Raw genomic sequence first — 72,089 nt, forward strand, 5'->3', positions numbered from 1 at the left:
TTTCTTATTTTTCTGAGGGTACATGCTGTAGAATCACATTAGTTATACAGTCATACACATACATAAAGTAATGATGTCTGTTTCCTTCTATTATCCCTCCTATCCTCCCATCTCCTCTCCTCCCCTCCCTTCACTTTCCTCTACCTAATCAAAGGTAACTCTATTCTTCTCTAGTCCCCCGCCCCTTATTGGGAATTAGCATCTGTATATTAGAGAAAACATTCAGTCTTTCCTTTTGGGGGATTGGCTTATTTCACTTAGCACTTTATGTTCTCCAACTCCATTCATTTACTGGCAAAGCCTTTAATTTCATTCTTCTTTAAAGCAGTTAAGATTTTTATTGGTCAGGCATCAGGCTCTGTGGTTCCCTGAGTAACAGCATGTGTCCCTGACAGGTTGCCAACCATGAAGAATATTTACCATGTGATATCATGCCTAGGAAAGCTTACTCTGATCTGGCCTCTATGGAGCTAGTGCTCTATCGTTGTAGGTAAACTAGGGCTTGAAGACAAATGTATTATTTTCATAAGAGACTTTTTACTTGAGCAAAACTGCATTATCGCAGCTCGGTGCAAACAAATCGGTGAGAAGTTCTTTCTCTTTTGCTCCAGAACTTTCAGTATCTAGTACCTTGAGGAAATCTGTGAGCCTTAAGAAGTTACAATGCAAGCCCAACATCATTTTAAAAGTAATCATGGACAGTAAGGTTTATTCAACTGCTAGAAAGAGTAAGCAGAAACAGGAGAGATCATCGTGAATATTGTCTGCGAAAGGGAATGAACTAGATTCAGAAAGTCTGAAACACACATCTTTGTGAATATCCAGTCATATATCTGAAGGAGGAGTGGTTTTTCTGGAAGATCCCCTTTTTAAGGCAGTGAAATTAATGTGAAGTAGAATTCAGGAATTATTGTTAACACAAATACATACAGAAGTAACAGAAGTAGAATTGTTAGATTACACAAGTGTACAAGGAAGACAGTGATAATGCATATGGTAAAAAAAAAGGATATAAATTTTGAATTTACCAGCTGCAATTGGAGAAGCCATCTGGAAGAAGGTAACATTTAATCTGAACTTTCAAGGATATGAAGAATTTACTGAGCAATGTTTGATATGGGCCACATGTAGCAAAGGCCAAAAGCATAAGTTGTTAGTGTTCTGTAATATTGGCATTTACATATTTTCTCTAAAACATATTTATACCTTGATATGATGAAATTTGTCAATATAGCAAATGGTTGTATCCATTATTAATTCATTAATTTATTTTTTCATTTAAACATATTTTTATTATGTATTACTAAGCAGGTATTATAGTAAGTATGAGGAGATATAAAGGTAAACTAAAATACATTTTTGGTAAGAGCTATAAGGAAAAAATAAATTCAAGAATGTAAAGAAAGACCCAAATGAATTGAATTTATTTATCATAACTATAACCTAGAAATTTTAATTTGACAGGAAACAATAGAATATTTATATATAGAAAAATCAATTAGGGTATATTAATTTAGGAAAGTATTTTGACAGCCAATGTGAAAAGAGATTAGAATGAAGCAGCAGCAGCAAAAATGGCAAGTCTTTGGTAGAAGAAATGCTTGGATTGGTGCATTGGAAATAAACTTAGTAAGGTTTAACGTATTAGATGTTCTGAGGGATATAGCACTGATAATTCTAAGGCTTCAGGTGTTAAGGAGTGGTAGCTCAAGGTTATATTAAGCAAACAACGCAGACAGGAGAAAGTATTGCTTTGGATGTGGGAGAAGATAATAAGTTTGAGTTTGGATATGTTGAATTTAAAATCCAGTTTTGATTATAAAAAAGGTTAAATTAGAAACCATCAATATTATAACCAATAATTAACCATTAGTGTTGGAACATGCAATAGGGAACTAAATCATTAAACCATGATATACATAAGTTCCCCAGGGGATGAATTAAATATTTGCCTTAAATCAGAACAAGGAAAAAAACACACTGGACCGAATCTGTTTTGTCTAGTTATTAAGACTAATTAATGCTTAATTATAGACAATGTGGACAAAATAATTATGTTTAGTTTAGACTACAGAAGTTAAATCCTTCCTTATTTTTACCTTTGTTGTGTCAATCAGTGTTTATAAACTTTCTATTCATCTTAATAATATTCTTTGTTTAAAGAAACTATGTTTATATTCATCAGTGATATTGGTTTGTAGTTTTCTATCCTTAATGGTTTCATATCACGGTGATGTGGACGTCATAGAATGAATATGGGGAAGTTTTCTTTCTTTTCTATTTCATGAAATAATTTTAGAAGAATTAACATTACTTCTTCTTTAAAGTCTGGTAGAACTCAGTTGAGAATCCATCTGGTTATATTTGTTGAAAAGCTTTTAATTATTGCTTCAAACCTGTTGCTAGATTTTTTTTTATATAGGTTTTCTGAATCATCCTGGTTCAACTTGGGTAGGTCATGTGTGCCTAGAAATTTGTCAGTATCCTCTGATGTTTCAATTAATTGGAATGTGAGTTTTCAAAATAGTTCCTAATGATCCTCTGGATTTCAGAAATGTCTATGCTGACATCTTTTTTCTCTCAAATTTTTTGACTTGGTCTTTTCTTTCTTTTAGTTAGTTTGGCTAAGGGTTACCAATCTTATTTACCTATTCAAACAACCAGTTATTTGTTGCAGGATCCTTTGTACTTTTTTTAATTTTTAATTTTATTATTTTCAGCTCTGTTTTAATTATTTCCTATCTTCTGTTGGTTCTGAAATTACTTTGTTCTTGCTTTTCTAGTGCCTTGAGATGTAACAGTTGATTATTTACTTAGGATTTGTCTTTCTTTTTTTTCAAGTAGGTACTCTATTCTATAAACTTCCCTCTTAGAACTGTCTCCACACTGTCCGAGAGATTTTGGTATGTTGTATTTCTGTTCTGATTTGTTTCTAAGAATTTTTTGGTTTCTTCCATGATTTCTTCTATTTCCCATTCCTCATACAAAAGCATACTGTTCAATCTCCATGTGTAAAATGGATTATTTTATAATCTTGTTACTTATCTATATTATGATCTGCTAAGATGTAAGAAATTATCTCAATTATTTGTACTATTTAGGACTAGCTTTATGTTCTATCTATGGTCTATCTTAGAGAATTTTACATGTAGAGCTGAGAAGAATATGAATTTGATTGTCAATGGATAAAATGTTCCATATATGTCTGTCAGTTATCGTGTATTTTTACGTCTAAAAATTCTTTACTTTTTTATGTCTGGAAAATCTTTCTATGGATGAAAAAGGTGTATTGAAATTACTAGTATTATTCTACTGGACTGTATGAGTTTTTATATTAAGTAGGTTTTTTTTATTTATATCAATATGTGCATTGACATTCAGGGGCACAAATATTCCTGATTAACACAGAAACAAACAAAAACTTCAAAAAAAATATTAGCAATTCACATTCACAAACACATTAAGATGATGCCATAGAATGACCAAGTTGGCTTCATTCCACAGAGTCAGTGTTGTTTCAGCATGTATAAATTAAGAAATATAATTCACTACATAAGTAGAGTTAAAGAAAATTCCATGGATCATAACATTAGATTTAGAAATATTCTTCAGCAAAATTCAGCAACCAATTCTTTTTAAAACACTGGAGAAATTAGGGATAGAATGAACTTACATCAGCATTGTAAAGGCTATGTCAGGCAAACTGAAGGCAAATATAATGTTAAACACTATGATATACTCACCACTCCTACTCAACACAATCTTTGGAATTCTAGCCAGAGAAAAAAGTTGAGAAGGAAATTAAAGCAATAATAGAAAAATAAGAAGTCAAATTATCTATGTATGCCGATGACAGGATCCTATATTTAGAAAACCCCAAAATCTTTACCAGAATATTTCTAAAGCTGATGAACAAATTTAGCAAAATAACAGGATGCAAGATTTATACATATAAACCAATTGCTTTCCTATTCTCCAATATGAATCTTCTCAGAAAGAAATCAAAACTATTCCATTTATAATAATCTAAAATCTGGGGGAATAAATATAACCAAGAAGGTGAAAGTTCCCTATAATGAAAAGTATAGAACATTAAAGAAAAAAAAATGAAGAAGACCTTAGGATATGGAAAAAACTCCCTGATGCTTGGATAGGTAGAATTAATGTTATCAAAATAGCCATATTACCAAAAGCAATATACAGATTCAATGCAATCTCCAACAAAATACCAATGACATTATCATGGGAAAAGAAAAAAAACAGTTTTTGAATTTATCTGGAAGAATAAGAGACCTAGAATAGTCAAATTAATCATGAGCCAGAGGATCTCTGCTGCAGGCATCAAAATACTGGGCATCAAATAATACTACTAAGATGTAGTGACAAAAATAGAATGACATAGGCACCAAAACAGACATGAAGATCAATGCAATAAAATAGAAGACACAGAGACAAATCCACCTTGATTTAATAATCTGATACTCAACAAAAGTACCAAAATATATTTTGGAGAAAAATATCCTTTCTAACAAATGGTATTGGAAGAATTTTGTATGCATATATAGAAGAAAGAAACTAGATCTTTTTCTCACCTTGCACAAAAATCGACTCAACACGGATGAATGGCCTATGAATTAAACCAGAAACTACACTTCAACATTTGGCACAGGCATTGACTTTCTTAACAAGATTCTTAAGTGCAAGAAATAAAACCAGTAATCAATAAGTGTGACAGCATCAAATTAAAAAAAAAAACAGAAAACAAACAAACAAAGACTAAACTTCTGCACAGAAAAGGAAACAGGAGTGTGAAGAAAGAGCCTACAGAATGGGAGACCTTTTTCACTTACTCCTCAGACAGGTGTTCAACATCCAAAATATGTAAAGAACTCAAAAAACTTTTAACACCAAAAAACAAATAACCCAACTAATAAATGGATCCAAGAACTACTCAGACCCTCCTCAAAAGATGAAATACAAATGGCCAAAATAAATAGGAAAAACTGTTCAATCAGGGAAAAGCAAATCAAAACTACATAGAAATTTCATCTCACTCCAGTCAGAATGACAATTGTCAAGAAAACAAATATTAAATGCTGGCAAGGAAGTGGGGAAAAGACACACTCATCCATTGCTGGTGGAATGGCAAATTAGTACGATCACTCCAGAGAACAGTATGGATATTCCTCAAAAACTAGGAATGGAATTATCATATTATACACTCCTTGGTATTTATTCAAAAGATCTAAAATACATATTATAGTGATACAGGCACATCAATGTTTTTAGTAGCACAATTCACAATAGCCAAGTTATAGAACCGGCTCAGGTGCTCATTAACAAATGAATGGATAAAGAATTTGTAATATACATACATAATGAAGTTTTACTGAGCCATAAAGAAGAAAAAAAATATGGCATATGCTGGTAAATTGATGGAACTAGAAAATATTATGCTTCAGTAAGATAAGCCAGACTCAGAAAATCAAGTGCTGAATACTTTCTCTCACATGCAGAGTAAGACCAAAATAAGTGGGTCAAAGGAGCAATCACATGAAAATAGAAATCAATGGAGGAAAGGAAATGGATTGAGGTGGAGGAAGGAGGGATGGAAGAATGGAGGACACGTGGAATGAAATTGACCAAATTATTATATGAACATATATTCATATATGAATATATGTACATAGAATAATATATAAATATAGAATAACATATATATAGTAATTTCATCTTCATGCATATTTATAAAGCACTAATTTAAAAATATATATAAATAAATAGAAGAAAGACCATTTGAGTAGAGGAAAGGGAAAAGGAGGAAGAAGAAGGTATGAGAAGAGGAAATACTGGGACTGACTTGGAGAAGATTATATTCCTTGGTTGTATATTATACCAAATGGAACCCCAATATTATGCGTAACTAAAATGTACTAATAAAATATTAATAACTGAAATTTTAAATATAAAGTAAATATAAATTTCAGTTCAATAATTCTTAAACAAGTTATAGAAATTTTGAATTAGCATAGAATTATATATGCCAAAAATATTGATCTAATTTGGCTGTCTATGTTCTGTTCTAGAAATCAAGCTAACAGACTGAAATGCAGCATTTCTCTGTGCACTTAACCAAGCCCAATGAGACGAATCACTGGAAAGCACATTAAACTTTAATTTGTGTAAACTTCTTTAAGTTTAAGGGTTATTATTAAATATTATTAAACCATATATAGCCAAAGAATGAGAAAAACCCTAAAAGTTTTCTGAGTAGAATTGAATAAGTCAGAGTTCACAGTTGTATAGCATCATAACAACTAATTTATAACTGTACTTTAGAATATATTTGGAAAAGAGTAATAAATGCTTTCCTTAAAATAAACTGCAACTTTGATTTAAAATATTAGGAGGAAAGTTTTAGCATTTTTGTATATCATTCACTTATCTATTAAAACTTCTAGTTGTAAAATCTTTAATTTCCTTTTTAATTCTAAGAAGACTATGAAACAGAAAAAGGGCAAAAGGTATCAGAAGAGTTTTCTTTATTTAAATATCCATAATGATAAGCAGATTATTAAAGACTTGAAAAGTATAATTAGGCCAAATGTCAAGTTCTATTTTATGTCAGATAATGTGACTTTTGTAATGGAGTTCACCATGAGCTTCTTTGCTTTCAAAGATTTGGATTAATTCCTTCTGTATTCAAGCCTCAACTTTGGTGACTTATTTTGGGATGTGTGCATACACTTGGGTGGGTTCTTGTGTATGTAGACCTAGTCATAAATTATTAGTAGAAACTTAATTTTATGATTTTGTGAAAAAATCAATAATATATCACTATTTAAATAAATGTAACCAATTCTCCTAAGACGGTGATTCTTTTGATCATTCAAAATGACAATATAACATGATATCAGAATCAAACCTATTGAATCATTCATGATTTCTTAAACCAGATACAGGAAGATAGAGAGGTCATACTGATGATAATTATTTTGCAGAGTGTACTCTCTCAAGTTTTAAAATATTATACACTGACTTGATAGATAAATGTTTATTATAGTCAGAAGAAAGAAAAAAAATCATACGCTTTTATTTACAGAGTTAAAATCTTAAGCAAATGATGCCATTCAATGTGGCCATCACTATTAGGAAAATGCCAACTGAAACTGTAATGAGAAGAGTTGTAGCAGGGTCTGGGTTAGGGTTTCAAAGCCAATCAGACTTCCAGCTGCTGTTACAGTATCTAAAGCAAGTGCAAAATAAAACATTCTTCCTGTGACACATGGTACAAAATGCTCTATAAGAAACAAGTCCTTGTCTCTTTAACATCTGCACCTCCACATGATTAACATAAACCACACATTGCAGTTTTCTTCACCAGAATTAAATGTTCCATAAGATCTGTTTTCAATTTAATAGTAAACTTCCAGTCTATTTAACTATAATATAAAGCCTATAATTGAAAGAGACTTCTGATATTCTTATATTACTCCAACTGCACTTATAAGTACAAGTTAATTATGATAATGTGAATTGAAAATGGAAGATGATGTAATCAAGAAAATTTTGTGGATGATGAGTTAATCACAAACTTCCAGAAATCCCCTATATACCAATTATGACAATGCCATCTAAATACTATACGTATATGTGCATACATACATACTCGTATACCTATTCTGGTTTGAAGTTATTCCTTATAATTACAGTTATGATCTAGGAGTGAGACATTGTCTGAGGGTTAATGGTTGGCAGGGAAAACACATCTGGCCATTAACTCCAAATACATTGCCTGTGCTTCCATTATTATATCAGAGATTTTGCAAATGCATATGAGGTGGAAATAAGACTTCCAGCGATCTCCAGTTCAATGTCTATTCCTTTATTGAATGTTACCAACTTTATCAGTTGTCTGAAAGAGTTGTTGAAAGTATATTATGAAATTCTGTGACTTAAATTTTAAAAACTATCAGAAATGTTGACAATATGTTATAAATGTTCTTCTAAAACAATGAAAGAAATTATAATCAAGGGAAAGAGAATAGTAGTACATAGAACTGGGCAAATTAATCAATTGGAAAATGGTTTTGAAGAAATCACTCAGTATAAAACACTATAAATATAAACACATAGCAAATGTGATAAGGAAGTTAGGATAAACACAAGACAAATGAATAATAATACACACAGTAAGGGAATTTATAGAATTCAGAAAAAAACAAGTTATTTGATTAAAAAGAAAATCCTGAGAATTTTCTAGATGAGAAAGTGGAAAAATAAGATCAGGAATTAAAGAAGAAAACAGAGTCTGCATGGGGGTAAGTACAAACAAATCCATACTCAAATACTTGTGAAGTTCAAAAAAGCCACAGACAAAAAAATAAAAGTCTCAGAAGTTGCTATAGGACAGAGTCAGATTGGCTGTACTACAACAACAATTTGAATAATATGCATTTTCAGCCCCATAAACGAATGCCAGTGGAGAGTGAAATACATTTACTATTCTGAAGTACTAAACCAACCAGAAAAACTGAACCCAAATAAATCATTAGTCAAGAATAAAGTAAAAAAAAATTATTTTCAAACACAGAAGAATGCATATTTTACTAGTTACAGACCATCTAGGAAAGATTAAGAAATGAGCAAAAAGGAAATTGAAAGCAGAAAAGAAAAAAAGCAGGATACAAGAAACAAGATTGAACAAAGGAACAAATAAACATATTTTAAATAAAATAAATATAAAATAAGCATTAAAAGAATACTAATGATAATCTGAAGGAGTTTCAAAAAAGATGAAAGAATAATACTCATGTAAATGGAGAGTGGGTAATGAATTTTACATTTATTACATAATATGTTTCTAATATCACTCAGAAATGATATAATACGAAATGAAGGAGAAAGGAAAAAAAGTACAGTCAGTGAAAACAAAGAGAGAGAAGGAAATAAAATATAATCACAATAAATTATTTATATATTAAATACATTCTTGATAATATGGTAAGTGATGTGAGGAGTTATTTGTGGGATATATCTGCTACACATGCCATAAAAGTTATCAAAAACAGATGGTGGTATTGTTCCAGGTAACTTGAGATAAGCAGCTATTACCAATGCTCAGAATATTTAGGGACATCAATCATGGCTTAGGATTAGGAATAATTATTCCTCAGTAAAGGGAATTCCTATTAATGGAATTTCTTCAAGGCTATACTGGAGGAGGGTAAAGTGTTGGATGGGGGTTTAATGAATTGGTCCTTGGATACTAAGAGTGTATCATGAAAAAAGCTTCTCTGGTATATAAAGCCAAACACTTCTACACATACGATACATTTTTTTTTTATCTGAAATGTCATCAAGAAAAATATTTTGAGGATTTTGTTTTGCTCATCATGGTATTCTAGGTCCTTAGTATGAGGTCTGACACTTAGCACAATTGTATAAATAGTTCTTCAATTGAAATGAAGACTCTGGCAGATTTAATATAGCTTAGGAAAATAATAAAAAGGTGAAGAGGATAAGTAGCATAGACTATGAAGTAGAAATAGGAACAAAGTTATTAAACTTTGTAAAACCGTGTACAGTGGGAAATATAAAGTGCCTACAGAAAGTCATGAGTTTTTTCAAAATATATGAGAAAGAGCAATTTCATCTCATGCATTTGGATATAACCAACAATGATAGAATATAATTCTAAACTGACAGTATTGTGTCTAGACAAGTATTTGCTCTTTTCAAAGAAGAAAATATTAAAGTTGGTATTTTGTATCTCTTGGGAGTTTGTTAAAATGCACATATTTTATAAGCAAACTATACCCAGATTAATAAACCTTTGAATTCTCTATTCAGAGAGTGGACAGGGACATTAGGTTTACTCTTTCCATTTGGAAAGGACCAAGTAGCTTTCATTAAGAGAGGATTCACCATAACTACATTATTGCAAATCATACTTCCTGGCAGGATTTGGGTATATGTCAGGGGGTCTTATCCATAAATATATATCTTGCAAAAGCATTTCTAAAAGCTATAAATTGCTTTTGAGTTTTACTAAAGTAGAACAGTATTTATGAGACATGATTTTATTTTATGTAGCCCATAGCAGCAGAGGATATGAATTTTAAGTTCTTTCATCAGATTTGAATTAATTGCTTTTCCTATTAATTCATAGGGGGTTCACCCCCAGGACTATACACTTACTCCCTCTTTAATGGTCAGACACAACAAGATGGTTCCACATTCCAGTTCTTGTAAAAGTATAATGATTGCACAAAGATTTACCTATAGGATAATTTGAAATAGAGACTTTACCTCAACTTTAAGCTGCTAAAATTCTTTTGGGATAACTAAGGCCTTATCTGATCCTTCAGATCTAAGGCACATCAGCTCTGACAGATTTTAAAAGTTTTATTTATACACTGCACTTTCCCCAAAAGTATTTATCAGGTTTCTTTGTAGTACAGTGTTTCACAAACATTCTGGATCAAAAGATCCAGCAAAGTAGCTCTAAAAAATTCAGACTTGTGGATGAAGCTTTCCCTGGAGATTACAATTTGGTAGCTCAGGGACCTAGGAATCTGTGTTTCTAAGACTCCCCAAGTGACTCCTTAAATCAGACAAGGTTCAGAAACATTGACTTACTGAATGCTGCAGCTTAGGCACTTGTTCTGCAAGCCATATGGTGATCTGTACCCTTAAAGAATGTAATATACTCTGAATGATGAGCTCATACCAGGAAGATAAGCCCCAGAACACCAAGACCCTTGCCCAGAAGTTCAGAAAAGATCAGTGGCAGAATTTGTTTTGCCTGTATTTAGCCAAAATCTATAATAGTATTGAAAACATCTGCTTTTTTTGAAGCAAATGTGGAGATAATCAAACAAACACTTTGTTGCACATGAAAAACTGTATGGAGACATGAGGAAGAAAACTTGAAATAACTCCTAAAGCCACAGTCAAATTTTTTGCGATTTAAAACTGCCAGGTCAAGAAGAGGAACATCATAGTCCTAGGCTATTTGCTGGTGGACTGCTGTTGAGAATGCAAGTCATGTTTACTTTGTTTTTATATGATGTTTGGTTTAATATCTTGCTTCTTCAATAATGCATATCAGTGCCTAACATTGTGCTAGCCCTATAGAACACAGTCGATAAATGTTGAAAAGAAAGTATGGAGAAATAGATGTGTTTTAGAAGATTAAAAGTAATAGTTTGCATGAAATGTTTGTTTTTAAATTTACCTATTGATTTTAATTAAGCTTTGCTGAATTTGCAAACTCAAAGAGAATTTTTTAGGCATAAAAAAATTACATCCTTCCCACATGATTTTCATTTTCTTAATAGATAAAATTTGACACTGAAATATTGTGACATATACACACTCAAATGATGGCTGATTAAATTAACATGTATTTTCTGAGATGAAAATAAGACTGAGATAAAAATAATGCTTTGTGTTCTTCATATAAATAATATAAGACAATAGCTCTTCTAGCTAAAAACATAAAATCTTTCTTACATAGGAAGTATTTTTATGGTAGAAAAGTGTTTATTGAGCTTGAGTCTCTATTTAGAGATCAATATATAAGATCTTCCATTGCAAGTTTGAAAACTTTACCTTTTTCCTTCAACATACACTTTCTTTTCAAGAAAGTCTATTTACATCAGGAAAAATCAATACTTTTACAGAGACAAAAATACATTCTTATGTTTGTATGGTTCTTTGAAATTACAGAAGGTACAATTAACATAAATATAAATGAAAAGCATCTTGACCTAATTGGTACATTTCTGAACTTTGAACTTAAACATTGCTAAGATAGTAAGGTACTTAGTCTTTTGGTTTGTATCCCACCAGAGGTAATTAATTATAAAATGGGTCATTCTCAGCAGCATTTTTATTCTTCTAAATATTTAAATCCTCATAATGTGTTTTAGTTAGCTTATTGTGCTGCTATGACTAAAAGACCTGCCATAAACAATTTTAAGGAGGAAAAGTTTATTTGGGGGCTCATGGTTTCAGAGGTCTCAGTGCATAGACAGTGGACTCTGTTACCCAGGGATCCAAGTGAAGCAGAACATAATGATGGAAGATTGTGGTGGAGGGAAGAAGCTCAAGACACATCACATCAGGAAGGAAGTGTGTGTGTGTGTGTGTGGGAGAGAGAGAGAGAGAGAGAGAGAGAGAGAGAGAGAGAGAGAGAGAGCACCAGAGAGTGCTCTGCTTAACCAGGACAATATATAAACCCCAAAGTCATGACCCTAGAGATCTACCTCTTCCAGACTCATACTACCTGCCTACTATACCACTCAGTTAATTCTTAAGGAGATTAATTCACTGATTGGGTTAAGACTTTCATACCCCAATCTTTTTAATTCTAAACCTTCTTGCATGGTCTCACACATGAATTTTTGGGAGACAGAAACCACAACATAATGTTTAGTAGAAACACAGCATAACCATTTTTTCTGTCTTTATACAAAGTTGGTACTTCAACATAAGAAATTTCAAGGATAGATTTCATAATTTTTCCTTAAGAATATTGTAATGAAACTGATAAAATAGCACTATCTTAAATCAAACTGTACTTCTACAATGAGTTTGTATATCCTTAATCTGCAAAGACATCCTAAACTATAGAATTTAAAAACTGAAAGAGACAAAAACTATTCAAAGAACAATTAAAAAGGTAGTTTTCTATAAAGTTGTAAATTCATATAATTCAATTCTCCAGGAAACTGCATAGTTTAGAAATACAATAATATTAGGAAAATGTTGAAGAGCTTATAACTGGCCCTCGCTATAATTACTATATTTGAGCTATGCTTGGAGTAGGTATTGACAAGTGGGCCCTGCGACTGACCTTTAGTTGCTACTTACACACTGGATTGATTGAAAGATTGGCCCTGTACGATGTTCTTCATTTTGTTCCTGCTCATTTATTCTTTCCTCAAGCAGAAAAACAGATGCAATCCTTGCCAATCATACTTAAATAGTTAGCATCTGACATTCATGCTAACCAAAACACTCAGGGAAAGTGTAAACAGTTTAAAATCTATGTAAGTTTTTGAATTTCCATAAAAATAATTTAAACATGAAATGTAGGGTAAGTTGTTTGCTTGTTTTCATCTTAGTAGCTTAAGTTTTTGTTGGGTTTACTTAGGCGAGAGTAGAAAATAAATGAAGGTACATGCACATGTTTTGTTTTCAAAAACTGCAGCAGGTTCCTCAAGCTCCAAGCTAACATAGCACATTGAATGAGAAAGATAGGGAATTGCCTGGCCACTTGGGTGCTGTTCCCTGTGCCTGTCTGAGGGCATGCTTTCCTTTGATAATAGACACTCGTAAATACAAGTCAATGAAATGGTGGGAAGGGGAATACTGTGGCTCCACATATTCTGAGAGGCTTTGAAATTCAATGTGATACCCTTTATGTTGGAGAGTGGCTCAAGATCAAGGGCAATCAATCCTGATGCTTTCAAATTTATAGATATTTTGGCTGGAGGAAATGGAAAAGATTTATCCTTCTGGAATATTTCATGTCTGCTCTCTCTCTCTCTCTCCTACTTTGTCTCCAGGTCCACATACCAGTGGAATAGTAGAGTGTTTGCAAATGAATATCAGATACTGAGTCTAATTAGTAGCTATTAAATAATAAATATTTTAAACAAGAAAACAAACAAAAGAAATATTTCTTCATTTTTGTTCTAGCAGTATTTCTTTTTATTATAACATTTGCTATCTTGCAATGGGGAGGAGTTAATGTATATTTTACCTCTATCTTATTATAAAATCACACCACAGAGAATGTAGGTCAGATTTGTTATTATTAATACTCTGTAAAAATTTCCTTTTTCACTTTTTGCATCGCTCTTTCCACCATCCTTCCTACCTCTATTATGTCTCTTTCAGGTTGTTCAAAATGTGAGGAAAAAAAATAAATAACTTTGTCTTGAAGTTAATTCTTCCTTCCTTCCTAATTCTTAAATGACCTTGGACAATCTTTCCTCATTTAAGAAGAATAATACACACTTGTTTAAGGCTGTCACAGTCTCTTAGGCCTTTTTGTTAATTGCTGCTGTTACTTTATATTATAAATTACTTTATTTTCCCTAGGAAGAGGCATCTCCTCTGGATGATCTGCCTTTCAACCTGTGCCTTCCTTTTTCATTTTTCCAACCATTTCTTCTTCCCACCTTGCATCCATAATTCTTTCCATGGCTTTACAATGTTTTCTTTATAAAAATGTATTTTTACCTTGAAAGGAACATTCTATTAATTCTCATAGTAGTTTAGAAAATAGGACATTTTTAATTTGTCTTAAGATGCATTTTCTAACAAAAATCAATTAATATAAAACAAGTTTTAATATGAAATTATAGAATCTTTAATTTTATAATAACTTTTCAAATAATTTATAATAAGTGCAGGATAATACAAATTTCATTTTCTCTACAAATCTAACATATCCAAAATTACAACAATAAAAGGAGATATTTCAATGCCTGGTTGCTTAATTGGTGGTATTATGTAAGAAAATCCATAATTATATAAAATAATAAACTATATAAATTATAGCAAAAATATGAACATAAAAGGAGATAAGTAAGAATATTAATTGTTTTGAACCTAGTGATAGCTAACATATTTTGGAGGCAAAGCAATATTTTAATAAATGTTGAAGATTTGGTTTGGTGATTCACAAGAGTCAATTAAGATTGTGTGGAGACCCACACCTGTAACTATTTGGGGAATGGAGGCAGGAGGATCACTTAAGCCTACAAATATGAAACCAGACTGACAACACAGCAAAACCCCATGTCACACCACAACAATGACAACAAAAGAATTTATATAATTAAAAAATAAATTACTCAATGAAAACTACTAGATCAAAAATATATAGAATAAGAGGCCATTCTTCCTTGGTTTCTGGGGATTATAACCAGTAATTAAGATTATACAACAAATTTTATATAATATTTGCTTCAAACTATATATTTAATTAATTAATTAATATGGTATTATACTTAACAAAAGTTAGAACTTTAGGAGAAAGAATTCAGATAAATTAAACTAGAATCATTAGAGTTCTATAAATTCTAGATAACAGAACGAGTAGTTTGCTTTTGATAAAAAAAAAAAAGAATTGCTTTTAAAATAGTGTTGCTTCAGTTAGTAGAACTAGCAGAAGGAAATAGAGAAAAGCAATAGCATACCTATTACAAAAGAACTAAAGCTACTGTGCATCAAGAGAAAACTTCCTTAGTAATTGAGCTGATTAACATATTCCACTTGCACATCTTATAGAATTTGAAACATTTTTTTCCAAGTGATAATTATCAGGACACACAATTTTATGTTATTGGCCATATCATGAGGAAAATATATATATATATATATATATTTATATATTGGGGAAAAGATTATATACATATATATATCAAATGCAATAGATCAGTAAGACTAGGGGTAGTACATTATTTTATTCATTTATAAAAACATTAGCTAGTAATGTGAATTATATTGTAATTCATATAAACGGATAGGCCAAGAATGGACTAATCCTCCATATTCCCTCTAAGCAGAAGCATTAAGTATGTTACTATGAAAAATGGTATCTTGAAGTCATGATTTTGTTAGAAGCAATCTACATAATTTGACAGAATTTAGTAAATTTTGCTGTATTAGTGAATGAGTAGGAAAGCTACTATATTTCCAGTGTTTTTTGTCATTCAGATTAGCTAATTTCCTGAGAAAATTTGTCTAGACTTGACTTAATGGAAAAGAAAAATCAGGTCAGCATTTGATTCCTTGATAACATTGCAATCCCTGAGACTTTTCCAGCATTTTAAAGGCAACATGTGTAAGTTGCAGTCTCAAGTTCCCAATATTTCAAGTGAACAAAGTAACATTTGCAACCTAGCAAAAGAGCTTAGGGAAGTTTAATGAGGTGACATATCTAAAATGTTATCTAAGGGAAATATTTTTATTATCTCTGTAGATAATACCTCAGCTTGACTGAACAAAAAAAAAAAGATACCACAAGATATCATTGTGTTATGATAAAGCAATGAACTACCACCTGCAGGAAATTGGCTTCATGAAAGGCAACGACAAAGAGCACATCAGGATTACATAAAATCAATCAGAGGCAGGCAGGAAGAACACAAGCCAGATGAAGTAGAGTCTTTCATGACAGGCCGAAGAATATATCAAAGCCATCCTTGCTAATTTCAAAAAGCCCACTCCCTCCTCTAGAGGTGAGAACATTACTTCAGACAGCTTGCTGGCTCTGCTGGACTTCTGTGAAGATGCTGTGACTCCATTTGTGGGTTTCTTAAAGAATGATTTAGGAATGAAAAAGGCTAGCAAACCTGAGCACTGGGAATGTGGATCATCAGTGGGAGGAAACTGAGTGCAGAGGTTTCCACATTTATTTCTCCTTTAGAAATTTATTTGCAGCTGTACCTTCATGATTGCACTTCAGTTCTGAGCTAATATTCATTTAAATACTGTCTTCCAAAACTGCTAAGTAGTTTTGCTTTCAGTTTAAGCCATGTATCTAGATTAAACAGAACAACAAAATGAGCCAGTTAAAAGTATATGACATCTATCCTAGAAAGACAAAATTTAAGTTAAGAGGAGAGATGGTCAAAATGACGGGTATGATGATCATGGATTATGGCAAGAGTTCCACAGGGGTAATGTACACAGGAAGGATAGAAGCTATACAGAGATCTGTCATACCCATATTTCCAGGTACTCAGGAGGTCAAGGCAGGATGGCTTAAGCCCAAAAGGGTGAGGAGAGAGAGAGAAACAGAGTTATACCATGTCTTCAGAAATAAAATAAAGAAAAAGTTAGGAAGGAAGGATGGAAGGAAAAACTAAAGGAAGGAAGGAAGAAGGAAGGGAGAAAGGGAAGAAGGGATGGAGAAAGAACAAGAAAGAAATTGAGCATTCCAAGGCTTCTAATAACAAATGGAAGAATTATCCTTAGAAACTTCATAAGTACTCAGTGTTCATGGACCAAAGACTACACCATGAGGCATGTATGCATAAGCAATTGAAAATAGTGAGATAGGACTACCCATAATTGGAAGTCTAATACATATAAAGATTCTTCGAGGGACAGCAGAAGTTGATGTTAACAAAGAAAATGATAACGCCTAATAGTATAATTGTAGTTTTTTAGTTGAGAATTACCAAATCTCGTCTTTAAATGAATATTGGAGGGCAAATAAATTAACTCAACACAACAGTTGTATTTTTACCTATGCTTTCTTACTCTTTGACACCTTTCTAGTAATAAAGATACTGTAATAGAAGAATAAATGGAATTTGAGGTGATAAAAGACTTTTAATTAATTCACATAACTGTAAAGTTCTACTGAAACCATTTGAATCAATTGCCAGTAACCCCATTCTGTAATTAGGTAAACAAAGAGTAATATTTACATTTGTGAAGATAGAGTTACCAGAGAGCATTCCTCAGCACCCCCTTCTGAAGAGTATCTGTTGGAATTACATTTTCCAGGAAGGATGTTCATAAAAGAAAAAAAAAAGAATAGTTATTTTAAATTTTCTATAAAGTCTTAGTTTATAAAACATTTTATTTGCCAAAGAGCTAGAATGCACCTTAAAAACAAGCTCTATTGTTTTCAATTCATGTTCCAAGTGTTCCTGACCTGGGATAAGAGTGACAAAACCCAGTTCAAAGAATAGAAATAATTTTTAATGTTTAAGGCAAAAAAAAGCTAATAGATAAATATTTTCAATTTTATGATCTTATCCATACTCATTTTCTTAAACAGTAAGTGCTTGTTATCATTTCCATTTAGTAATTTTGGTAAGCAATAAATGATTAAGCAGAAAAATCTTTGTAAAATTGCCAAAATTAGACAGCGAAATGAATCTGACATAACTTTCCTATGTACATATATTAATATATCACAGTAAATCTCACCCTCATGTACATCCACAATATATATTAATTTATAAATAACTGGATAAATGGCAAAAAGAAAAATAAATGAAAGGAAGCAGGGTTTGGAGGGAGAAAAGGGAAAGGAAAGGTAGTGGGGACTGAATTAGAACAAAATATATTCTATAGTTTTATAATTATGTCAAAATGAATTCTAATGTCATGTACAACTAAAAAGAACCAATAAAATATAAATAAAATTGTCAAAATTAATATGTGTTAGTGTTTTGGTTATTTCCAGAGTTGCTTAATTGTTAGTGGTGACTTGATCTAGATTACCTGTAAAAGAGTCATATTATATCATGGGAAAAGTTCCCACTTAGTGGAATTAAAAAAAAAAATAGATTTTTAAGACATGATTTTCCTTAGTCTATAACATGATTTTCAAGCATGCTCTCATCTGGGTAGCCACAAAGGCCTTGGACATGGTCTGACATTGAGATCTGATTAAGTCACAGATGTAGGGAACAGCACAATAAAACTAAAATGCTAATCATCAGACTTTGAGCTCAAAATCTGCCTCATTTAATTAGCCATTTGAATGCTGTGGATTTAATTTTCATGAAAGAGAAAGAGCCATGTTTCATAACAAGGGAAGCGTGATGGTTAATTTTAAGAGTCAATTTGGCTGGGTCACAGTGTGCCCAAATAGTTGTGTAAATATTATTCCAGGTGTTTCTGTGAGGGAGGTTTTGGGTGAGGGGAACATTCAAATAAGTAAATGGAGTAAAATAGATTGCCTTCCACAGTATATGTGAGCCTCATTCCATCAGTTGAAGGGCTGAATAGACAAAAAAGTTGACCTTCCCCCAACAAAAGAGAATTTCACGTGTCTGATGGTTTTCAAACTAGGAAACTGGCTTTTCCTTGCCTTTGGCCTGGGACTGAGAGATGGGAAACAAATGAGCTATATAACATGACTGACCCCAGCTCACTTCCTTAAAAGGTTTCAACATAATTGTTACAAGAAGGAGGTAGAATGCATTGAACCTCTGGAGTTGAAAAGGAAATGAGAGTTCATGGGATCCAAGGAGGCTGGAGAATGCACATGAGGGTCCAAGAGAGAAGAGGTCTGTGCAGAAAAAGAATCCAGCGAGCTGGGGATAGAGCTGAGGTACTGTGCTTGCCTAGCATGTACAGGTCCTTGGTTTGATGCTCACAACAGCATACACACACCAATAACATTGATAACAACAATAATAGCAACAATCAGAGATCTGCAGAGCTGTAGAATAGAATACTGATCAGAACATTCATGTGAATAAACTATTAAAGGACAAGGAGATAAGAGCCTAATATATATGCAAAGTGCTATATCACCTTACCTTAGAAAGTGATAGATGAAAAAATACTGCAAACCATAAAGCAATCATTAAGTGAAAAAAATAGCACCAATAAGCCATCAATGAAAATAAAATGAATTTTAAGGGCTTAATTAATTCAAAATAAATAAAGAAGAGAAAGTGAGTAAAGAATAAATGTGAAAATGAAAAACAAGAAAATAGATAGAGACTCACTAAGCATATCAAGTGCAAATAGTTTAAACATACCTTTCAAACTACAGAGACTGTTAGATTAGATACAAATGATAACCCCCAAAATGTCTACAAAAATATTTACATATATATGTACTACAGATTAAAGAATGGAAAAATATACATTTTATTAGCTCTAATCACAGGAAATATGGTGTGATAATATTTATACTAACTGAAGTGAATTTCAAAGTAAAGAATATTATCAGGAATTAAAGTTTATTTCAAAATAATGCCATCGTTTCTAATGGAATATAAAATCCTAAAATTGAATGCACCTAAAACAAAGAATCAATATATTTGAAGCAAAAAAGATAGATATGAAAAGATAAAATAAATTTAAAATTATAATTGAAGATTTCAATATTTTGTCTGATGGAACAGGGTAGAATATGGAAGATGATACAGAAGAGTAAAATCACTATCAACCCAATTGAATTCATTGATATCTATAGAGCACTGCCCACAATGAAAGAATACACATCTTTTTTAAGCACACATGGGACATTTGTCATCGTACATAATATTTTGTGCCATAAAATAAATTCTTAAAAAATTAAAATGATTAATGATATACAAAATATATTCTCTGGTCATGGTAGAAGTAAATCTGAAATAAGTTACTGGAAGATGCTTAGGAAATTTTCAAGAATTAAAAAATGCAATAACATCCCCTTTATAATTTATAGGTCCAAAAAATAAAAAAAATAAAAAGGTATGTTAAAGAGTATTTTGAACTCAACAAAGGTGACAACACAACATGTCAAAATGTATAGGATGCTAGTAAGGCAGAAATTAGAAGTGAAAATGTTCTCAAATTTATAAGTTTTCACCTTAAGCAGGAAACTAGAGGAAAATTGAAAATTAAACTTCAAGTAAGTAAAAGAGAGGAAATATACATCATAAAAGAAATTAAAAAAATAGAAAACAGTAAAGCATATCAAAATTATTGATTATTCTCAAGATGATTAGCAAGGGAAAAAAAAGATAGAAGTCCCTAGTACCAGGAATGAAAGAGATCATATTATTGAGTATCAAACATTTATGTACATAATATATAATATAAAAAAGGTGTGCATATACAGTATAAGAAATATTGTGAGCAGGTTTAAACCCATAAATCTGACAATTTTTATGAAATTGGCCAATTCTTTGAAAAACACAAATCCCAAGGCTCCTTCAAAAACATGATAACTCAAATAGCTATATATTTACTAAAAAAATTGCATTTGTAGTTAAATTTCTTCTTACTAAAAAATATTTGTCTCAGATGTTTTACTATTGAATTCTACTAAACATTTAGTGAATATATGATATCAAGGTTTACACAAAGTTTATCAGAAAAATACAAAGGAGGACAAGACTAGACCCAGAATTTTCAACATCAAGAAACAGACAGAAAACATGATATAAAAACTCTAAAGTTTTGGCAAATTGAAATAAAAAATATAAAAATATATAATACTAACTTCTTACAGGAACAAATATTCTGATTTATTTCAGATTTAATTCTGCCATGACCAGAGAATATATTTTGTATATATTATTACAGGAACATTAGAAGATCTATTAATATAATTTTCCTTATAGGAAGACAATTTTTTTTCCTGGGATCATCTCAATAATAAAAACCTATAAAGAAAATAAAAAAGACTTGATTCTAGTTCAAAAGTATCCAAAAAAACAGTAATAGAAGATTAGTTTTTACAACTTTATAAATGGTGTCAATAAAAATCTAGAGATAATTTCATTTTTATTGGTCAAAGACTGAATACCTTCCCTCTAAGATCAAAAAATAATACCCAAATGACATTTGACTGAAAGTTCAAGCCTGTGGAATTAATGACAGAAAAAAGAAGTAAAGACATCTAGATTAAAAAGAAGTTATTTGTAAAAGGCATGTTTGTACATGTAGAAAATGTGACAGAATCTACAAAGGCTACAAAATTTATGAGATTAGCAAAGCTTTCTGTCATGCCAAATATACAAAAATTAATTGTATTTCTAAATACTAACGGCAAAAATAGAAATTGAAAGTTTACACTATTACAATAACCTAAAAAAATATGAACTACCAGGGATAAATCAAATGTGAAAAATCTGCACATGAAAAAACAACAATATATTGATGAAAGAAATTAAAGAAATAAATGAGAGCTAATCCACTTTTATGGTCCACTTATCATTAAGCTGTTACCTCTTTCATTGTTGCTCTATAGACTTAACATAATCCCAATCAAACTCTCAGGAGGATAGGAGAGTGTTAAAATTAATTCTAAAATTTATTACAATGCAAAGGCCCTGGAATAGAATCAATTGAAAATGTCAAAGATAGCATTATTTGATTTATACACCTATGATAAAACAACAATAATCAAAATATTGTGGCATCACTAATAGTGATTGAGAAAAGTTTTGCAGGTTTTAAAATGCTAAATATGCACCTCCCATATGATCCTTCCTACCACGCTTAGGTATTTGTACAAGAAAAAATGAAATTGTATGTCCATAACTAAGACTTGTCTATGAATATTCATAGCAGCTTTATTTGTATTACTGAAAACTGAAAACTACCAAGTATCTCCAACAAATGAATGGATTAACAGAGAAATAGCTGTGCAGTGAAATATTACTCATCAATATAAAGTGATGAATTATTAATACACACACCATGGATAAATCTCAAAATAATTATGCCAACTGAAAGAAGACAAAAAGAGTACATATTGAATGGTTTTATTTATATAAAATTCTAGAAACTAGGAACAAATTTCTTATTAGTGCAAGTAAATGAGATCACCTGGGTATAAGATGAGAGAAAATTTAGTAAGGAGTGGAAGGGTACAATGAAGGCTTTGGGGAATGATGAGTACATCTATTATCTCAATAGTGATAATATCTCCTCAGGAATATGCATCTGTTGAAATATATTAAATTGTACTTTTTAAGTATGTTCAGATCAATGTATGTCAATTACATTTAAATATATCTGATTTTAAAAAAATATTTCTAAAAAATACTTCCTTTGGAGTCAGGCTGCTATGACTAGAATACCTTTTGTAGTTGTTAATAAGGTGACCTTGAACAAGGCATCAGGCATCTATCTCAGTGTTTACAAAATGAAGAACATGATAGCAATTACTTACATGGTAATGCACATACACTTCTTAGAACACTGCAGCACACAGTAAGGGCAATCTCAGTGTGGGCTGTTATTATAAATATACTTGTTTCTTTAAGCAATTACAAACATCACACTGCTATAGACCATTGTTCCTGGAATTATAAAAAGAATATCAATGATATTTTATCAGATTCCACAGATCAAATAAGACATGTACTTACACACAACCACATACATTCTATTTATGTAAATATAAAATTCAATACAGACATTGAAGTTTCTAGAGTTTGGTATGAGTTAAGATAAGGTAAAGTACTTGCCAAAAAATGTTAAATCATTATTCTAAAAAGACATGGATTTCATTAAAGATTACTCAGAAAAGTAGACTAACTTAAAAAAATGAATATATAAAATAGTCCTAACTTCCCCTGAAAGCTGTGCAAGTTTTCACTGACAAAATTCCCAAAATAAACTAAATATTTGAAGCCAATGTGGAAGTATTCTATATTAAATGCTTTATTACAATCTAATGAAAGCTGTTATTTATTTCTAATTAGTTTTTTTATTGCTGGTGTTTCATTTGTGCTTCTTTTTCTGCAATCTCAATTATCAAAAGTTATATGCCTTAATTTACACAATTGCAATAATCATGTCAGCTTTCCTCATTCTTCTGCATTCAGATTTATTTTTGCCATTATATTTTTTTCAATGAAATGTATCTCTTTTCTCTAAGAATCTTCTTAAGCATCATTTTCTAGCTTGTAGCATTTCCCTTATGTGGCTTCTTTGGTGAGTCAATAAATTTAGCACTATTTTGTGTCTCAATTAGAAGGAGATCGATAGAACTCGAAGATGCACTTTAGACACTCTAATAATGACACATTAATTACTTTTTTCTTCACAAAAAATTTCACCATATTTAACTCTATTCAATTTCTTTTCAACATATACTCCTTAGAAGTTTTCTAGAAGATGGGAAATTATCCTATTAAACATATGAAAAAGAAAACACAAAAGGAAAAAATATATACTCATTATCCAGTGTTCATACTGAACAATAATAGCATTGTGATGTTATCCCCATAAAAAATAAATGTCTTAGATTGACAATGCTATGCAATGTTTTATGGAGATTCAAGGCTTTGGAACAGCTATCAGTTGAGACTCTTCATTGTGTATCCATCCTAAAATACCCTGCACTGAGTAGGTACTGAAGTAACATCCTAGATTATCTAACTAAATGCTACAACACTGAAACATTTTATACTAGAACGATTTTCTTTCAGGTAATAAATCACCCAGTTGTAACAAAAAAAATAAGATTTATTTGGAGTATACCTTTGAATAATCATTGAACAGCTTCTTCATGTTGAAATGACTTTAGTCTGGCTTGGAGTAGGCACTTAACATGTATTTACAAGGATATAAGGAGTGCTTTGGATAACTAGTAAAGCCTTAAAAATGTAAGCTATGTTCCTAATGACTCTTTTTTAAATGTTTTTTAAAAACATTTCAAGAATTGAGCACTATTTGATGATTTTACACTAATAATTACTAAAAATGAATGTATGGGGTAAAAATTTATTTCAAAAGTTTAACAAGATTGACAGATGACAGATTGTAAGCATATATACATATATAGATGATAGATAAAAATGTTTAAACAGGTTTAAACATGAACACAACAGCTATTACCAGGCAATACTAGTACTTGGCCAGTAATTAACATTACAAATAAGCCCCACCCCTTTTTGTATCCTGTTGTACAGAACAGCTCATCATTCTTCTAACATAATGATATTGACATCTTGATATTTTCTGAAAACTTGAAAAATCATCAAACATACTTGGTTTTCAAGTAACAAGGAAGAAACACCTGTTATATCTGACTTACAATTTACAAAGTCTTTGCAAATAATACTGGCTAATCAACCCAACAATAGCAGGGATGAGAAGTGTGCAGAGGATAATGGAAACACCAGGCCCTGATTGTTCTATTAAAATTGGAGCAATTCATCACTTAGCATCATTAGGCCCTGAAAACTTGAACTGTACAAAGAAGACCTTTCAGAGTTTCCAGTGTTCTTCAGTCACCAGAAAGTTGTAGTTAATAAAAATGGCATAATCTTTATTAAAATACAGACACTGGTTGTTTATGGGAACTAAAAATTTTATAGTCACATTTTTAAGTACTAAAATAATATATTATGCAAAATTAAACTATAACAAATGGACCACATGGATTTTTTTGGTTTTGTGATTTTATTATGACACTGGAAAAGGCATATAATTTATAACATTGTCATTTAATAATTAAAATGGCCTTTATTATTTTGTTTACGGGTTTCTCATTTCTAGGTGGTGTAATTTTGCTGTGTGATTAGTAATGAATCTCACTCAGCAGCACCTTCTAATAGAACTCAGCATGGACAATTTTCCACGCAGATTCAATCTCTGCCTGAATCACACTAATCCTTTGATTGGGCTCAAGGAAAGACTCGGATACCTGTAGAGTTCCTGATGCACTGACTATTCATAAAAATGATAACAAGGCATCAAACAGTCAGAAATATAGGTCTTGCACTTGTTCTTTGCTCTAGTGAAACAGGCCACAGGATGAGTTTTGTGGCTTCTTCATTGAGGCTAGATTTATAATTTAGAGACTAAAGGCCTTTGCAAAGTTTATGCCTAAGGTAATTTAGAGAGAATCTTTTAATTGTCCTTCAACGCATTGAACTTTATTTTAATGAGTAGAAGTTTACTCTCCAAACTAAAAACACAAGTACATATGAACATATGTACATATGGGAAGTAATTACAAGTTAAGGTGCTTGCATATTTTTTATTGTGGACAAGTAATGGGACAGTTTTTCACTGCCAAAGGTTTTTGATAGTATAGTAATTTTTTGAAACCCTGTTAATACTTACTTCTACCTAGAAAACTGTTTAGACTCTCCCAACACATTGTCATCATGTTTGCTCTGAAAAATAAATCATTGGCTTGTGCAGTGTGCTTCTGTTCAACTAGGCAACAGAGATAATTGGGTTACCCATGTCTGATATGAGTTTCCTTTAAACACCATCATATTGATAATCCAAGATTCACAATGTAGAAAAAGATTTGATAGTTCATAATCAGAAGATAATTAGAATACTAGTTCTTCATTAGCCAACATTACTAGTGAAAATAATGGAAGAAATAATTTGCTTCATGAAAGCTTTAGTTCTTATTCAGCAGCTTGGCAAGAATAGGTTAATTCATGGGTATGAAAATAGGCAAGAGGGTGTCACAGATGTGGCTTCAAAATTAAGTGTATCTGGTTCATGCCCAACCACTACACACGGTTTTCCTAGTAAACATTCATTTTATTTAGCAAGTTCGCTTCAACAATGTAGATAAATGAAATAAGAAATATTTTGATAAAGTAAAGTTTACGAAACAGAATAGGTTAATAAATTCTAATGTATGAATATTTGAAATTTTTAAATTGAATTGAAGAGAGAATGTAGAAGAGAAATTTGAAAATTAATGAGTAAAAGAATTTTATTAACAGATTAAAATTCAGAATGCTCAAAAAACTTGAACAATATAAATAAAAGTAACACATTGCACACATCTTAGTAAAATGTGGAACATAAAATAAAGGACCACCTTCAAGAAGCACAGGAAGAAGAATGGACCAATGGCAAACAAACTGCATTAGATTAAGTACTGACTTGAAAATAGTAAAAAGATTGAAATAGGAAACATTCTTAAATATGCTGAGTGATAATAATTTAAATTTAGGATTCTGTACCTACTGAAAATATCTTTTGATAATGACAATAACATAAAAATATTTTCAGATACAAAGAATTGATATTATAATGGTAGCATTACAATATCAGTTATGGGAATTAAAATTTTAATTTTTACAAGTAAAAAGCAAATTCTAAGTCATATGATCGGGTAGAAGAAAATAGTTCTCAATGGATAATTTTAAAAGTATCTTTAACTTCCTTATTAATCAGGGAAACTCTAAAACCAAAATATGCTTTAATTTCACAGTTACTAAATAGGCATATATTTAGTATTATTGAACATCTCCAGCAAGGAAAACTTGCTCAAGGCTAGTGAGAAAATAAATTGGCCCACCCACTGTGTAGACAGCGTTTTTCAGAAGAATTGAAAATTCTACAATTTATATTACACATGTGTATGTCATGACCAGCATGAAGTTTACTCAGTTTTCCTGAGCTAGAACAGTAAGTCAGATTTAATATTAAAAGTATGAAAAATTAAGAAATGAGACAAGACATGAAATAAGTGAAAAGCTAGAACACACGGGGACCAGCTCTCATGGAGACTGCATCTAACCCCCCAAAAGAGAAACCTCGGGTTTTACTTAAATGAGTGGAAACACCAGTGGAATTCAGTGTAAATAATTTCCTGAGGGAACACGAAGAAGATGGCAGAAACAACTGTGCTGGAAATTGAAAGTTTAGGCCTACTCTACCTACAGGGCAGTTGCCTTTGAATTTAGAGCTATGAACTAAGGCAGGGTGTCAGCATAATCTGGGCATTCTAGAACCAGGGAATTTCACTCAGTAGTTCCCAGAAAAGCAAACTTCCGGCCTTGTGATGGCTCAAACATACCCATAATTCAAACATGGGCTCCATCATGTCTACATACTATATATATATACACACACACCAAATATACATATACATATGTTTTACCATAAAGGCAATATGATGCAACTTAATCATAACTGCAACATGATGCAAAATAAAGTTACATCAGTATGTATCAATGTGATTAAATCTCCAAAATTAATATTAAATTTTTAAAAAAGTCATGCATGGATGTATGCAATATATTTTAATTATACAAATTTCAAGAATAGGCAAAAGTAAATAATTGTTACATATATATGAAACAAAAAGCTAAAAAGACTAAGAGTGATTAAAACAAAGATTGCCCAGTGGTTATTTCTTGGGGGATGAAGAGGTGGTGGGTTATAGAGCAAATGATACAACTACTGAAGAACACATGGTATTCCAACTATTTTTAATTTTTAATGGTTAAAATGGAATTGATTCACATCTATGCCTTTTTAAAACTTTAATTTATGTAAAACATACATATATGTCATATACACTGTTTTGAGTAATGATAAATTTTAAAACCACTATAAAATTTATACATGTTTTCTCACCTAAATATTCATTTCAAAATTTTGTTCTACATTTTACTTGCCTGAAAAATTAAAGTTCAAAAGCAGAGTGAGAACAAAGCAGCTTACCCATAAGAAAAGTCAATCAACACCAGATGCTAAAGACCTAATCTTTAGGATTGTTGCCTGCCAAAATGAATACAAGGTTCATCAATTTAGGATTCTAACCCAAATGAATCACAGATTTGGAAATATATTAAAGTAAAATGGCTGCTTGAAAGTCAAGAGGGTGAGTTATGTAGCAGCTTCAACCCTGTCCAAACTTAAAAGGACCCCATACCCCTTCACTCTGAACTTTGGTTTTAGCAAAGTAAATACTTATTATCTTGGGGCTAGGGTTAGGAGAAGCCATTGTCAGGAAAAATGTTCACAGTATAATAATATTGTTAAATTCAAACAAAAGAACCTGTTGGATAAATAATTTGGCTAAAATGTTATGGAAGTTATGTCTATGTCTCTTTGAGACAATAATGCATAGCATTACACACTGAGACTTGGAATTAGACTAATTTTATTCAAAGCTCAGCCCTGCTACTTACTAGCCATATATCCCTTAGAAAGATAATTCACTTTTAGGTTCCCCAATTATAAGAGATAATGTAGGTAAAACTTATTCCATGGCATTACGGGACATTTAAGATTGTCAAGTAAATGCTAACCATTTTGGTTTACATTGGTTTCCCTTTCAATAAAACCATTAGAGTTTAAGTACACTTCCTCATCTAGGAGTAAACTGTTTTCCTATCAATAACAATGCTCTTGTTCCATGTGTATGTCTTCATACATATTCATACATATGTTATTATATATGTACACACCCAAATATATGGCCAATGTACAATGAATATTGAAAGCGCTTAAGTAATCAATATTTTTTGAGGGGATGGGGTAGTTACAGGTATGAATTTATAGCAGATTCTACAAAATGACTTCTCAACATCTGAATTTAGCATGTTTTGTTATATCTAACAGTGCTTTAAAATTCAGATAACATGTAAATATTGAGACATTTCAGACATTGTAAATATATAGATTTCTCTTGCAAAATTAGAACAACTGGCTATATACAATATGTTTCCCTCATTTTCAATTGGCCATAATTGACTGAAAATTATTAACAGCAATACTTTTTACCTGATGCATAGTTTAATGGATGCCTCCTTGCTCCATTCTGTGTTAATTTGAATTTAAAACCTGGGAAATTAAGATGAAAAGGGCAAGGGACTTTTGGCTTCAGTCTTGATGGAGGGTCTTTTTACAATAAAAAATGAAAAATTCAAAAGCAGGAGCCCTAAAGTCCCAATGATAAAATAAATGACTGTTTTTAAAGTGTACATTTTCTTAGGCTTCATGAATGGGATGAAAATCACTACTCCCTCTGCATGAGCCTTCATTATTTTAAGAAGTCGCATTACAGCTGTTAAAAATATTTGCTAATTTTTCTATTAGCTATTTAGTGATAATTACTATTTATAGTATCAAGTACTATTGTGTTTGTTACAAATTTTTATTAAAAAACTAGATAATTCACTATTATATCAAGTTAGTAAACATGTGCACTTCCATACAATTCTAAGTGCCACTTACAATTCAACACATTTCTTCACAAAGAAAACTCTTTTTTACCTCTTTTGCTTCATCACAATAAATAAAATTTATATTGTTAGTGGCTTGAGCTAAACTTCTATGTTCCATCCTTGTGTCCTTTCTTTCCTCACATTGTGCACCACATGTGTCAGATTTTGTGTGTGTGTGTGTGTGTGTGTGTGTGTTTGTGGCAGGGGTAAAGTTGTTACTGGGGATTGAACTCAGGAGCACTTGACCACTAAGCCACATCCACAGACCTATTCTGTATTTTATTTAGAGACAGGGTCTCACTGAGTTGCTTAACACCTTGCCATTGCTGAGGCCGGCTTTGAACTCGCCATCCTCCTGTCTTAGCCTCCTGTGTGGCTGTCAGATCCATTTTTGAACTGGACTTAACAAATTCTTGTAAGATTTACTTTTTCCAGTGTTCTCCAAAGCATCATCACCTCTAACCTGCGTTATTACCAGGAGTGTAATGACATAAATAGCCACTTTCACTTTTAATCTTGTCTCACTAATGACTGACAGACAGTAATTGCATTGCATCACTTCCCCGCTCAAAATTTTTTAATGCCTGCTTCTCACATACATAATAAAATCCAAAGCATTTCCTATATATCTTAGGACTCTGGCCCCCTCCCCTTCCTACTCCCACTCTCAACACTCATCTCTTCCCCTTCTCTAACTCAGTGGATTTCCAAACCCTAGTTCCAGTTCCTCTAAACAAAAAACTTCCTATTTCAGGGACTATATCCACAGTATTACCAAAGACAGATTCTGCTCCTGGTTTATTTCAGCCCCCACCTTATTGTCCATCACCGTTCACTGCAATGTAAACTTCATGAGGATTGGGGTTTACTGTGTCCATTAATTAAGTTCATAAAATTGTGTCCAGCACATATCACAGGTGCAATAAAAGGAATTCTGTTGAGAATGAATTAACTTACAATGAAATTATAAAGGAAAGTCTATTTAAATTTTACTACTTTGGGAACTAATATTAGGAATTTCTATATATCCTTTTTGTCACAAATTCAATAGGTACTAAATTGAAAAAAAAGTATATTTCTTAATGTGAGCTAAGTTAAATTTAAATGAGACTGATATCTTGATTAAAGAAAAATCATGCACAAAATGATTACTGAAGTGAACCTTCCTTTCATGGTCCATGTATTTTAGAAAAGATAAGAAGATGATAAGAATGCTAACTTCTATCTTGCTGGAGTTTTCTTTCCATTCCATGTATCAACTACAGAAAGTCAGTTTAAGATTAACATTTTCAGGAATAGCTTGCTGATAGATTTGAACATGAATTAGCTATTCTATTAGTTCAAATGAACTGTGCCTAGTGGAAAGGTATCTGACTTTTAATTAATAGGAAACTTTGGGGAGAAGGTGAACTCAGTTCCTTTGGGTCTTCTAGGGTACAGGTGTGTTTGCACACTGTCTATGAATACGTGCTCCACCCTGACCATTGATAAATGGACCATGATTGGACTGCGGACCTGAGTATCTCAACCAGAGGTTGTAAGTTTATTCTGGACTGGCTTCTTGAAAGAAGCAAATTGAAAACAGTGGAAGGACCATGTTCTGCTCATTGTAGGAATGAGGACAAAGGAATTCTTCTTCTTCTTTTTTTTTTTTTTTTATTTGTAAGGCAGGGGGTTAAAGCAGGTGAGAGAGAAAGACAACAAGAAAAGAAGAAAAGATATCATCTTCCCCCTTCTCCACTTATGGTGTCCTCCGCTTGATGCTAAGAATCTGGACCACATTTCTGTACTTAATTTCCAGGAGAGAGACATGTAGCCTTCTGATTTTTTAAAAATTGTACCTTTTAAATTGTATTCAATTGCTTGTCTTGCTTCAGCTATTGCCACTGAATTTCTATTACTTGAAAACTTTTGATAAGTGAGAATATAAATGAATACCAGTCTCCACAAAACAACTTTTAAAACCAATCATGTAGGCCCTAATTATGAAATTAAGATAATCTGATTGCTTGCTTGCTTGCTGTACTCTTAGGAAACTGAAAGAATGAAATGCATTTTATATCTTCAAAAAATTCATGGGAAGAGGTATTCTAGCTAACCATCTGGAATATTGACTAGCCAAGAAAGGCCATTTCTGAGAATCAAATGAGAGGTATATAATTAGCTAATAGTGGGTAGGGGCTTCTGTTTTACATAAAAGTGTTGTTTACACCCGTAGCTTTTCACTGTGTAACAAGACCAAAAATTCAAAATGATTAAAAAAAAGGTTCAAATTCTCTGCAAGTATAGTGTGGCTATTTTGGTTTAAGAGCACCTTTGTGTTAATGTAATTTGTTCTGGTTGAAAAGTCTATCTTTTGACTTGAGAAAAAAAAAAAAAGAAGTGTAAAATGTACTGTGCAGATGAGTAGTCAACCTCTCCAGAGAACCACAGACTATACAATTTGGCTTGGCATTTGTCAAAACCATTAATATTTTCATTTCTGACTTCTTTTCCCAGTGCACAATTTTAATACAAAAATTTTGTTTTCAGTTACTTTGTCATTTTAAGTAAGTTATGCTATTTCTTTAGATTATTGAGCCAGAAATTAGACTTATGGAACAAATTATTTTCTCAATTGCTTCACAATTTAAAAAGTGAAGAAATAAAAAAAAATTTGAATGTTTTACCTGATTACTTGAACCAAGTTTTATATAAGTAGATATGAGTGAAAAATTATAGAATTTATAATACATTAAATCAACAAAATCCACATATTTTCCTAAGGAATCAGTTTTCACATTTTTAATATTATTCAGGACATATAAATCTGCCAAATGTACAAAAAGAATGAATAAAACAATTGATAGTAAAAAAAATATACACTCATTATACATAAACAGATACCTATGCTCCGATATGTACCTCTTATTTCTTCATATCAGTAATTTCTAAGTCCAGAATTGGATCAGGCTCCTGAGATAACTTACCCAAAGTGTCTGTCACGTGACTCTGGTAACATTTGCAATCATTTCTTCCAGAATCTCATGATTATGTCATCCTTGTGGAGTCTAGACTAATATAGTATTCTTTCATGGAAATAAGTGGACTTGAAGAGTCACCTGGGGCTTGATAGCCTTTGCCTAAGTACTATTTCTCCATTTCTCCACAGGGACTCTGAGACTGTGGGCATACCCAGCATTTGCATATTATTTTTAGACTAAAGTCATGGAGAAAAGGCTAAAAGCTCTTAATTTTTAGTAAGCAGAAAGCTATGTGAAATTTTAGTTGCTTAAAAATTGTTCTGGCAAAGAAATTATCATGTATTCTAAACACTGCATCATCAGATGGGCAGAATATCCATCATGGAAGCTCATCTATTGTGCACCTTTGAAACCTAGGTATGTCTGCTGTTGTTCAGATAGAAGAGGTTTAATTCTATTTTACCTAAACAGCATCTCCATGTCTGCTCATTTTCCTTTATTATGCTTATTTAAGAAAACCCTGGAATTGAGAAAACCAAGACTCTAGGCTCTCCTCTGGAGAGTAGGGTTATCCCAAAGTTCAAATCATCTCTGTAATGTATGGATCTGGCAGGAGGTAGAGAGATGAAGTTTCATCACGGAAATAGTCAACATTCACAATGAAACTTAGGAGTGTTTCATTGATGAGTGAGCTACATGAGGAATATGAAAATCAAGTAACAGTCTGTGAGGCTGCTGAAACTTAAAGAACCATACCCATTACACTGAGAAACAGTGTTGATTGCCTAGACTTCATTGTGATTTGTATCCATCTGCCAAGTGTTGGAACCAGCTGTCCATGGCCAAGGGTGGAGGCTGGGAGTGACTGTGTGTGAGATGCTGTCCTGTTCCAGGGATGTTGGTCCTCCCAGAGCCAAAGTTAGGCCCTGCAGCCATGATGGCAGGAAGCCACAGTGCTGGGACGACAGCTGTAGCAACATGAAATGTCTGATTGCCCTCCCGGATGAACAGTGCTTCCTTGTTCTTAATGACACCAGATGGCACAGCCTACCCTGGGATACTCAGGATGCTTGGTTTGCATGTGTGATAACCTTATGAGGAAAAGTAGGAGAAGAGAGAAGACCAATGTGCTTGGGAGAATCTGGAGAGAGTGCTCATGGTGGAGAATAAAAATGATGGGTTTTCCCAAATTGTAAAGGTAAAATTCTAACCCAAGTTTTCATTTTGGAAATTCTTTCAATTTTGCTATGTGTTTTATGTGTTTATTATTACAAGTTTGGAAACAATTAAAATGTGTATTATAGCAAGGGATAGTGAACAAAAGCAAAACTTGAGTAGGGACTGAACATGGTTCTTATTTAACAAATTGGAAATTTCTCAAGGTATAAATAGTGTAGACAAAATAAGAGAAACCTTAAAAGTGAAAGTTCTGAAACTATGCCACAAAAATATAAAACACAGAAATGTTATGCAATAAATTTGTGTTCTCATACTTCCTTGGAGAATCCTATCCAAAAAAAGAAAAAATATATTAGGGGGTGGGCACCAAAAAAAAAAGTAAATAATAATAATAATAATAAAACACACACACACACACAGTGTTTTCCAGCACTTGAGCACATGGGAATTAAAAAACCTGTCTGAGAATTAATCCACTCTAAACCAGATGGTTTCACTATTAACTTTGTCATTGAATTCCCCCTTTAAACGCATTAGTGAATAAAAGGACAATATAAATGATCATCGCCTATGGAAACTTAATGAGAAAGAAGCCAAGCCCTTACCCAACCACTCTTGGTAAGCTGACACATACAAAAATGACAGTTCTCTAACAAAATTAAGGTAGTCCCAATACACTTTCCATTTGACAGTGATTGGTATTAGATTAAACATTTGAAACACAATAACAAAAACATCATGTGTTAAACTATCTAATCAATTAAGGGCCCAATGCCACAGGTTGTCCCTACTGTAGTTTAAACACTACATATGCTGGATGAATAAGTGTTAGGACCTTACCCCACTACCTTACCTCCTATCTCCTTGACATTAAACATTTTTATAAATGGAAAAAGATACGAAGCAACATATTAGTAGCAGTGAAGTACAAATGGAGCACTTTAAATTAATGGAGAATTTTTTTAAATGCTCATTGTCTGCTCCTGAGCCAAATCCTAATTTGGAATACTGTGAAGAGAAAAAGGAGAAGAGTCATATATTAAGCCATTATGCTGAGGAATAATCTTTACTTGAAATATAATCTTTTGTCATAATATGTTATGAAAGCACACACATGGATGGTTTCATAATTATAACATTCAAAACTGTAAATGCTAGAGTGAAGCTCGAAATCTACTTTTATAATAATCACTTGTTTTTGATCACTGATTAAAATTTGAAAAATTGTCCTTAGGACAAAAATTCTCACAATGTACCCAATAAAGAAAGGTGCAATCAATTTATGTGTCAAAGTGAGAGTAAGGGAGTGGAAGAATTTTAGAGGTGAATGCTACATTGTTAATAATAGTATCCACATTAAATAGGGACCCTTATTCCCTGTGTCTCTATGTGAAAAACTCCAGAGTAGGCTGTGGCCATCAAATGACAGCTTCAGACTGCACTGAGTGCATCATCTGAATAATGCATGGCCCCAGCCTGCTATTAAGAAGACAGGTGTAATTTTCTTCTGAATGATATAAATTGTTTGTTGCTTAAGCAGTATAAATGTATCAGATAATTTTTAATCTCCCATTCCATTTTCTCAGAAGTGATTTAAGTAGTAAAAGTCAAATAATTATAAGCTTGAATAAAAATAATTTTAAACTTTCATAGGGTACATGGAGTCACTTTCAGTATAACTTTTAAGTTTTAATATTATATCTTTTTACTTGAAAAAATTCAAGAGATGATTATTAGAATGTAATATACATTTTAACAGTCAACATGTGTGTGATTAAAAAATGACTGTAAATAGCATTAGAAAAGATGTAAAATGTAAGAATAATATGCTGGACTATCCTTTGAGTTTCTGAAATTTTTAATATTTTGAAATATTTAGAAATCTTTTTAGGTTAAAAAATGTGGCAAAGCATATCCAATTTTACTGAAAAGATAAAATATAATCAATGTAAAGTTAATGCACATTGAATAAAATTCACTAATCTGAGGAATTAGGAATAAAACTAAAGTCACTCTGCACACTTAAAATAAGACAGAAAATTTGGGCAAAATCTAGAAAATTATTTGTTGAACATCTGCATAGGTTATTAATGTTGGGTAAATATTTATTACTCCAACAAAAATGTTGAATGCTTTATTTCTATTCCAATTTGAAGGGGTAGACAGATATTTTTCCTGATTTCTATATTTTTTCAGTATATACTAAACTACTAATAAGCCTAATACACATCCTACATTCAATATCTGAGAAATTTTAATACTTGAAAATATTTTAATCATGTTTAAGAGATTATTTGCTGCATACTACTATGTATCAACAAATTCTACATATATTATTTTGCTTAAGTCTTGGGAGCCTTCAATATTTTGGTAGAAAATATCCAGTACACCCATCTCAAAATCATAGTATTTGTAGATGCTAATCCAGTTAATCTCCACTCAACTCCTATTATTCACTTTCCTGACCATTTTCTCACAGTAACTATCATCAGGAAACATTCTTGCTCTGAAATAGTTTAATTGATCTATTAATTAGTTTATTTGCTTAAATATATATATATATATATATATATATATATATATATATATATATATATATTAATTAGTTTATTTGCTTAAATATATATTTGACTATGTTTCACAGGCTGGCTTCAAAGTCCTATGCTCATGTGATGCCCCTGCCTCAGCCTCCCTGCAGGTATGCTCCACCACACCTGGCTCTTGCTCTGGAATGGTAAATGCTATTGGTTCCAGTTCCATTGTTTCCTAGAACTTTTCATCCTTCATTTCCTTAAGTCACAATATATTTTCTTTTTTTAAAACTTATCTATTTATTCTAATTTGTTACACATGACAGTAGAATAAATTTCAATTCATAGTACAAATATAGAGCACAATTATTCATGTCCCTGGTTGTACACAAAGTAGTGTCACACAATTTGTGCCTTCATACCTATACCTAGGGTAATGATGTCCATCTCATTCAAATGTCTTTCTAACCCCTATACCCTCTCCCTTCCCAACCCTCCCCTTTGCACTATCTAAAGTTCCTCCATTCCTCCCATGCCCCTCCATATCCCCATTATGGATCAGCCTACACATATCAGAGAAAATATCCGACATTTGGTTTTGGAGTAATGGCTTACTTCAATTAACATAATATTCTCCAACTCTATCCATTTACCTGCAAATGCCATGATTTTATTCTCTTTTAATGCTGAGTAGTATTCCATTGAAGTCATAATATATTTTCTACCTAAAGCACAATCCAACTATTTTTTTTTCTTTCTCGTTCCTGTGTTTGGCTGCCATGCAGTTGCAAACTAAAAGTTGCAATACAGTCATATAACCAGTATGGTCATATAGTCATTTCTACCATTATTGTTCATTAACTCCTTATACTCTCACAATTGTCCTGCAAACTCAGGATTTAGGACAACCCCACCTTTCCTACAGAATGCTACAATGCAAAATGTCATTGTTGGTCAAGTTCTTACAAATAATATGTGATTAACAATCCCAAGTAGGCCCTTATTCAGAATTCCTAATAACTAACACTGGACATATCATTTCCTTTTCCCCAGAGCAACTATTCCAAACATTCATAATTCTCAGTCACCAAACTATTCAATCATTTGTATCACAAGTCTTTTCTATGGCTTTATCACTTGTTTTTGTCTTCATTAGCATTAAGACAATTGAAGCAATTTGGATATAAACACTTTCATATTTGAAATTACCAGGTATCATTCACTTAATAATATCCATACTTCTGTCCTAAGAATCTCGGAGTAAAAGAAAGTTGTCTTATTATTTAAGAATGATTCTTGGACATGTGAGCCAAATGACATCTTTGTGGTCTTCTGTAGACCTAGTTTGATCACATATTTACATCTATAGTTTCAATTCTTTGTCCTCAATTAGCATTATATCACTTTCCCTCAGCATATAAATATATTAACATTTCTGTAATTTTCTATCACATTTTAGTTTTCAAAATCAAACATTTTCATGAGAACTTTCTGTTTACTTCTTCAACACACATTTGTCTCACACTTATAGATACCTGGTTATTACAGTGTTACTCCTTATTTATCAACAAGAAGTCTTTCCCACTCTTCATTCCCTTTGGTTTTATTCTTTGCTGTTCAAAGTGCTTGCCTCCATGTTTTGAAACTATTTATTTCTTACTCCCAGTTTTCTTCCATTATTAGTACTTCAAAATTTATTTCTACGTAACCTTTCTTTTTTAGCCTATCCATTCAAAAATCCTGAAGTGTTATTCAGAATTCTATGTTAGACTTGCCTTATTACATCGTATTGTAAGTAATATTGTTATTATTTCTTTAATAAGTATGTTTTTTTTATTTCCACAAATATTCTGTGACTGTTGTATGTACATCTTAAGACATGAGCCCTAGGCTCATAAACCCAACTACTTTTTCACTTAAATGCTCTCAAAGACTCCAGATATCTTCCTGATTTCTATTTAATAAGAAATGGTAAGGGCTGGGGATGTGGCTGAAGCGGTAGTGCGCTCGCCTGGCATGTGTGCGGCCAGGGTTTGATCCTCAGCACCACATACAAACAAAGATGTTGTGTCCCACAAAAAACTAAAAAATAAATATTAAAATTCTCTCTCTCTCTCTCTCTCTCTCTCTCTCTCTCTTTAAAAAAAGAAAAATTAAGAAAAACTGAGTGTTTGTGTTCTCTCTATTCATAGTCACCATCAATACATCAATTACACACTCATCTTTTTGAATCTCTTATTTATCTAGGATGATGCCCTCAGAGAGCTTTCCAGCATGTCAAAATAGAAATTGGGGAAGTTTTGTTAGATCCCTAACTTGTATTCTAAACTTATAATTATTTAGAACTTCCTCTTTTAACATCTACTGAAACATCTCACTTACTTAAAAGCCAATTGCTTCTTTTTTATTTTAAGCTTTTAACATCTCTCTCGTTAACTGTCACAGTAACCTCATACCTTGTCTCTTGTTGTTAAAACTTTTCTCCCAATCTATTGTCTATGTGACCAAGAAAGATAATATGCTCTATTAGTTCATTAAAGAAAACTCAATTTATCTATTTTTTAATGTTTTTAACTGGTTGTATGTTTATTATTAGTAGTATCAGTAGTAGGTTTTTTTTTGTTGTTGTTGTTGTTATTGTTGTTGTTGTTATGGTGCAGGGGATAGAGCCCAGGGCCTTACACATGCTAGTTACTAGGCAATCATTTTACCACTGAGCTACATCCTCAAGCTGAAAAGTCATTTTAATTAGTGATAGTTAATATAGTATAAAATAGCTTCAAATCATGCAAAAGAGTGTATTGTATATATACATTGACAAACTGAAGTCTCTCTTCCTCATCACGACCTATATTTCAGGAAATTTTTTTAAAACAAATTTAGTTTTTTTCTTCCAATTATCACTATAGATATAAATAAAACATTTATGTTATTTTTGATCATTTTAAGAAGCATAGTTTTTGGTCTACATTTTAATAAACTTCCCATTTTTGTGGTTGTACATGATGTGTTGTTACACTCATTTGGTAAACATAGGTAAGTTATGTCACATTCTATTATCTTTTCCATTCTCACCCCTCCTCCACTCCCTTCTGTTTAATCTTGTGAACCTCCTCTCCTCACTCTCCCCCACCCATTGTGAGCCAACACAATGAACAGATAGAACATTAGGCCTTTGGTTCCATTCATTTACCAGCAAATGCCATAATTTCATTCTTCTTTATGGCTGAGTAATGTTCCATTGTGTATATATAGCACATTTTCTTTATCCATTCATCTGTTGAAGGGCACCTAGGTTGGTTCCATAGGTTACATATGGTAAACTGAGCTGCTATAAATATTCATGTCATTGCATCAATATAGTATGATGATTTTAAGTTCCTCCAGTATATACTGAGGAGTGGGATAACTGGGTCAAATGGTGGTTTCACTCTAAGTTTTCTGAGGAATCTCCATAATGCTTTCCAGAGTGGTTACACCAATTTACAGTCCTACCAGCAATGTATGAGTATACCTTTTTCCCCACATCCTTACCAACATTTATTGTTATTTGCATCTTGATAATTGTCATTCTGACAGGAGTGAGATGGAATCTCAGTGTAGTTTTAATTCACATTTCTCTAATGGCTGGCGATGTTGAATGTTTTTTCATATATTTGTTGCCTAACAGTATTTCTTCGGTGAAGTATCTGCTCAGTTCCTTTGCCATTTGCACATTAGGTTATTTGTATTTTTGGTGTGAAGTTTGTTGAGTTCTTTATATATCCTGGAGATGAAAGCTCTGTTTGAGGTTATGCTATATTATTATTTTAAATGCTTCCAATTGTCATTGTAAATGTGTAAATAATATACTTATATTTTAATTTATCGATGCAATAATTTCATTTTAGTTATAGTCTCTGCTTAGAGACTGTACCATAAGTCACACAAACATTTATATATCTTCCTCTAGCTTATCTGTTCCCTGTACTTTCTGACCTCTATAATTATGCCCTTTTGTTTTCAATAGAAAGCAGTTCAAAGTTGATAAAATTGTGATACTTAAGCAACATAGTCAGTAACTCAACACAATTTTTTTTTATATCTCAGTGCTCTTCCTATTTCTTTTCTATGACTATCTTTAATTTTCCTATTTTTTTTTCTGTTAGATCTTTCTAAAACAATGTATAGTAAATGGCATACAGATATTTTCATTGTTTCCCAAATCCCTAGGGTCCCTGTCTTCTTGAATTTTTTATTACTGTTTCTGGCTTTTTGGACATGGATTTTCCTCAAGAGAATTCTTTTTAAAAATGAAAGTAAAAAATAAACACTTTGGTGCTTTCTTAAATAAAATGACTTGGTGTCACAGTTGATTAACATGTTTGTGTCTTATACCAGCTCTCTCAGCAAACAGCCTGAGGCAAGACTTATGTGCAAATGTAATCCCAGACAATAGGAATGAGACAAGGAGAAACAGAAAGAAAATCCTAATGCAATAAGTTCACAGATTTTGGCTCTACAGCTTCCTCAAACTGATGAAAACAAACTATTTGAAGAAAGAAAGGGACAGTTTTACCTCCAGGTACTTCCTCTTTTCTTTATTCTCCCAATAGTCAAAGTTTGTCCTGAGGAATGACAGCTCACCTGTATTTCTGGATTTCATCAACTGGTTCCCTAGAAACCAATTGAGCAAATAACTTGTCTTTATTCAAGCCTAAAGTGATGGACAGCCCAAAACTTTGGGCATGGCTGGCTGATTTCTATCAGGATTAGACTACTATAATCAGTTGACAGGGGTCTGAGAAATCAAGGGCACCACTGTGATAGGCCTGATATAATTGGAATAGAAACTTCTCTCTTAGAACTTTAAGATTTTTGCTTTGTTTCACTGTCAAAGTCACCAACAGAAAGTTTGTGTCAAACTTATTTTCATTCTCTGGAAGTCTTGGATTGTATGTAGAGGCCTCAAACATTGCCAGACTGTTTCAACATGGTGATTCTTCCTCTTCACTGTGTTGGCACTTAGTGACTTCATCAATTTGTATATCTAAGTGTTTTTTTTCCCTTGGGAAAATTTTCTTCTATTATTGCTATGATCATAACTCCACCCATTTTTTGTTTATTTTTATACTTTAATTTAATGTATTCTGTTAGTATATATAGAATAATAATTCCACCCTGAATCTGAGATATTTTGCCCATGTTTCCAGCTCTTTATCATTTTAATCTAGATTCATACAATTTCTTGTACTCAATTTCTCAAATTATTAATTTAATATTCAATTTATTTTATCAGCAATTACATTTCTATCTCCAGATTATTTTGTTCATTTTCAAGAAATATGTCATATTCTCTAATTCATTTAATGATAAAAGTAATATTTTCTGAAACATCTCTAAAGAAGATCATTAGAATCATGTTCTAATTTTTATTCTGCTCATTATATAATTCTGTTTTTATTCTTTCTTTCTTTCTTTTGGTACTGGGGATTGAACTCAGAGGCACTCAACCGCCCTATTTTGTATTTTATTTAGAGACGAGTTCTCACTGAGTTGTTTAGCACCTTGCTTTTGCTGATGCTGACTTTTAAATTGTGATCCTCCTGCCTCAGCCTCCTGAGCCACTGGGATTACAGGTGTGCACCACTGCACCTGGCTTATGTTGTTTTATTTATTCTGTTGGTGTTCTTTTTCTCGATTTCTTTACCTCAAATAATGGAGTAGGTATAATTTACAATTTATTTTGCCCACAGTCTTTGAATTCATTTAAATGGCTAGTATATGAGGAATTCTGTTTATTTGGTCTTTTAAATTGTTCTTTTATCACTTATTGAAAAATTCATCCTTTTATAGCTTGTGAGGGAGCTCAGTCTGGGCTGTGTGCAAATAAGTGGTGTCTCAACGCATTTTTTTGTGCTGTTATATTAAAATAGCATGAACTGGTAACTTATAAATTAACCAAACTTTATTTCCCATAGTGTGGAGGCCCAAGACCAAGATGTCTACAGATTTGGTTTCTATTGAGAACATACTTTCCAATTCACAGATGCCTATCTTCTCACTGTAATGTCACATGGCAGAAGGGACAAGGGAAGTCTCTGGAGTCACTATTCTAGGGCATGAATCCCATTCATGAGGGCTACACAGTTACAACCTACAAGGGCCCAACATCAAAGTACCATCTCATTTGGGGTTTAAAATTTCAACAGAAGAATTTGAGGGTAGTGGTAGAAAGAAATAGGTGAATATTTGGGACAAGTGAGGTCTCCCTTTATAAGCTATAATCAGTGATATACCACCCATACTCAGATCACTCCTCAAATGGCAAACTGGAATAGAACTTTTAAAAGGAGGTGGAATGGTTAAGTACTGCTCTCTTGAGTAGTTCTCTGTTGTTTTCCTGTTGAGTCCATGATGAAAGCTGAAAGACAGTTTTCAATAGATTTCTTGATTTAATCCAAGTGCACCATTAGGAGCTTCCCCATGGCCATTAGTTAGCTCTGTTTTAAAGCCTTTAGTTGGGAGCAAAGTGGCCACCAGACCCAGGAATTATGTAAACTGCTCTTTAATGAACCTGAAAATGCCCCTATCTCACTAATCTTCCTGGGTTTGCTACATAAATGATCTCGTCTGCTTTCTGCCCATAATCAATTAATTCATTTTCCCCTCCACTGTTATGTTTTTTTCTTGTGTTTAGTCATTCCATAGTTTTATTTCCTTTTGTTTGTACTTGTAGAATCATTAATTGAGATTTTGGATAGGAAGAAAGTTTATGAGGTATGCTATCTTTCATTGAAAATAGTTAGCATTCTTAAAAATTCACACAACTGATTATTATTTCCCATAGAATTGAAGGACAGAGATATGAAAACTGAATCTTTGCGAGCTGAGTTTCATCCATATTCCTTCCCCAGTTACTGACCAGGCCAGACACCCAACAGCTCTGTGAATGCTGCAAAGTGTCCCATTATACATAGACCTTTATAAAGCTAGAGTCATGATCTCATTCTACTGAAATGTGTTTTGACACTCAGAATACTGCAGACTCTAGAAAAATGAACTCAAAACCAAAGGTTTTGTAAGGCCTGTATCTATATTTTTTAAGATTTTCTTTTCTTTTTTTAAATTAATTTACTTATTTTAATTAGGTGTATATGACAGCTGAATGCATTTTGATTCATTGTACACAATTGCAGCACAACTTTTCATGTCTCTGGTTGTATATGATGTAGTGTCACACCATATGTGCTATAGGTAACTGGAGAAAAATAGCAAAGAGCAGGCCACAGTGAACACAAGTGGATAGTGCATTGCTTAGAAGTATCCTCTTAAAGTTGTTGCTATGCTTCTATACTGAATTTTCAGAAAATCCATGTTAACATAAGTTATAAATATTTTTATTGCTAAAGATTCATTTAATTTTGATGTGGCAGTGTCTATGAAGACAAGATCATCAAATTACTCACTATAGGAATTGTGAGTTTAGATGCAGATAGTTTAAATGCCTTATTCAAGGTTTTGTACCTTAAAATATAAACTAATGATATAATAATTAATTATATTGACGTATCTATTATGATTGCTTTTTGTTTATTTTTGGATAGATCAATTTTCCTGATGAGAGTCAAGACAATTCTGACATTTCTGAGAAATGAGAACTGATTTTTCTCAATTACACTTGGAAGATATTTTAATCAGTTTTCTAAATAGTTTTTTTTTATTTTTTATTGTCTCAGAATTACTGAAACACTGTTTGCTGAACTTTATATGTAGTAGCTATGTGGTCAAAACAAAAAAATTGGGATGTAAGGTATATTCAATATTAACAAGGATATTCATATCACTTTGAAATTTTCCATGGAAAACATTTAAGTGCAGAAAAAAAAATAAGAGACTTTCTAAAAATACACTCACCTGTGGTTTAGATGTGAGGTGTTCCCCAAAAGCTCATGTGTGGGACAATTCAAGAAGGTTTAGAAAAGAGATGATTGGGTTATGAAAGCCTTAACCCAATTAATAATTAACCACCTGATGGGATTAATTGAGTGGTAATTAAAGGTAGATGGGGTGTGGCTGGAGAAAATGTGGTCCTGGGGACAGGGGTATGGGGTATATATTTGTATTTGGTAAGGGAAGGTCTCTCTCTGTTTCCTGATCATCATGTGAGCTATTTCCCTCTGCCTCAGTCTTCTGCCATGATTTTAGTCTTACAGGGAAGCCTGAGGAATGGAATCTACTGTCTATTGATTAAGACCTCTAAAACTATGAGCCTCCGAATAAACTTTACCTTCCCTAAAGTTGTTCTTGTTGGGTCATTTTAGTCACAGCAGCAATTAAACTGACTAGAATACCTAGTTTTGTTTTGTTTTTTAACAGATTTACTCTATTTTATTTTCTACAGCGTTCTTGATTACATTGGCTTTTTAACCAAATATTTAATAAAAATTCTTAATTAGTAAATACTGATGAAGACACACTGGATTGTCATTAATCTACAATGATTATGTCACACAGAGCTATTGATATACCTTAAATAAATGCATAAAATGTGTGTTGAATTAATCTTATTTGCTTGTTTTAGATCATTAATGAGCTTTCATTTGGTCATTTGCCAGCAGAAAATTTGCTAGGAATAAAAGTTCTAAGTCCAGATCCATCTCCAGGAATATATAGATGGTTGGGACTATCCGGTAGAATGTGCATACCAAAAGATTTAGCATTACTCTATTTTTTTACTAAAAAAGATAAAATTTAATACAAATATTTATTTTTCATCATTACAGCATTATTGTGATATTTTTTTAGTTGAACATAAGAATATAGGAACAAAGAGGAAAAGCTGCAAGCCATCCAAATAAAGAACAAGATTTCAAATGTTAGATAAAAGTGAATTATTGTTTAAAAGAGAAGAAAATTTACTTGGTAATATCAGCTCATACTATCATTATTTATTCAGGCAAGCAAACAATTAAATGTCCAGAAAAAAAATTTAGAGGAAGCTCCCATAATTTGTGATTTATTAAGAAGGAGTTTTCTCTGTTGTGTGTATGTTTGTTTGTATGTGCTAAATTTAAAGTTTGGGGAGGCATGTATTTTTTCCTATTCTCAACAAATATTTTTAAATATTTATTCTGCTTTTAGCCCCTCTTGTTTAAATGAAGGAACTGTCCTATCACATTGCTAATTCATCCGATTGGACATAGCCTAACATAGCCTCCTGTATTGGTGAGGAACTGTCCCCATTAATCAAAGTATCTTTCTCCTATATATTTATATATTTTTATCTCCCTTGCTGTTCCCGACATTATATTAACATGCCCAAACCCCTCCAATCTTGTGCAGTTATTGACATCCCATTACCTTACAAACTTAAGTTTCCAATTTCTTACTTCCCATTCACTATTCAATTTTCTTCAATCTAGCAATGTTCATCAACACTTTATTGAGAGTTTGCTTTTTATTTTTTTTTTAAGTCAGCACAGAGCTCTAATATGAAATTTAGCTGTGGTGTTCTAGCCTTACTTATTTGTTTTTTTAGCAGAATGTGACACTGTGGAGCACATTATCTCTTTTGAATCTTATTCTCTTTTTATTTCTGACTGTCTTCTTTCTTCTCTAGCCATCCTTCTTAGTTGCTTTTATGGGCTTCTTTTCTGTTTTCTGATTAGATGTTATAGTTGCCACGATTAGAACCTGTACTTCCTAAATTTCTCTTTGCTGTCAGCATCTTGGTACCATCTGAAATAAGAGTATTCAGAGAAAGCAGAATGATTCCACCATTTTTGATTCCCCAGAGGTAAATGTGATATTCATACTTCTGTGTTTTTTCTACATAATTCATCCTCTAGAGGCTACCTCCTTCTTTATTTGACAGCCTTTATTTTTTTTCACATTTTTTTATTAGTTGCTCATGCCAATACAATGATCTTGACATATCATACATTTGAATCAAATGGGGTATATTTTTTCATTTTCCCAAGTGTGCAGGTTGCAGAATCACATTGGTTATACAGCCACGTATATACATACAACAATACTAGTGTCTATTTTATTCTGCTACCCTTCCAACTCATCTTTAAAAATTGAATTCTAGTGTTTAAATGGAGGATACTTCCAGATGTCAATGGGATGATTTAAATGTTCCTACTCTGTGTTCTTATGGAACCTATGACTTCCATTTTTTTCTCAAATAACATAAGTTACTCATATATAACTTTACTAGCTTATGATTTCATGAAAGGCAGGAGACAAACCATAATAAAATGTATCTTGCATTATGGTGCTAAATATATAGTGAACTCTTAAGTAATTGTTGAAATTGAAATCATACTTTTTTAGAATATAAAAAATAAAACTAGAATATAGTTTTATTTACTTGCCAAATAATTTTAACACCAAAAATTAGAAAACAAGAGAATGGACATTTTTTTCTAGTTAGGCTTCTCTTCAAATCTTTATTAAATAAACTTATTAAATTATGTCATGCACCTTATATTTCAGTAGGTGTGCACATTTAACATGTCTATTTTAAAATCCAATCAACATACTTTATTTCTAGTCTTGAAATTACTTTTTAAAATCTTGTTTGCACAGATGTTCTAGCTTAAAATCAGCTTGATTTGTATATAAAACTACTGTGCCCATGATGAATTTGCATTTTGTTGTATTTTTTTTTCCATTGAAGATACCTCTCCTTGTTTTCAGAAGCTCAAAAGGATGAGAAACTATGAAAATCTACTTTTGTGCTCCATGTGTCAATCTGCATTAAATCTCTCTAAAGATATATTATTTTCTTCTTGAGGAATTGATCATGGCAATGTAACTCCCAAATTCAGCTGAGAAAATCTAAACTCAGCAATTCTTTCACTGAAATACCAATATGCCATAGAGTTGTGTCAAAATTAACCTAGCTTCCACAGTTCATTTCACAGTTGATATTATTTTCACCCACATACCATTGTTTGTCTGAACAAAATGCTTCCTAGGGTGACAGACCTCTGAAATATCAAAGCACAAAAATATATTCAGGAAATAAAATGCTATTCTAGTAAACTACCTTGGCTCCCGTCTATTATTTGCTATCTTTAATTGTGCCCACATTACAGAGAGCAGAGGAGGAATTGCAAATATCTTATTGTTTTTAACAAACATAAAAGAGTATGGAATCATGTAGTTATACACTAAGAAGCAAAGCAATTTACAGATACATTGACTTGAATGCAACAAATATTCTCCTATACCTTTGTGTGGTAGATAACTCATAAGAATTTTGATTTAAGCATGACAAGCATGACACTACAGAGCCTTACATTTATTAATGTGATTGTTTTCCTTTATAAGTAATTGGAAACAAACAAAATTATCTCCATAAAGTAGTTTCTGAATCTGATAAATATTAAAGACAAAATTCTATTTATCATATGGGGTCTAAACTACCAAAACTGCTGTTAAGCAATGGGCCATTATTCTCTATATTCTTAGTCTGAAATTTTGGAGGCAGCTTCCAAAAGACATTCCCATGTTTGAATTACTTCCTGCTTTGCATTACTGCCAAAGTTTACCAGAGTTTCTCCTGCCTTTGCTTTTAGACTATCAGCCTTCAGTTTAGCCCCATCCCATGTCAGCTCACCTGCCAAACACTAGGGTTGTGAACAAAAATAGCAATAAGGACCATATCATTCAAACCTGGGGAAATTTTAAGAGTAATATGCTAATATTTAAGTTGTTAAGTTAAAGGGAGATTTTTCCTTTATTTTGTCTACAAGAACCTCTTTTTCTTTCCTTATTTTAGTCTATGGTATAATTTTTATATTTTGTATTGTTCAACTGTCTTCTTTCTATGTATTGAACAACTGCTCTCTGGTTATCTCTCAAGGCTGCCCTCACTAGCCTAAATGTACATCTTTGTATTGAATATCCAAACCAGATAATATTTTTTGTTGTTTTCTCCCCTAGCATCTTAGAAATAAATGCATCCATATATGTATATATATAGAAAATAAATACATATAATATATATTTATATTTTATGAATTTGTAAAGTATATGATTTATAAAGTATAAGTATATATTTATAAATTATAAATATGCATAATATATATTAACTTTTATTGATTATATGCAATTTTCTGTTTAATTGTTTTATGAGAGATTTTAAACAGCTCAGTCAAGGACTTGAAGATGTTTTATCAACCATTATTATCTGAAGTTATGAATGGAACAGCACGCACTGTGGTATATTTGTATGCTGTGTGTTTGTCTTTTGTATGTAGTTTTCTTTTCATTTGTGTTTTTGACCTGTATCCGCACATCTGAGCTTCCTACCCTCATGAATAAGGCTTAGAGTAGTGACTATTCTTACCCCAAACTGCATTTAAGATATAGTCTTCACCATACCTTTCTCTACATTACACATGGGAAGCCACCAGTTCTCTCAATAAACTAAAACATTGCTTTATAATGATAAAATGAATTTCTAAGAGTATGGCATTGGTGCTTACAAACAAACATACAGATATGCTATTTAAAATGCAATATATGTTTAGAATTTTTCTTAATTCATTTGATTAATGTATACTTAACACTAATGCCACGACTGTAAGAGTTTAAATAACTATGTAGAAGACCTGGTTTACAAAATGGAATCTAACTATATTTTCCAGGATTACACAAAATGAGGATATGCTTCTGATGTGGTAAGTTAACAGTGTCAATGATAAGGTCTTAGGAAGTGACCAAAGGTTCATTTCCTCCCCAACAGGCAGAAACAACTAAGTATCTAACTAAGTAAAATTTAGGAACCCAAGAACACTCACTATGCATTCTCTGTGCATCTAGGCTAACAAGTGCTTCTGTGGCTGATTTATATGAATAAGTTTGGAATAATAATAACAATATGCATAGTTTGAATTTAAGTTCACCCTAAAAAGAAAGCAAAACAGCCAAAAAAGAAATGTTGACTACTTATAGTACAAAACGCAGATCACTAAATCATACTAAATGGCCGTATAATAGAGTCTTTTCACTTTTTAAAAGCTTAAAGTTCGCTAAGAAAGTAATTTGTCAGTAAACATTTCAGAACTAAAGTGGTTTGTTGCTGAGACTGCCAATAAAACTTTTCTAAGTGGAGTTGATTTATTTTTTAACAAAATGATTGATTTCTGGGTTTACTTTTATAGTAATTAATCTGACGAGGCTTATCAATTTAGCCTGAGTCTCCATGTTCTCAAAATTTGAGTATTTTGGATAATTTTCAAAGGCATTTTAATCTTAACTAAGATCTAAGGCTAAACAAAAGAATAGCAGGTATTTCAATAAATGCTATTATAATGTGTTATAATGTCTGGTTTCATTTCCCTTGACAAACATATTTTTTGCTAATCTGATTATACCCAATTCTGTGAGTGAAAAATCTCAGCATAACTCAATTATTTAATCACAGCAATACTTTATATTTATATGGAAATTTACACTTTTTGAAAAACAGACATTCCCATGAATTATCTCAGCACTATTTCCTTTTTGAAAAAAAAAAAATTAAACCATGACTTCTTTTTAAAAACAATTCAAAGCAGTCGATGTACTTTTTAACATTTCACATGCTTACATTAGAGATTTTCCCATAGTAGGTTCTCAATGTGCAATTGCTCAATGAAATAATAAATAAATTGATTTTGTGTGTGTGTGTGTGTGTGTGGTACAACTACAGATGCTATATGAGAAATTTGGGGGACATTTAAAAAGTTTTTATTTGATTCTCAAAGATAGGGGAATTTGAATCATTCTGCCAGTAAACTCAATATCTGGTTTAAACATTTTGGTTTAAACAGGACTTTTCTCCTGTGACACTTCCTGCAGTTGGCATTGTAGCATTCCAACAGGCAGTGGCATGAACTCGAACTAGTGAGCTCTTGTAAGGCATGTGTTCCTTTTCATATTGTGTATAGATCCTGGCACAAAGGTTACATGTATTACATAATTAATTGAAAATAATTTAGTATTCATAGAGAAGTGATTCATGATCAAGAGGAACACATATATGTAAATATATATATGACATGAATATACATATATTTATAACTTGTATTTATACTTTTAAAAAAGTTATTTGCAACTTATTTTCTGTGGGAAAAATTATAAATAAAAAGAGAATAGCTCAGGAATAAGTGTAATTTAGCAACAGAATGGATAGTTAGATATTTTTTCCATAGGAAAGATTGTTTGACTGCGATGAAACTCCAGTGATGTTGACAAAAAATGACTATAGTAGGAACAGTGTTCCCACCATCCAAGACTCAGGACACAAAATACTGATAATAGCTAGACACCACCACCTCACCCAGACCACCCACACCAGCCCTTGTGGGGTCCAGGCTCACAGTGGGCTGGGTCCACCCCTCCCCCAGAAAGGCAGACACCTGCCAGAGCCTAGCCTCTGGCATAGGACTGCCCCTTCTGACCAGCAGACTACCACTAAGTTCAAGCTCAACAGCCCAGAGCCCACACTAACTTGCACAAGACCCAGATCCAGGATGCAGTAGCATACATTGAGGGCCACTAGCAGAGTCTGGAAGCCCAACATCAAGGTGAGTTACAGATACCCTGCATGGGTACTATAAGAATATAGGGAAGAAACTGTAATATCTCAGATCCACATTGCAAGAAAGGAAGACACCTAGGCAACATGAAAAAACAAGGGAGGAAAGTGCCCCAAACTAGAACACTATAATAACAGAACCCATGTGTAGCAAAGTTTTGATGAAATGTCAGAGAAGGGTTAAGAAGGTTCATAATTAAAATGATCTGTGAATTAAAGAATCACCTAAATGAGCAAATATAGGCAAAAATTGATCACTCCAACAATGAGATAAGAGAGCAAATGCAGGTAGCAAAAGATTACTTCAAGAGAGAGAGAGAAAAAAACCAGAAATCTTTGAAATGAAGGATACAATAAATCAAATAAAAAACTTAATAGAAAGCATAACAAACAGACTAGATCACTTGGAAGAAAGAACGTCAGATAATAAAGACATGGTGCACAATCCAAAAAATAAAGTTGCTCACACAGTGAAGATGGTAAGAAACCATGAACAGAACATCCAAGAATTATGAGACAACATCAAAAGACCAAATATAAGCATTATTGGGATAGAGGAAGGCACAGAGTTTCAAACCAAAGGAATGCACAATTCTTCAATGAGATAATATCAGAAAATTTCCCAAGCATGAAGAACAAATTTGTAAAACAAAACACAAGAGGCTTACAGGGCACCAAATGTATAAAATTACAACAGATCTATACAAAGGCACATTATAATGAAAATACCTAGCATACAGAATAAGGATAGAATCTTAAAAGCTGCAAGAGAGAGGAATCAGATCACATATAGGGGAAGACCAATTCGTATCTCAGCAGATTTTTCAACCCAGACTCTCAAAGCCAGGAGATCATGGAACAACATATACCAAGCTCTGAAAGAAAATGGATGCCAAACAAGAATCTTATATCCAGCAAAAATAAGCTTTAGATTTAATGATGAAATAAAAACTTCCATGATAAACTAAAGTAAAAAGAATTCACAGATAGAAAGCCTGCACTAGAGAACATCCTCAGCAAAATATTCCATGGAGAAGAAATGAAAAACAATGATGAAAATCAGCAGAGGGAGGTAATACACGAAATATAATCAGAAGAGAAACCAAGTCATGTTAAATAACAAAAATGGCTGGGAATACAAATCATGTCTCAATAATAACCCTGAATGTTAATGTCCTAAACTCACCAATCAAAAGACATATACTAGCAGATTGGATTAAAAAAAGACCTAAAAATATGCTGCCTCCAAGAGACTCATCTCATAGGAAAAGATATCCACATACTGAAGGTGAAGGGTTAGGAAAAATCATACCACTCACATGGACTGCACAAGCAAGCAGGGGTTTCCATCCTAATATCAAATAATGTAGACTTCAAGCTAAAGTCAGTCAGAAAAGATAAAGAAGACACTACATACTGCTCAAGGGAGCCATACACCAACAAGACTTCACAATTATAAATATATAAGCCCCAAACAATGTATCTATCAAACAAACTCTTCACAAGTTCAAGAGTCAAATAGACCACAGCACAATAATTTGGGGTGACTTTAACACACCTCTTTCATCACTAGATAGATCTTCCAAACAAAAGCTGAATAAAGAAACCATAGAACTTAATAATACAATCAACAACCTAGACTTAACTGACATATATAGGCTATTACATCCTTCAACGAGACAATACACTTTCTTTTCAGCAGCACACGGATCCTTCTCTAAAATAGACCATATACTAAGCCACAAAGCAACTCTTAGCAAATTTAAAAAGGTAGCAATACTATCCTGCATTTCTATCAGATCATAATGGAATGAAGTTAGAAATCAATGATAAAATGAGAAATAAAATCCACTCCAACACCTGGAGACTAAATAATATGCTACTGAATGAACAAGGGATTGCAGAAGACATCAAGGAGAAGATTAAAAAGTTTTTATAGGTGAATAAAAACAAAGATACAACATATTGAAATCTCTAGGACACTATGAAAATAGTTCTAAGAGGAAAGTTCATTGCATGGAATTCATTCCTTAAAAGAAGAAAAAGTCAACAAATTTATGCATGACTTAACATTACATCACAAAGCCCTAGAAAAATAAGAATAAATAAACACCAAAATATCTATATAATGAAAATTACAGAACCATAAAGAAAGAAGAACTTAGAGGATGTAAAGATCTACCTTGCTTTTGGATAGGCATAAATAATATTATAAAATTGACCATACTTCCAAAAACACTATACAGATTTAATGCAATTCTGATCAAAATTCCAATGACATTCCTCATAGAAATAAAAAAAAAAGCAACCATGAAATTCATCTGGAAAAATAAGAGAGCCAGAAGAGCTAAAGCAATCCTTAGCAAGAAGAGTGAAGCAGGTGGCATCACTATACCAGAACAAAAACTGTACTACAGAAGAATAGTAACAAAAACAGCATGATATTGGAAACAAAACAGACTGGTAGGCCAGTGTACAGGATAGAAGACACAGAGAATAACCCACAAAATTACAATTATCTTATATTAGAAAAAGGTGCCAAAAATATGCATTGGAGAAAAGATAGCCTCTTCAACAAATGGTGCTAGGAAAACTGGAAATTCATATGAAACAAAATGAAATTAAACCCCTATCTCTCACCATGCACAAAACTCAACTCAAAATGGATCAAGGACTTAGGAATAAAATCAGAGTCCCTGTGTCTAATACCAGAAAAAGTAGGCCCTATTCCCTCCTTCATGAGGGAATAGGTCCCAACTTCCTTAATAATACTCCCTTGGCACAAGAATTAAAATCAAGAATCAATAAATGGGATGGACTCAAACTAAAAAGTTTCTTTTCAGCAAAAGAAACAGTCTGTGAGGTGAATAGAGAGCGTACATCTTGGAAGCAAATCTTTACCCCTCATGCATCAGATAGCGCACTAATCTCTAGTGTATATAAATAACTCAAAAATCTAAGCACCAAAACAAACAAACAAACAAACAAACAAATAACTCAATCAATAAATGGGTCAAGGACCTGAACATACACTTCTCAGAAGATGACATACAATCAATCAACAAATATATGAAAACATGTTCATCATTGCTAGCAATTAGAGAAATGCAAATCAAAACCATTCTAAGATTTCATCTCACTCCAGTCAGAATGGCAGCTATAATGAAGACAAACAAAAATAAGTGTTGGTGAGGATGTGGGGAAAAAGTTACGTTTATGTTGGGACTGCAAACTGGTGCAGCAGATATGGAAAGCAGTATGGACATTTATTGGAACATTGGGAATGGAACCACCATTTGACCCAGCCATCCCTCTCCTCAGTCTATACTTAAAGGACTTAAAAACAGCATACTACAGGGACACAGACACATCAGTGTTTAAAGCAGCAGAATTCACAATACCTAAACTGTGGAACCAACCTAGATGCCCTTCAATAGATGAATGGATAAAAAATGAGGCATATATGCACAATGGAATATCACTCAGCAATAAAAGAGAATAAAATCATGGCATTTGCAGGTAACTGGATGAAGTTAGAGAAGATAATGCTAAGTAAAGTGAGCCAATGCCCAAAAACCAAATGCTGAATGTTTTCTTTAATATAAGGAGGCTGATTCATATCCCATTCATAGTGGGATAGGGAGAGGGAGCATGGGAGGAATAGAAGAACTCTAGATAGGGCAGAGCTGTTGGAGGGGAAGGAAGGGGGCATGGGGTTACAAATGATGGTAGAATGTGATAATAATTATGATGATTCAAAGTACATGTATGAAGACATGAATTGGTGTGAATATACTTTGTATACAACCAGAGATATGAAAAACTGTGCTCTATACATGTAATAAGAATTGTAATGCATTCTGCTGTCATATATAAATTAAAAACAGATAAATGAAAACACAGACACAACATATCGGAATCTATGGGACACATTGAAAGCAGTTCTAAGAGGAAAATTCATTGCTTGGAGTTCATTCCTTAAAAAAAGAAAAAACCAACAAATAAATGATCTCATACTTCATCTCAAAATCCTTGAAAAAGAAGAGCAAAACAACAGCAAAAGAAGTAGAAGGCAAGAAATAATTAAAATCAGAGCTGAAATTAATGAAATCGAAACAAAAGAAACAATTGAAAAAATTGACAAAACTAAAAGTTGGTTCTTTGAAAAAATAAACAAAATCTACAGACCCTTAGCCATGCTAAGGAAGAGAAGAAGAGAGAGAACTCAAATTACTAGCATAAGGGATGAAAAAGGCAATATCACAACAGACACTTCAGTAATACAGAAGATAATCAAAAACTATTTTGAATCCTTATACTCCAATAAATTAGAAGATAGTGAAGGCATAGATAAATTTCTTAAGTCATATGATCTGCCCAGATTGAGTCAGGAGGATATAGACAACCTAAACAGACCAATATCAATTGAGGAAATAGAAGAAACCATCAAAAGACTACCAACTAAGAAAAGCCCAGGTCCAGATGAGTATACAGCAGAATTTTACAAAACCTTTAAAGAAGAACTAATACCAATACTTTTCAAGCTACTTCAGGAAATAGAAAAGGAGGGAGAACTTCCAAATTCATTCTATGAGGCCAACATCACCCTGATACCTAAACCAGACAAAGACACTTCAAAGAAAGAAAACTACAAACCAATATCTCTAATGAACCTAGATGCAAAAATCCTCAATAAAATTCTGGCGAATCGGATACAAAAACATATCAAAAAAATTGTACACCATGATCAAGTAGGATTCATCCCTGGGATGCAAGGCTGGTTCAATATACGGAAATCAATAAATGTTATTCACCACATCAATATACTTAAAAATAAGAACCATATGAACATCTCGATAGATGCGGAAAAAGCATTCGACAAAGTACAGCATCCCTTTATGTTCACAACTCTAGAAAAACTAGGGATAACAGGAACATACCTCAATATTGTAAAAGCAATCTATGCTAAGCCTCAGGCTAGCATCATTCTGAATGGAGAAAAATTGAAGGCATTCCCTCTAAAATCTGGAACAAGACAGGGATGCCCTCTCTCTCCACTTCTATTCAACATAGTTCTCGAAACACTGGCCAGAGCAATTAGACAGATGAAAGAAATTAAAGGCATAAAAATAGGAAAAGAAGAACTTAAATTATCACTATTTGCAGATGATATGATTCTATACCTAGCAGACCCAAAAGGCTCTACAAAGAAACTATTAGAGCTAATAAATGAATTCAGCAAAGTGGCAGGATATAAAATCAACACGCATAAATCAAAGGCATTCCTGTATATCAGCGACAAATCCTCTGAAATGGAAATGAGGACAACCACTCCATTCAAAATATCTTCAAAAAAAATAAAATACTTGGGAATCAACCTAACAAAAGAGGTGAAAGACCTATACAATGAAAACTACAGAACCCTAAAGAGAGAAATAGAAGAAGATCTTAGAAGATGGAAAAATATACCCTGTTCATGGATAGGCAGAACTAACATCATCAAAATGGCGATATTACCAAAAGTTCTCTATAGGTTTAACGCAATGCCAATCAAAATCCCAATGGCATTTCTTGTAGAAATAGAGAAAGCAATCATGAAATTCATATGGAAAAATAAAAGACCCAGAATAGCAAAAACAATGCTAAGCAGGAAGTGTGAATCAGGCGGTATAGCGATACCAGACTTGAAACTATACTACAGAGCAATAGTAACAAAAACAGCATGGTACTGGTACCAAAACAGGCGGGTGGACCAATGGTACAGAATAGAGGACACAGAAACCAATCCACAAAACTACAACTATCTTATATTTGATAAAGGGGCTAAAAGCATGCAATGGAGGAAGGATAGCATCTTCAACAAATGGTGCTGGGAAAACTGGAAATCCATATGCAACAAAATGAAACTGAACCCCTTTCTCTCGCCATGCACAAAAGTGAATTCAAAATGGATCAAGGAGCTTGATATCAAATCAGAGACGCGCCGTCTGATAGAAGAAAAAGTTGGCTACGATCTACATACTGTGGGTTCGGGCTCCAAATTCCTCAATAGGACACCCATAGCACAAAAGTTAATAACTAGAATGAACAAATGGGACTTACTCAAACTAAAAAGTTTTTTCTCAACAAAAGAAACAATAAGAGAGGTAAATAGGGAGCCTACACCCTGGGAACAAATCTTTACTCCTCACACTTCAGATAGAGCCCTAATATCCAGAGTATACAAAGAACTCAAAAAATTAGACAATAAGAAAACAAACAACCCAATCAACAAATGGGCCAAGGACCTGAACAGACACTTGTCAGAGGAGGACATACAGTCAATCAACAAGTACATGAAAAAATGCTCAACATCTCTAGCTGTCAGAGAAATGCAAATCAAAACCACCCTAAGATACCATCTCACTCCAGTAAGATTGGCAGCCATTAGGAAGTCAAACAACAACAAGTGCTGGCGAGGATGTGGGGAAAAGGGTACACTTGTACATTGCTGGTGGGACTGCAGATTGGTGCAGCCAATTTGGAAAGCAGTATGGAGATTTCTTGGAAAGCTGGGAATGGAGCCACCATTTGACCCAGCTATCCCTCTCCTCAGACTATACCTAAAGGACTTAAAAACAGCATACTACAGGGACACAGCCACATCAATGTTTATAGCAGCACAATTCACAATAGCTAAACTGTGGAACCAACCTAGATGCCCTTCAGTGGATGAATGGATTAAAAAACGTGGTATATATACACAATGGAATATTACTCAGCACTATAAAAGAGAATAAAATCATGGCATTTGCAGGTAAATGGATGCAGTTGGAGAAGATAATGCTAAGAGAAGTTAGCCAATCCCAAAAAAAACATTTTATAATTTTATAGGAATTAAGACAGTGGAGTACTGGCATCAAACTAGACAAACAGATCCACCAATGAAACCAAACAAATGTTGAGAAATAAACACTAGTGGATTACTGGTTGACTGATGAGAGATGGGAAAGAGATTACAAAGGAAATGAGGAAACCTCTGGGGGGTAATATATACATTCATCATTATAATGGTGGTGGTTTCATGGTGTATAAATGTGTCTGTATGTATTAGACTGTGCACATTTAGATATGTGCAGATTATTGTATGTCAATTTTATCACAGTAAAGCTGTTAAAAATATTAATAAAAAAAAAGAAAAAAAAACAATAGCTAGCCACCTGTTTAGTCTACCTAGAAGCAAACACTTACTCTGAATGTCCTTATAAGAATTTGGTCCTTCTCTTTGCAATGATCTAGACATCGTGGATCACTTTCACTTATATGATCTCATTGGAAGCTGTCACCAGCCCAGTGTGGCAAACAGGTGGGTCTTATGATTCTTATTGTATAGACTCCAGAAGAAGGTATGAATTTGGATCTTCTAGACTTACTGGAATTCCGGAAGGCTTATGATTCGGTGTTTTGTTTTGTTGGTTTTTGACAAGTTAGCTCTTATAAAGGTTTATGGGTTTGTTCAGATTAGTCTTTTGAGATAATAAATTGAAGACTACATGGTATACTGACAGAAAAGAGGTAAGGGTATCACTAAAGAAGAACATTTTTTTTTTGATGGTGGAGCTCCCTGTGACACCTGCACACATGCTCATATCATCATTATTTTTTGTATGAAATTTCCATATTAGCATCATTGTTAGAAGGATCTCTTCAGTTGGATTAAGATGTGTTTCCTTCAAGAGGAGAAACATTTAATTTGAAGGAGGGTATGTATTTAAATTCTCTCCAGAGAAAAACCCTGAACAAATGGGATACAATATGATCCATTTTAATTGTGTAAAGTTTTTTTTTGGGGGGGGTCACTGTGGCACTCTACCACTAGCCTCATCCTCAACCCTATTTATTACTATATTTAGAGACAGGGTCTCACTGAGTTGCTAAGCACCTCACTTTTTGCTGAGGCTGGCTTTGAACTTGCGAACCTCCTGCCTCAGCCTCCAGAGTCCCTGGGATTTCAGGCATGTGCCACTGCACCCACCCTAAAGATGGTTTCTAAATAGCAGATGTATTCCATTGAAAATAGTTTTAAGGCCAGGGGTTACAGCCCACTGTGTATAGACAAGAAACCTATGAGAAGAATCAGAGTGGGATCATGGTATTTGGTATCATTGATTTTTGGTTTTCATATTGACTAAGTGTTTTTATTTTAATATGACTTGAAGGTTTTTTTTGAGCTAATAAATCTGCAAGTGGGTTAATAATTATTATTCTGAAGACAGTTGCAAATATTTAATAAGATAATATCACAAATTTGTCACCAGTATGTTATAGTCATTTAAATTCCATGAGTTCTCTGCATTCTTTTCTATGACATCCAAAGTGTCTGGTACATGTGACTTCAAGTGTGGTCAGAGCTCAGATCCAGGTTATGAACTGGGTAATATGAAGAGCAATTTTGTTCATATGTGGCAGAAGGAGTCCAAAACAAGATGTCTAACAGAAGGAGTCATGATGCCCTTCTGCTTGAGTCTGATTTTTTAAATTAAATCTGCATAAGAACTTGAAGAAATTCCCCTTTTCTTTCCTAAAGATCTTTGCAAAGTTCTTTGGGAATTAACAAAATATTATTATACCACCACAACCACTACTAAATTAAAAATTCTTCCAGTATTTACTGAAAATGTAGAATTATTATTATGGGAGTTTAAAAATGGGTTGTATACAATTTAAAAAGGTAAGAAAAAAGTTAGTAATCTGTGACTTGTTAAATCAAGATAAAATGAGAAAAGATTAGCATATGTGTTTGAAAATAGAAATGAACTGATAGAATAAACAGACACTAAATATCCACGATGCAATAAATGTGCATGTGACGCGAAAATGTGTATATATAAAACATCTTAGGTACTCAAAATACATCAGATATTAATTAAGCCTTCTACTAATGGCACCCAGTATCGTTCCACTTATCTTGCGCAAATAAAACCCAAAGCTGTTCAGTGGGTTAATTGTCAGACTATTTGTCTCTACATCTCTCTGTCAAAGCAAATATGTGTCATTGGTCCCAGACGTTTTCCATTTTACTGAGAGACCTTGTTCAAATCTCGGCTCTAGTTCTCATGACCACACTATTGGAATGGGGGTAGCTTGATAATCCAATTAATGTATTCCTTACCCATATATACCTCCCAATGTGTTAATACATTGCCCTCTATTATCCCTTCCTTTCATTGTGATAACAGGCATATGTGGAGACTAGTTTTGCACTGAGGTAATTTTGCCCTTGACAAAAGCAAACAAAGAAATTCTAAAACCTTTAATACAACAAAATTTGAAATATGTAAAATCTGCATAACCTAATATGTATAATATATGGTGTTATAATAGCTCCAAAATGAAATTTACAGATTGTTATGTATATATAACCCCCAACAGTAGGAATCTTATGTTTGAGTCTCTTTACTTCATAGCCTAAGTAATTCTACAGTATAGTCCCTTAATGCAAGGGAAAAAATCCTCAAAAATGAAACTTGTGATTTGTTAATATTTTGTAATAATGTGTCAGTGAATAAAAATTAATTAGCTTAGGTCTATAAAAATGCCACTTGATGTAGCAAAGGAGAGAAACACTATTTAAAAATCACCACAAAATTCAGTATTTTTGAAAGACTTCAGGAAGATGGCAAATTGGAAAGATTCAGGTTCTTTTCCTACAGAGTCATAGAGTTAACAATCTATGGATCAGAACTCCTCTATGAGAACTCCAGAGACTAGTTAAGGAGCTACAGTACCAGCAACTGCAAGTCCGAGAAGAAATTCCAGAAAAAGTGTAGAAAATTCAGATATTTTGCTAACTAATGCTATGATAGAACATTATGAAGAGACATACCAGGAATCCTCCTCCATGGGAAAAGAAATAGTGAAAACTGTCCAATATCCTGACTTCTCTAAGAGCTGCCTGAGGGGGACTGTCTTGTACTTCCTATCAGAGCTCTGACAGTATCAGTGGCAGAATTTGGAAGCTGCTGAAAATTGAGGTGACCAGCAAGCACAGGATTAGAACTGCAGTTCAGCAGGCAGGTGCCAGAGGGAATAAGAGATCAGAAAAGGCTTAAGAAAACTTCCAGCTAGGTTGATTGATCAAAGTCTTTAATTGCATGAAGTCAGTACTTTCAGACTTGGAGAGGAAGTTGTTTTATCAAATGCCCATAATCCAGCCAAAATTTATTAGGTATATACAAAATGAAAAACAAAACAAAAACAAATAACAACTGGGCAATGTGGTGCATGATTAGAGACCCAACTACTCTGGAGGCTGAGATAAAAGGATAGATTGAGCCCAGGAGTTCAAGATCAAGCTGGCAGGCTGAGCACACAGCAAAACTCTGGAACCCTGAGTCTTAAAAAAAAGGAGGGGCGGGGGAATATGCTTCAATTGATTTTACTAATGTCAGAGTGTTTTAAATAACTGTTAAGAAGATACTCAAGGGAATAGAGAAGACAAATAGATGACTAAATGAAATCAGAAAAAGATGATATATAAAATTAGAATATCAATAAAGAGAAAGAAACTAAGATATAACCCACAAAAATTCCTGACTTGAAAAACATAATAACTGAACTGAAAATTTTATTAGAGGTGTTAATTAGCAGATTTGATCAAACAGAAAAAAAGAGTTTATAAGCTTAAAAGATAGGTAATCAAATAAGTGGTATGAGAAAGCTAATGTAAAGGAAGTGAAGAGAACCTAATTCATCAAGGGGATCAACATACATACTATAAGAATCTCAGAATGGGAAGAGATAGAGAAAGGATGAGAATTTAGTTGAAGAAATAATGTCAAAAAGGTCCCAAATCTGAGAAGATAATGGATATATAGATGATTCAGGATGCTCAGAAAACACTGAGTAGAATAAATCCAAAGAGAACAATACCAAGATTTATTAAAATTAAAGTGTCTAAATTTAAGAACAAAGAGATAACCCTAAAAGCAGTGAGAGAAAAACAAATCGGCACATGAAGGAGCTTCCCTGTGAAAGGAAGAAGAACTTAAATACCAAAATTGAGTTTAAAAAACAACAGAAAGAAATTTTCTTCATCTATTTCATGTTTTAAAAACAAAATGCAAGGCTGGATGGGAGATAAGAACAGGGATACTGAAATCGGGCTGCCTGGGTTGGAACACTGTCTCTGCCATTGAGTGTGAACATTGACACGTTCTGTGGTCCTTGTGACTCTGGGTTCTGTGTTAAATAGATGCTATGACAGAACCAACAATCTTGGTGTTGTGATGATTATATGTCTCATATATATCAGAAGAGTATGAGGCATATACTAAGCAATATTGAGGATAAACCCTTACTACTGTGTAGATGTGTGCTTTGATTAAAAATCTATTTTGTTTATGGTGATTTGTTAAAACATGCAGAACATAAAATATTACTCAATAAAATGTCTGTGTACCTGAGTACATTACAGTTTAGCAGAAGACACAGATAGAAATTGCACACATAAAACAAATACAAAATCCTAGATACATAAAAAAGGTCAAATTCAGTGTCAGAGAAAGATTGGTAAGCACAGAATGTTAGGGAAATTAAGAAATTTGTGTTTGAGGGTAGACATGTGAACTAACTGTTCAGAGATATGTTTGATTCTATGCATTGCTTGGAAAAGCATTTTTCCTTGTAAGGAGTAGAGTAGGAGTGTATAACGTGAGCAGAGTCCAGTTATAATTGTGTGTAGTCTAGAAGGAAGTAAGGAATTGATTATGAATACTAAAAGTGAATTTAAGACTAATAATGCCAACACTGAACAGCAGAATAAAGTCCTACCAAGAGAGGTAAGAAAGGTATCCCCTCAGTGAAAATGGTTTCAAACGGTGTCATGATATGTACATTTTCTGAATTATCCTTAGTGTAGCAGAGATTCAGCTTCAGAAAAGACAGGCCTGGCCTCTGCCCTGGAAGAATTTCCATTGCATGGAATATGAAGGCAGGGACATATGCCCAGATACATAATTTTTTTTTAATTGCACCTTTGATCTTTCTGATTTTGTGAAGGAGGGAGCAAATAGCATTTTATTTGACTGTATTTGCTCTACACACTCCCCTTGAAAAGACTGTCTAAATGAATTTGACTGGTATTTGTATTGTTCAGATAATTGGCAAAGAAAACAAAACAGTGTGTGCAGGCCTTGTGAAGCAACCTTTGATTGGAACAGTTAATGCCTATTGTTGTGCATCCATTCAGCCCCATCCAGCTTTGAAGTGGTGGAGTAGCCATTTTATTCCTTGAAGAATCCAGCTTCGCACTTCAGACAACAACACTTGGAGCAATTTCCAGATGATGTCCTAGAGGCAATTTTTTTTTCTAATAAGTGTTTTCAATTGTCTCTCTGGGAAGGAAAATGTGGCTTGTTAGAAGAATAAAAGGTTAAATAAAGCCTTTGAGAAATTAAAAGGGCATGAAGAAAATATATTAATATTTTCAGATGAGCATCCATGCTTACCTTTTTCAGTTTTTATAATGAGAATTTCATTCTCCCATCCAATCTGTACATTGCACTGTAGGCAAAGGTTAATTTTCGTCACCTATATCCAAAGGCACTGATTGAATGTCAAAGATAAAATAAGCACTGTATCTTATGCAAAATTAGATAAGTTCCTACCAGGGAGATCTATGATTTAAATGCTGTTTTCCTAAGCCATATTCCAATGGGAAACCAATGCCTTGTATATCCTTTAGAGTATTCCTTTCCACTCTTTTTCACTTCTTATATATGAATTTTACCTTGATACCACCCAAAACTAACTTTTTCATGTAAAGGTGAAAACTTGAGAAAGTGATTTTTCTTAAGGACTACTGCTATTTCCTATCATTTTGTATTTCTACAAGCAAAGTTTCCTTGATAAAACATTTTCTAGGCATAATTTCCAACTGAATGACCACTTAAGATTCTTTCAGTAATCCATCCATAGGGACAAAAGCATACCAGGTAATAAAATCCATCAATTTCTTTCAATTGCCCCCCTCCTTTGGTGCATTTTTCAACTTTCAATTTTTTGTTTCTTTACCTTAATAGCTCACAAACATTATCATTTATTTCAGTTTTGCCTTCAGTGTTGAAGACTATCATAAACCTTTAATAGCAAAGTTGGAAGAAACCTGATGACAAATGATCATCAGAATCCCATAAGATGAGCTGAAACAGCTGCTTCTAAAAGTTCTTTCTTTCCACTCCACTGCTAAACGGCATTCTTTTTTGAAAGTTTCCCGAGACTGACACACCAATGATACTGTAATACGGTAATATAATATTAGAGCAAATGCTAGTTCTTAGGAGATATTTTATTGTTTTACTGATTAAAACACATACACACACACACACAAGCACACACACACACAGAGTCAAGCCAGACATGTCCTCTCCCATTCTTATTACCAACATTACTTTCTCTTGTCATGAGCCACAGTGGAAAATAAGGACATGAAACAAGACTCGCTTATTGAGATATTGAACTGTGTGTATGTGATCAAAGGTTAAGGAAGCCTCTGGCTGCCTTTGATCACCTTCATAAGCTATGACAAGTTGACTTTCTTTGTCCATCTTCAAGGGTCCTTTAACCTTGAGGAAATTTATATGGGTTCGGTAGAGTGAGAGGTCGAAGTAGGCAAATTCTCAAAATTTATTTGAAAAGCCAAATAGAAGAAAAACTACAGTTTAAAAGCAAAAGCATGCATTAGTTATCTTGCTGCCACCAACATGCAACATGTTTAAAATAATATGAAAATTACAATGAACAAAAACTGGAATTATTCTAGCTAATGTGAATGAAGATTTTAAAATCTAAAATAATATACTCCCTATTTAGAGTTTTTAAACCCTGTTTTTAATAATAAAGAAATCCTACTTTGTATTTTGTTTGTTTTGTGTGTGTGTGTATATGTGTATGTGCATACACATTACACATTACCCCACATTTATTTAAGCACATCTCACTTTTTTTCTCACTTGGGTTCTTTTAAAAAGGAATATTTTTTTTAATTTGTTGCCTTATCTTTCACATCATATCTTTGAGATTGACTTTAATATTCTAAAGCAGCAATTTAGTTTATTTCCTTGGTCTTTAACTCTTTTTCTTTCTTTAGTTGCCTAGTGCATACCTTCGTGCACTTGATATTTCTTTTCAGACATATCAGTAATATTTTTTCAAAAAATAGCAAACATCTCCTGTCAATTCTTACCTTGTGTCCCTCTGGATTTTATGTTTGCCTCTTAGCAGTGCCTATAAAATGTGTAACATCACATTCTCAGAAAAACATTATTACGTACTTTATAAATTCTCAGATGTCTTCTTTAAAGAGTCTCTTTGAAAGTCCTTGCCTCCCTTTTCTGTTATCACCACTTTATTTCCAGGATGTATCCTTAATTAGGATGAACTACATTTGACAGGAAAGATTAAGGGAGCTTGAGTGTAGCCCCCTGAATTGATTGCAGTGGGCAGTGCTGAGTCACAGAGCCAGATGCTCCCACGGCTTTCAGATCCACTCCAACTCTCTCCTCTTGACTCTTACACTGATTGAAACAGGCCCAGGTGGCAGAGGAGGAGTGGCGTGGCACCTACAGGAACCTAGACCATGTATGTGTGCATACACATGGGTTATATCCACAGATGGACCATGCAATATATAAATTCTGTTTACCTGACATTCATGTTTAAATAATATTAAATTTTGCACACTTGCCAAAGCTTTCTGCAAAAGCTCCCTAGAAGTTCCCTTTCTGATGTTTCCACAAATAGCAAGTATAAGAAATGCTTCCATATACTTTTCCTACCTGTACTATTAAAAAACATAGTAGATATGATATACTAAATTAAAAAAATTATATATGACCAGGCATCAAAAGATAAGTTGGGATAAAATATGTGTAATGTAATTAAGCAACAGAATATAATGTTGAATATAAATTTCACAAGCTTAGAAAAAGGAATCTCAGTAGAAAAATAGGCAAATATTTAGAAATATTCTGAGTGCTCTGGGAGGAAGCTTCTGCACACTCTGCCTGTTGGATGTACATGTGTGTGAGAGGGCAGCTATTCAGACACTCCATGTGTAGACATTTGACAAGGTTCCAGGCCTGTGCTTAGACACCCAGCCCATCTTATGCATTATTATTCCTGTTTGTGCAGAAGGCAACACAATTCTGACGAAATCAGAAAGATTTCAAATTAAAGTTGTCAAATCTAAAGATTTCAAATTCAAGGACAATTACTTTGTAATGGTATCCAAGAGTCTTTCTATTTGTATCTCCTTACTGAGTCAATTTATGATGCCAGTTGATTATTAATTTAACACCTTAGTATGTCCAATAAAAATAAAACTAAAATGGTGATCATGACATGATATCTGTTTGGGAGAATGACATGGAAATAAATTTGAAATTCTGTGTATTGAAATGCATGCATTTGTTATTAAATTATTTGCATATATCTGGACTTTAAGAGTAATATAGTAAAATATATTTGTAATAATTGCAATATTATAATAATGTGAGGAAGTACTGTGTTATATTTTATGTCAAACTTTTTAAAAGTATGATGTATGCTCATATCTCTAAAATGAGAAACAAGGAAAACTGTTTGTTGTTCCCTATTTTTATTCAGTTTCCTAACATATGAAAGAAGACAAATAATTATGGGAAATGTAACATATGTTGTTTTATTAAAAACAAATGAGCACATATGAAAAACAAAAGTATTAAAAAAAAATTAAAGGACAGTCAATAACAAAATTTTTCTGATTTTTTTTCTTAAGTTTCTATAGTATTTATTATGACTCTGCCATATTTTTGTCAGTTATTTCAAGAGTTTTATCTCTTTTTAGGTTATACTTGTGTGTTTGTTCAGTTCTTTTTAGAGGTTGATGACAATAAATACAAGGGATTTGTGAGGCAGGGTAATGGGATGTCTTGGAAAGACAAAGGCAAGGTAGCAGAAATTAGAAGAGAGAGCTGCAGACCATAATGTAGTTCTGACCTGTCAAAGGAGACAGAAAGGAAAAATGAAGGAAAGAGAAGAGGACAGAAAGAAGGCAAAGCAACTCTAGAGAGGGTCCCATCTGGTAATGGGGAGTTCCCAAGTTAACATGATAAAATATGACCTTTGGCTCTGCGCTTTTGGTCTTGATCCTACATCAATCATCACTTTGAGTAGTGAGAATATTTTTGGAAAATGGGATGCATTTTAAGGACTCCAACTTCAGTGAAGGATAGAAAGTGAATCTACATATTATATCAAGGGACAGTAGCTATGATGGGCAAACTCTAAAATCTTTCCCAGTTATTATCCCACTTCCTAGTTCCCAGGTCTTTATGTGCTTGCTCTCCTACCTCTTTGAGTTCAGATGTCACTTGTCACTTCTAACACTAGAATATGGCAATGGTAATGGCAAGTCACTTCTAGGTTAGAGATCATAATGAAATCCATCTTTCTAGAAGACTCACTCCCTTGCTGGCTTTGATAAAGTTGTGGTGTCAGGGAAGCCCAGAAGGTGAAGAACTTGAACTGACCCCACTCAACATTAGGAATTCATGCTAACAATCCAAGGATGATTGAGGAACTGAAATTCTGCTGACCACCATACAAGCCTCGAATTCACTCCTTCCCTCACCCGCTTGTCAAATCTTCAGATGAGTTCCTGGCCCTAGCTGACACTTCAATTTCCGCCTTGTGAAAGACTCTGACTCAAAGTATACTACTAAAGCATTCCCAGATTTCTATCTACAGAGAATTTGAAATAAGCATGCTTTGTTTTAAACCACAAACTTTCTGCTATTTTTTTAAATCAAGCAACGGAAAACTAATATATATTCAAAAATATAGGGGAAATGTATATCCAGTGTCTGAGGTATATGCATGATTTTGGACTTTAATTGATTTTCATGAATTTTGAGATATATGTGATATTCTTAGGAGTTTTTGAATGTTTAATTTATTATATGTTTCTTCATTCTAATAATCAATGATTTATTAGCTCTTAGACAGTAACAAAGCTCAGAACAATTGCTTGACACATACCGAGTTGTTAGAAACAGTATCTGTCACTTTACCAGGGGAAAAATACTCAAAATTATGTTTATATATAACAAATTACTAGTTGTATACTCCTCCTTTTCTTGTAGTTCACTTTGATGTAATGTAATGTCATCTCCTATCCCTTAATTGCCCTTATGTTCCACAATAAATTGAATTTAACAGCGTGAAAATCTTAGATGCCATAGTAATCTGAATGAGTATGTAGTAAAAAGTTTTTCAGATATAAATTATCCTTGGACAATAAAAATTACCTGCTCACAGAGTGAATTTAACCTTGTGATTATATAGCAAATATTCAGAGACAGAACTTCTGAGTTCTATGTGTTAAATTATACACTGCCAATTTTAGTTGAGAAAATCCAAATTTCACCCAATATACTGCATGCAACATGCTGCCTCCAGTTCACCATAATATCCCACAATTTAGGGAAATGAGTCACTCTTAGAGGAGGATTTGGCATTCTCCTTGCAGTGCAAAATCCATTCTTTCATCTCCAATAGCAGGTGTTAATGTAAATTCACTGCACACTTTTGGAAAGAGGGGAGAAGCTAAAGGTTTGGGCTGTTTGCAAATCGCCTGTTATTGTAGCTCTTTAAACTACTTGCTTTGACTGCATGGGGCTTTGATAGCTCATCTAGTTGCAATAGCATGAGCGTAATGCTGCAGGCATGAGGCGATTGGGGGCAGTGTGTTATTGACAGAATCTCTTGAATGATGATTTATTATGAACATCAATGGGAGCAACACTTGTTCTTTCTAAAAAGCCTGTTTGTTCCTCTTGGCTCACCTGGGAAGAGCACAACTGCCCAGGACTGAGACACTGTTTGTACTAGGTTATTTAGCCTTCTCTGTATATGCTGCCTTTTTACAGGAGTTTTTGTTGTTGTTGTTGTTGTTGTTGTTGTTTGTTTTGTTTTCCCTGTTCTTTATTTTGATAACCTACCAATCATTTGAATTGTGACATTTCTGGAAATATCTGAAAGCAAGACAATTTGGCAAAAATTAAATAAAACAAACAAGAAATGGTCTTCATGATAAAAACCAAAACAAAACAAAACAGTCTGTCTTTGGCTTATAGTCGATTTCACAAAAAGAATAGATGTTTATAGAAGGAGGGCATTCATATGAATGTTATGCTAAAAATCAAAGAATCTTATGAATCATGTGTACTACAGGAAGCTAAAGCATTAAACTGATAGTTACATTACTAAATAGCACTGAACATAGCCACCACCCTTGGCTACTTCCTGACATTTAGAATATCACTTTATCTTGTTTCTTCCCCTTCTTGTGTGTACATTTATTTTTCTCTTCTTAATCAGTTAGATAAATCAAGGAGAAAATAAATGTTGCCTTTAGCAGCACATAAGGGTTCTCAGTCTAAATACATTAACCTATTATTAATCAGAATTTTAAATTGTAAGACAAATGCAATATACAAAGTTTGAAATTATGGTTGCTTCAACCAGCGAGAGAAACTGAGAGTCCTAATGCAAACTTTAACCAAACTTCTAAATTAATTTAAGCCATAGGTCATTCTTCATACAAAGTTGGTTTATGAAACACGCACACACACACACACACACACACATTCATTCATACTTTAGATTTAACTTTTAACACTTTTGGCTGCTATGCAAAATTATGACACTTATATTGTTAATTTTACCAGCATATATAGGTTTACAGTCCATCTATATTCATGCAATCATCCTCATTACTAAAAATACATATTACTTATGAGTTTCAATATCAATTTTAGTAATTTTATTAGTAACTTTTGATTCACTGATTGAGATACTCACTACTGAAAGTTAGGGGTTGTATTAGTTTTCTATTGATGTACAACAAATTACCACAATTTAAAGGCTTAAAACCATACACATTTTATACCCCAAAGTTTTAAAAGTTAAAAGTAGTGGTGAAGTTGGATAGACCCTCTGCTTAGGGACTCACAAGGTTAAGATTAAAAAAAACCTCAATTTAACTAAACTCTTATCCAAAGGCTGCAGGGGAAACTTCCCATCTCATTGAGGTTATATGTAGAATTCAGTTGCTTGTGGTTGTAAGACTGAGGTTTGCTGTTTTATGGTGGCCAGTAGTCTGAATGTTCCTAAAGCTACCCACATTTCTTTTCTGGACCAGTCATTTTCAACATTTGCAGTAAAATGTCAGATCCTTGTCATCCATGTATCTCTCGGTCTACCTCTTCTGCCATTTCAGCTTTCTGTTTTTAAGTTGCTATATAATTATATCAGGTCCACCTAACAAAACCTACCTATCCTAAGATCAATGGTGACATCAGAAAATAATTGGAAGGGCAATAATAAAATTTTATATTTGGAGATTAAAGAGGACATCTATGGTGACCATTTAAAAATGATGACCACTGTATGGCATAGTACCAGCTAATACTAACTCAAATATGAAAACAAATATATACAGCAAACGAACATGGAAGGAAAATGTTAGCAAACCCTAGGTAAGTTATACTTTCTGAACATAAGCAGATGTAGGTGACTAACAGTATTTGAAACAAACATATGATAATGAAGATCCTAATTTTTAGAACTTGGTAGCATTTATATGAAAAGTACCATTATGCTTATGTTTAAAAATTATTAAAAAGTTCTGTTTTTCAACACAACTAAGCCATCTGTATACTACCTAATCATGAAGACCCATCATGAGTCTCCCTGAGAAGCACTGATATAAATATGTATGATCCTCTTCTCTGGTTGCTCTAAACTTCTTTCCATGTGAGTCTATTGATTGTCTTGAATTTAATTCTCATCAATAAAATGATGTTTTTATCAAACTATATGTCATGTACAATTATATTTCAGATCTACCTCTCTGTCTCCAATTTCAAGTTAGAAAATATAATTTCCTTTTTTTCCCAATGGATTTGCAAGAGATTCTCATGCTACATATTAGATGAACTTATTATTTCTTCCAACCCCCATGTCTATTACTGTTTCTGATGTTGAATGAAAATTCATGTTTCAAATAATTTTTTCAAAGATGTTTGGAAACATCTTTATAATACCCTATATTTCCTTTGAGAAAAATCTTATTCTAGAATTATTTTCTTGTTCATTAATATTACAATACATGCTTTCTAAAAAAATATTTTAAGCTACTTTTTCTCTTGTAAGGTTGATTTGATTATATACACAATACTAGGCACCACTGTCAACATTGACTGTTGATTTTTTCATCAGGGATCTGTGACAAACTTGTCTAAAGGTGACTATTTCACATAAAAATTAAAGGCTGGTACCTGTCACTCTATAATGAACAGTAGTAGTTCATTATTCAGAAATATTAAATATGAATGAAAAACTTAATATTTCCTTTCCATCTGCATTGGATTTGTAATCAAAGCCTGCTGACATCACCTCAGGTCACCACTCAACATTCTCATGTGTGCAGACACATACCACAACTCCAAGCACCTGGGACTCAGCCTGAAGTTTTCTCTGGCCACTGAAGTCTGTATAGCCTGTGTATGGAGAACACAAGAAATGCCAAATGAATTAATGTCTTTGGGAGATACTCTCAACCATTGACTCCCAGTGAGGGGAGTTAGTATAAAATTATCAGCTCTTGGAGCTGAGGTTGTTGCTCAGTGGTAGAGCGCTCGCCTGGCACACATGAGGCACTGGGTTCAATCTTCAAGGTGGATTGATATATATGAGTCATGTGAAATATGTAAATGTAGATATCAGACATACATTTTTATATAATATTTTTAAAGGAAATTATACTGTTTCTCACTTATTCAACAAAAGAGTAACATCTGCACTAGTTTCTTCATATTCCTATTCAATAACATACACATTTGTTACCAGAACTGATAAAATGCTTTTAATCATCAGAGATTCATCTTTTACAGATCATCATATTTAGGAAAGGGTGTTCATCCACCTCTTTACTAAAAAGTATTGCCTGATAGATGTCAAAAAGTTAACAAAGGTCCAAAGCAATACTCAATATTGAGTGTATTCTTTCTCCTCAATTATTATATTAAAACAATAACTATCCACAACACAACCAAATCTGTGGGATGCTCAGGAAAAAAAAAAATGTCAGGGAGCATTTTAAGTTATGTACAAAACAGAATTGAAAGAATGCCCCAGTTTTGTTATGAAAAATAAAGCAGAATTAAACTTTAAAAAGACACACATATCATGTAAAAGATTGAAGTAAATTTTGCTGGTGGACCTTTTGTATGTTCCTTCTGCACAGTTTCATCCCTCCTGCATTCTCCTATTTCAACTTCAGAAACTGCACCATCAAAATACAAAACATTCAAGCACT

Source organism: Marmota monax, unplaced genomic scaffold, assembly GCF_021218885.2.
Source record: "Marmota monax isolate L192 unplaced genomic scaffold, Marmota_monax_Labrador192_F-V1.1 WCK01_AAM20220418_F8-fsc00013, whole genome shotgun sequence".
In the NCBI taxonomy this organism is placed as follows: Eukaryota; Metazoa; Chordata; class Mammalia; order Rodentia; family Sciuridae; genus Marmota; species Marmota monax.